The 72,089-nt window shown below is 39.4% G+C and overlaps 2 protein-coding genes across 2 annotated transcripts; both read right to left on the bottom strand.

Annotated features, from left to right (window-relative positions):
• Positions 1-13,017: 13,017 nt before the first annotated feature.
• LURAP1L (leucine rich adaptor protein 1 like) lies at positions 13,018-34,811 on the bottom strand. Its single transcript, XM_062599885.1, has 2 exons — positions 34,580-34,811; positions 13,018-13,763 (listed from the first exon to the last, which is right to left on the bottom strand). Exons 1-2 carry the CDS (start codon positions 34,778-34,780, stop codon positions 13,389-13,391), a joined length of 576 nt encoding a protein of 191 aa, XP_062455869.1. The 5' UTR covers positions 34,781-34,811; the 3' UTR covers positions 13,018-13,388.
• Positions 34,812-60,164: 25,353 nt separating this feature from the next.
• Positions 60,165-70,532, bottom strand: TYRP1 (tyrosinase related protein 1). Its single transcript, XM_062599761.1, has 7 exons — positions 70,154-70,532; positions 66,794-67,116; positions 65,262-65,466; positions 64,179-64,346; positions 62,411-62,590; positions 60,914-61,060; positions 60,165-60,370 (listed from the first exon to the last, which is right to left on the bottom strand). The coding sequence occupies exons 1-7, from the start codon at positions 70,530-70,532 to the stop codon at positions 60,165-60,167; spliced, it is 1,608 nt and encodes a 535-aa protein (XP_062455745.1).
• Positions 70,533-72,089: the final 1,557 nt, after the last annotated feature.

Below are 72,089 nucleotides of genomic sequence, written 5' to 3'. Positions count from 1 at the left end.
ATGCATCTCCTTTTGTTAACCTTATATCAAGCACCAGGCACATCGTGAGTATGAAAAGCTCTGATCACAAGACAGACATAGTCATTTGCAGTGATATTGCTTCTGTTGTGTATGCCATACTGCAAGAATATCTTCTGCTGCATTTCTCTTCTTTTGTCTGTGATAATCTCACCATTTCATCATGTCTTTAGATCTCTCCTCTGTGGACCCTTGGAGAAATGAAAAGGGAAGAGGCTTTTATTATTTGTTCTGTGTAGTTGGACAATGGTGGAAGTAGTAAGAAGTATTAGCCATAGGGATATGATAGGGAATTAGCAACACTATCCATATGGTAGAGTTAGAGAAACCTAGCTAGATTTATCCTTATTTCTGCTCTTCTTACTTTTCTCAGTTTTAATAATTAATGTAATCTCTTCAGGCAGGACATTACAGTATGTTAGCACACCATACACAGGAGTACGTAGCAGCAAAACATAGAACTGCTCTTTAGTGAAAGAACTGAGAAGTGCAATTGCTCAGCATGAGCAAAGATTTCCTTAACCAAAAAGAAAGAAGGAAAACACTGAGAGTTCATTTTTTATGAGGCTAATTTGAAGATGTTTGGCAAGATTACAAAGCCACTGGAAATTTTTCTAAAAATAAACATGTGCCATTGCATGAAGTAGTAGATACTGGCACTATGGTTGACTGGTCAGCCTTTTCTCCTATTTATAACCTGATATATATTTTCAGTTTTTTAGAAAAGACTGATTGAACAGTTGACCTAAATTATCACACTCCTTAAAGCAAATACTATCTCTTATAAAAGAAAATTAATTCATACTCTTAGGTTAATAAAACCACTACTTTTTGACTGAATCCAGCCTGGTAACAATCTCAACAACAGCATTACTAGAGAACGTTGCTACATGATGATCTCTGCAAAGATTAAGAAGAAAATGACTGAATGACTGAAAGCTGAACGAGCTTCCAGTTATGTGATGATTACAAAAGCATTTTAACAGTGAAAATAATGAACTATGAGTACCAGCTGACACTTCAGAAGACCATTTGGCAAAGTTTCATCTGGAAAGAGTGTGTTTATGCACAGAGTAGGTCATGTGCAGGCTGAAAAGATAGCCAGCAAGATGCAGTTCCTGATTCAGCTAGGCATTTGAGGACAGCAATAGTCCCACTGAAGTCAAGGAGATTACTCACGTACTTGAAGTTAACTATGTATTTAAGCATCTTTCCGAAATGGATGCCTGCTCTTGCACAATGGTAGTAGGAAACTGGTTTTTCAGAGATTGGCTGCAAATCAGCTTCTTAATGTTTGTTTGGATGATCTGTCAGAGCTTTCCCATGAAAAGGTAGATTTCTCCACCCAAATGAGCTGCCAGGATAGCTAGGGGCAAGTAGTTAAAACAGATAAAATATTCCTTTGCTTTGTTCTTTAAGAATGTGCTGGGGCATGGAGTAACCTTTTTTCACTTTGCCTTGCATATCAGGAGAGCCAATTTTTTTTTTTTCTGGACTTGATTTTCTCCTATTTGAATTCTGATGAGTGTGCTTATTACTGTAGCAAATCCTCCACCTGGGAAGTGCTTCTGAAGATGAAATTAAAGAAGTGCTGATTGATTTGGAAAATACCATTCATATTTGCTGGTCTTAAAATGTGGCAAAAATATCCCAACAATGTTATTTAAAAAGTTTGAAATGCAGTCCCTATTCCTGTTAATTATCAGCATTTTCAGTTGAAATGAAATTGAAATCAAAAGGGAAGATGGTATTTTTGTTCTCAATTAACTTCAAGCAGAGCAAAAAAGACAGAATATCTATGTTTTAGTATTCATTATGAAAACAATATGCTCCAAAATACCGATTCTTTTAAAACTATTTTAAACAGCAAAAAGAGATACAATAAACCTTGTATATAAAATAAAAACTTGTTCAATTTCCAAAATGACATAACCGTCATAGCTGACTATGACTAGAAATGACTGACTTGTTCATCTGAAAGACTGCATTTGCTACACAAAAAAAGACACAATATATAGAACTCATGAGGATTTATTTAGTGTATCAGCTCAATTTTTCCTTACAAGATGAAAGTCATAAGCTGTAAAAGAAAGTGAGCTGTCTACAGCAGAGAACAATACCTTGTTAAGAAGAAAAGGTAGTCCTTGATAAAGATACGTGACTTCAGGTACTTTGGCTTTATTCCATTTCCTACTTTGAACTTCCCACATTATCAGGTACAAGTCACAAACCTTTGTACTTTGTTGCTCCATATCAAAAATGTAGATAATTCTTCTGTTTTGTTTCTTGTTGTTCTTTTTGGCAAATCCTAGATTCTATTAGTGATGCTTTGACACAACAAAACCCTATTTTGTCTTTGGTGCCTACAAACTGCTGAAATATAAACAGATTGTCACCAAATAAAGGAATTACCTAAGCAATGGACTTTGTCTTGTTTCTGCTGCGTTTGGATAATATTAAAACTGTGTTTGCTATACAGATTAATGCAAACCAACAGCTGGCAAAAGATTTAGTATGCTTCTGAAAAGGGAGGTGGATTCAGTAGTAGTTGGTTTCCATTTCTACCAGGATCCCACCTCTGACTGTTAAAAGGGGCATGATGGGACTCTTCCCTACTCAGAAAAAGGAAAAGCGTTAGGGCAAGAGTCGGGAAGAGCAAGCACGCTATATCATTTTAAGGGGCGCACAAAATTATATCCTCTGTGTTCAGAAATAGCCTGTGAAGAGGAACCATGGCTTGTCACTGAATGCCTCGGTGAACAATGAGATCTGTAATGATGGAAATGAGACAGGTTGAATAAACGAGATGCAGTTCTCCTCCTCTTTGCTCTCTTTGATCACTGCTCCTGCTTTGTGCTGTTGGTTCTCAACCACTGTCTGGAACCAAGACTGAACCAGTGTCTATTGCAATTGGCTGCATTATAATACTTTTCCCCCTCTCTTTAACACCTTATCTTTCTCACTAAACAGTTCTCCTCAATATCATATGCACACCAATAGCCTCCAAAATTTTGCATCAAATAATCTAGCATTGATGGAAATGTATGTTCTTTCTCCAGGCCTAGTTGTGAGAAAACTCAGCACAAAAAGCCATGAGTTTTTTTCTAAGAACATGGCTTCTGTCCAATAACATGTCAAAAATGTCTGACTGAAGTCTTTTATTATCACACACTGGTGAAATGATTTGCCTGAAGGGGAAACAGAGTGTTAATAAAAGGAATGAATTGCACATTGTTCGTTGCAATTTGAGGAAACCTTGATGCAAGAATGACTTCCTCAGTAAGCTGCTCAAAGTCTGAAATTAAATTATTTGCAAATTCTTATTTTATGAGTATAGAAATGCTAGTATTTTAACAGACAGATCAATGGCAGTCATGGTGTGATGGATCAGCATTGTTCAGTGAACTTCTTTCAAATCAGGAACTTTCTAAAAAGCCAAACTTGCCGGTTTTGATAGCCAAGTACTTGAAAATACATAGAGAAAACCAGGAGGTATTTTATTGCCTAAACCATAGGTTAGTAGGTTAGTAGGTTAGTAGCCAAACCATTCAGAAAGAAGAAGAAGGAGAAGGAGGAGAAGGAGGAGAAGAAGAAATAAAACAAATCATCAAAACTTTACCTAGAATTAAGTTTCCACAAGTTCCATCCCAAAGTCCCTATTTGGTGTAAGGCCCAAATCCAGAATCCATGAAGGCTCCAGATGACCTCCAGGACCTATGCTAGCATATTCGTCACTTAGGACACAGGCATGCTCTGATTATTCAAATTGTTATTTTTGTATTGACTTCAGTCATGTAACTGCCCCAGTTCACCAAACAACTACATTTTCTGAGAAGCTTATGTTCTCTCAAACAAAATATTATGGCAGTACCCTTTATGACATCTAAGGGTATTTTCTGAATTTGAATTCGTTCGCGAGGAAAAAAAAATATAATCTTTCTCTAACTATTTTGGCAGTATCTTCTTTTACATATGCTTCTGCATAAAGAATCAGCAATATATGTGTTTCCCCACTACAGCCTGAAACTCACCCTCCAACCATCTTTAGTTGCCAAAGTAATTCAAGCTACAGTAGGGCAAATAGAAATGATGAGAATGAAGTGTAAAGGCTTACATTAAAAGATTCTTAAAAAAATAATTATTATCAAAAAGCCTTTCTTAAATATGTCTTTCTTGATAATGAGGTTCTGAAGAGAAAACGTGTTCTATGCGAAGTTGAAAAGAAGTTGATAGTTTCCTGTATAGCATGATGACTCATTTTTGAAATCTCTGTGCTGCTATCAGCATGTTGAATGCCAGAAAAAAAGTGACCCAGCAATGACTCTGAGTAGCTTCATAGACTGAAGCAAATATTTGCACGACTTCAGGCAGTGGGGAGGAGGGGTGGCACAATGAAAACCGTATTTGTCATAAGGATTATGTTACTGTTCCAAACACTCTATCAGTGCATAAAGCAAGGAGCATTTTAATTACCATTATCCTCCTCTATCATTAAAATATTCTTAGGATTACTCTACTGTGCAAACAGTGATTGCAAGTTGTCAGGAACCAAGGAGCACTTGCTTCCTACGAGAAAGGGATGCTCTTCTAAACAATCCAAATGCTCAAATCAAAGATCACTGAATCACACAGAATCACAGAATCAGTAAGGTTGGAAAGGACCTCTGGAGATCATCTAGTCCAACCTCCCTGCTCAGCAGGGTCACATGCTCTAGCATGTTAGACAGGGTTGCATACAGGTGGGCCTTGAAGATCTCCAGAGAAGGAGACTCCACAGCCTCTCTGGACAACCTGGTCCAGTGCTCCGTCACTCTCACTGGGAAGAAATTCCCCCCCACGGTCAGGCAGAACTTCCTGTTTTTCATGTTCTGCCCATTGCCTCTTGTCCTGTCACACAGGACAAATGAAAAGAGCTTATCCCCATCCCCTTGACACCCTCCCTTCAGGTACTCGTACACATTGATAAGATCCCCCCTCAGGCTTCTCTTCCCCAGGCTGAAGAGACCCAGCTCTCGCAGCCGTTCCTCATAGGGCAGGTGCTCCAGCCCTCTGATCATCCTCGTAGCCCTGTGCTGGACTCTCTCCAGTAGCTCCATGTCCTTCTTGTAGTGGGGAGCCCAGAACTGGATGCAGTACTCGAGATGAGGCCTCACCTGGGCTGAGAGGAGGGCATATTTCTTTAACATTTACTCATAAAGACCTTAAGCCCTACTACAAGTTACACGTGCTATAATATTTGGAGATATAGATAAGTAAATGTTCCAGTGTAGCAAGAAATTTTTTACTTCAACTGGAATTAGACCCTAACTTTATTTTCATTGCTACCCTATTCATATGGCACATACACCTGAAAGCATTCCTTGTGCTTTTAAATGGTATCTTCTGAGATGATGGTGCTTTTTCCCTCTCATCACAATAGTGAAATATTTAGAATCAAGTTAATATAAAATTATTTTAATGCAGATAATTTATGATTGACATTGTTTTATCCAGTCTGTTCCAAAATTGCTTTAACTATAATTACTTAAAGCAGTGTGAAAAAGAGGAATGACTCACATGAAACAAGTTTGTCAGAATATAGACAATCATTGATAAAGATATTCAAAACAATTTGTATCCTTTCAAGAAAAGAAATGCTAATACTGTAGCATGACATGCTCTTTAAAAAAGTGCCTATGAATACCAACAAAGCAAAACATTACACAGCTTCTCAATTTAATAAATATTAACACAGCAGGATAATCAAGAAAGTTACGCTCAGAAGACTGAGACAGACCTTACCCTTTCAGGTAACCATTTTAACACACCTCAGTCATTAATATCATAGTTTTACAGCTACAAAAACAGCTACCTCCCAAACCAAACCAAACCAAACCAAACCCAGAGATAGTAGCAGTGTCTCCATTTAAAGCAGTGCTCAGTGCCAACAGAGCCCACTGCCTTGCCCTCCAGCTTACTGCCTCTGACGTCAGCCTCACAAGATGAGTCTAGATTCAAGGTGTTCTTCTAATTTCTATAAGGCTCCTAACCTGCCACTGAAATCAAGAGTCTGAAGTCTAAAGGCTTATTTGAACTTGAAGCAAGCAGAGCTGATATGAAGGCAGATCGCGTTTGCCAGCTAAGCGATACGGAGCGGTTAGTGAAGCATCCTCTGCTACGGCATTTACAGTGAACGGAGACCAGGCGCGAAGAGAAGCAGTTCCATTGACACTGACGATGTATCAGACACAATTCCACAAACTTGACCTATTGTTAAAATTGAGCCAGCGGAACAATGGAAAGTCCGCTACCTCCTCCCTACCCCCAAAGATGCACAAAATGAGAATGGAACTCTCTGGGATATCTGCCAGCGGGGAATCTGATAAAGGATTGCCTGAAGGATTTTATTGACTAACATATAAATAGTGGGAGAAGGCTCATAGTTGCACAGGGTTTTCCTTTTAGAGAAAAAAAAAAAATAATATTACTATCATTTAGAGGACCAGCCACGAGCAAGATAAAGCTCTGAGAAATGGGTAAGGGAGAAATAAATACTAGAATTTCTGTTACATAGTTTTTTATATTTCTGTACTACTTTGAAAAAAACGGTAGCACTTTTTCTTTGAACATTTGACGAGTACCTTGGAAATTAGTATGACCTAGGGCTGGGGCCAGCAAGCAGGGGAGCCAGACACTCTACGAAATGTTAGGCTTATCATTTTTATTTCATTTGTTTATTAAACAGTTGTAAGGAGAGTTCAGAAATGGTTTACAATGGAGAACGTTCAATGGGGATTCAGAATTATTTTATATGGGTAAAACATTTAGGTTGTCTCCTGCAAACTTAGTCAGAGTCAGATCTGTCCTTACAAACGGATCCTCTATCAACAGAAGGCCCACAGGACTGATTTTTTCACCTTTACTCTGTTACTGTCTCCTTTGCTAGACTTCCTACATTTTCTATCTTTACTCTGTTATTGTCTCCTTTCCTTCTACACAGACAGGACAATCATGCTATTATTATTATCACTTCACTATTTTAACCTCTATCGTTAATTCTTATTTGTCAGCCATATGCTCTTGTTTACACTCTTATCAGTAAGATGCTGGCAGCAAAGATACTTACCTGGTAAGACCTCTGTCAGTAAAATTTGAATTTACTAAGTCACAGTTCACAGTTATACACAGCAAATACATCTAGTTTACAATTAAATTTCTAAAACTTAAAATCTAATTTTTAGTACTGTTTTTCAGTGCATTCTTCTAAATAAAGGACTACACCTGTTTGTTCTTGTAACAACTTTGAATTATTGTGAAAAGACCTCACACAGTGCAATCTGTAGCTGAATAGCTGAACCTGCTTTATATTTTATATTGTATAATAGACATTAAAAGCAAGTAAATATTCTCTTAAAACATATCCCTAATTAAAAATTTTATTGTGTACTTTCATAATTCATAGGCCAAATTTTACACTGTTCTAACAGCATCATTTTCCTGCACAAAATGATAGGAACATCCCTTTTGATTTAAAAAGATTTCAGTGGTCTCACAGGTTTCCTAAATATGATCAATACAGTGATCATATGCAAGGGTTTTGATATGGTATCAGTGGTTAGCTATAACCAGGCAATAGATCCAGCAACACTCAGAAGTGTGCAAGGAGGATATTGTAATTATTGTCCCCAGGTTAATGTAGAACTTCAAATTTCTGAGCTCAGCCTGCTGTTTTGTATCCACAGAAATGCCACACAAAAATTAAGTAAAAGAATTGCTCAAGAATATAACACAGTTTCTGAACCAATTCTGGATAACTAGGACTTAAAGACAAGCTGTGTGAGACCAGTGTTTCTTTTCAGTCATTCGTACCATATGCTATTATAACTGTTATTAAAAGAAATTTCTTTTGGAAATGGTGCTTTTAAAGTAGAGCCAACAAAATCAAGCAAAACTATAGGGAAATACTAGTACCTAAGACTAGGTAAGTTTGCTGGGAAAGAATTCTTTTAAAAAGACTTTACAGAGATTGTTTATCTTCTAAAAGGTAGTGCTTAGCATACAAAAAACTCTCATGAAAAGATCATTCTTGATTCTAAACATAATTATAAAGCAAAATTAATCTATGCCTGCATGCCTAATGGAAAGATCAAGTACAGATGGCATTAATCTCTTTTGCATTTATGTAAGAGAAAAGCTGGTTTTTGTTTTAGGACAGGATGCTCTTATATTCTGTTTCTATAGTAAATTCATAGCTATTCTGAGAAAGACAAACTTGCTGAAACTGGGCAAGTGGAAGTAAAACAAAGTGTCTTTCTACTGGAAGGTGATGGATGTTTTCTACTGTTCTCATGTTCACTGGGTATATATTAGTTTTTTGTATCAAAGATGCATCTTTTAGGCCGGGTTCAGAAAAAGTGTTGGCAACATTAAAAATACACAAGCTTTTTAGACAGTTTATAACCGTCTAAAATTACTTAATAAACCCTCCCTCCTCTATTACCTTAGTGGCTTGTACAAAGACTTGAGATGCAACTACATGCTATAACCAGACATTATTTCTGATTGCACTTACCTACCTCTACTAAACAGCTCTCTTCTTCTCAAAAGTGAAATGCCGAGAAAGATTTTGAAACTTAAGACTTTCATAAACTGTGTCAGTACTCCACTTTTAAAGGGATAAATTTTACCACTCCCCAAAAAGTCAGATGGCTCATTTTAAACAGATACAGTAGATTCATTTTTTTGTTATTCTGTTCTGTTTCAGTTTGTAGGACAATGTTAGTGTGCCTTCTACAAGCAGAAGTGCTGTTCCGCAACCTCTCATGGCATTTGTGGAGATGCAAACAGCCTTAGATCAAAAGTAGACTTGGCAACTCATTTATTCCAAAGAATTCTAATTGTTATAAGCTCAATAAAACTTCACAGCTAGACTGTTTTCACAGAATCTTTGAAACACCACGATTTCACATGTGAAAATTATGAGAATTTTTGCCTCTTCTCAGATATGCATCCATTTGCTGGATGGTCTCTATAATTATCAGAATACAGTTATTTTAAATAGAAAGCATATTGAATCTGTCTTTTTGGATTGTCCCTTACTATCTCTGAATTATACACCTCACATAGTGAGCTTTCTTTCTTTGGAAGAGTTTCAGCAGCATGGAAATAAGAATGGACTGGGTGTTGTCCGTTTCTGTGATTTCACAAACTGTCTCAAAACTTTCCACCATTTCAGGAAGGCATCAAAATCATAGAAGAATCAAAATGATAGAAAGGTAAGAAATAGTAAAAAAAGTGAACTTTGTGATTTTTCAAACCTGCTTTTGTTCCCCTTTGTTGCTTTTCTCTGTGTGCTACAGGCATAGTGCCTTGAAGCACTTCATACTATACTAACAGAAATTGTTTTGAACTCCTGTAAATAAGAAAAAAAATGCAATGAAATTAAAGAAGAAAAAAATTTGCTTTATAAAGTGGTAGATGGCATTCAGAACCTTTTTTTAATCAAAGATTTAGCAGTCTAAGTAGCCAGAAGTCAACCAAAACAAGAATAAGCTGTATGTGAACTGTTTAACAGCAAAATTAATTAATTTTGCTTCAACCTTTTAAGCAAAATGTTTTCCATTCTCTAGATAGTAAAGTTACAGTTCAGCTGTAAGTTTCTGAATTCAGGTCAGGAGATACCAACATTTCATGATCTAAGTGCGATTTCAGAGTAGATGATAATCTTCTGCCTATGAACTCTGTTAATGTGAGAAACCTGTATCAAACCTAAATGTTTGGTCTTCTTGCTTCAGAAAAGAGAAATAGGCTTGTAGCATCTGTCTTCTGCTGTTTTTACTTTTCTTCACTTGCAATCAAGAGGGTTAATAGGAATGAAATCTTGCAATGACATAAAACTTTTATCTCACCCCTTCCAGCTGTAGGCCTTTTTTCTGCCAGCTTTGACTCCCATTTAAATGAACTTTTTAATCATAATATGATAAATCTATCATTGGTATAATTACTCTCTATCCAGTATTACAGCTATGAGTGGGTGGGTGACAGTTACATTTCTGCATTTTCCTTGAAGTCACTTCAGCATAACTTTAGAAGATATTTGAGAAGGTATGTTAATAGTATTTTTGAATTTCCTTCATAGCAGAAAAAAAATTATGTGCACCTTGGCCTGCTGCCCAAAAACTGAACCAGAGAAGGAAAGGCTATATACTGTACATCCATTACCTTTTGGAGAGAGTATACATCCCGATGCTTAACTTCCACTCCAGACAATAATGGTAAAAAACCTTTTTTTAAAATGCACAAGTTGTATTGAAAAGTCTCACTCTTTGTAAGCATGTATTTCTTCTCGGCTAGAAATAGTGAAGCTTTGCATTCCTTTGAATGTAATGAGAGCGATTTGTCAAAATGCATGTCATTCTATGTGTATTCACATCAACTTTCTTAACAATAAAACATTTGTATTTAATAATCTAAATTTATTATAAAATAGATCAAAAAATCCAACTATAATCCCATTTTTAGGCTGGATCAAGATCATTATAAATGCAACTACTTCAGAGTTAGCTGGCCGTTACTCTCTCTATAGTTAGTTGGTCAATGAAAAAAAAAAGTTGTTGTTTTTGGCAAAGTTTGTCAGGAAAACAGGGTACATTTATAAAGCCATAGAATACAGCAACTGTGCTGAAACAGGCTTGCTGCCGTCATGAGAGCAGATCAAGGAACCCTATAAATAGAAGATGCTTGATCTCTCCTTAATCCCTCATTGGTGCAGGAGTATCTCTACAGTACTTCCACCTACTTCAGCTCCTAGGTATTGATGTTACTTTCTACAGGAAATTATTCAATAGATTGGACATTTCCTCATTGGAAAATATTTTCTTGCATTTCAACCTACAAATTCCAGCACCATTTTGTTACCCAGATATGGTAGTATGTTTTCATACAGCATTTTTAGACATACGAGCAAGCATCAAGGAGGCCCAGTTGGCAGTCTTTCTGATCCTCGTAACTATGTAATTATTTTCATAACTGAATGCATTGGTTTAAAACTGTGGAGTTTTTTGCGTCCCACCTCGCCAAGGACGTTCCTACAGCTTTGATGGACTAGAAGGGATTTTACAAGAGGCCTCATCCTGTAAGCAAAACACTGGTTTCAGTTTAACTAGCTTTAGCCAGGAGCAGGGGAGAGAGAGGCGACAACCCCCCCTCCCCCCCACACACGATTAACAATATAGCCCAAATACAGCCATCAGATAGACATATAGACAGGAACAGGAAGAGTACCAACAAGAAATCCAGCTTCCTATTTTTAGAACCCAGCTGTATGGAGCAGACATCATCAGCATAATTTTAGCAAGAAATAAAGCAGGGATTTTTGGAATGATAGTGTTAGATAACATTCTATTCTCTTTCTTCATGGGAATGTTCTTTTATATTTGTGTAACAAGATAAAACAGTCCATAAATGAGCATGTGTATCAGAACACAAGAAGGTAAGTTTAAGTACTGCTGGCAGGCCTAGACGTGAGATAAAGAGGAAAAAAGCACAAACAACTGTATGATTAGGAAAGCATTTCCCTTACTATTTCTATTTAACTAAAGTGGTAATAGCCTAAGTAAGATATATCTGCCTTATTTTTCGATTTGTCTTGCTGAATTTTAACTTACAAATAAGGATGTATTAAGAATAATGGCACAATTTCCAAGGCATAAATTGCTATTTTCAATTTCTCTTTATCCTTTTTCCACTTCTTCTTGATTGAGACTGTGTAAGACAGCCTCATGGAAACACTGCATGGAAAAGTAGAGCCTGGCTTGAACATTACTGTATCTCAAAATCAGTCATACTTTGACTGCTACATGTAATGACTTTATTTCTTTAGAGCGTATAAAAGCTACTTCAAATGGGGAAACTATTTAAATAATAAAACATTCATTTTTTCTGTGATTTCTTTTATGGCTTTTTTGGGAATAAGAGTACATACACGATCTGAAACTAAGATCAACATCTCTATACCATCTGTAAGCTAGAAATTCACATTCATTAATTTGTTCATGAAAGGCCAAATCAGTAATGCTTCTTTCATTCTTTTTCTAAGCTGTGTAAGGACAAAATCTTGTTTCACTGTGACTCTGAAGGAATTTAAACAAATATCTGCCTCTTAATATTCTGCATAAAAGTATCAGCCAGAGCAGTTTCAAGAGCCAGAGATTTTGCAGAAAGTATTTGTTTCTATTTTCCTTCTAGGTTGTTCTTATGATTCTTCACATGCTTTATCTAGCAGTAGTTTAGAACTGCACCATTAGAAGGTTAAAATAAGCTCCTATTTGTAAAATAGCAAGCAGACAGCAAGGGAACATTTTCTCTTTGTTTTTTTTCTATCAAACATACAATTATTAAATAAGCTTGTGAAGGAAAATATTTATGTCCATGTAACAAAAATAAAACAGAGCATGTTCTCTATCAAGACACTTACTGCAAAATGTTTCACTATGTCCAGTTAATGTCCCCAAAGTTTCAAGACAAAAAAAATGTCAAGAGTTTAAATTATTTTTTTAAAAAATAAGTCTGCCAGGGATTTTTGGCCTAGAATCCAAACTATTAGAATTTGATATTCTGAATATGGAATGCTGTCCTCTTTTTTTTCCAGATACGCACTGTGCCAATAAGGCAGCAAGTTCAATGAAGATGCAAGGTAGTAAGCAGACATGAAGCACACTCCTGCAGAGCTTCTTGGAGTACTTGGTACTCACCACTTCAGGACATCAGTAAAACTAAACTTAAAAAATTTAAGTTTAAGGTCATAAAAGGACAAGTATGTAAGACCATCCATGAAGAAAAACTCTACACAGAAAAGTTTGGAAAAGTTTTTACTCCAAGTGAAAACAGCTTAAATGGATCAAATATCATTGTTTACAAAAGGCAGTATGATTTTGCAGGTCAAGATTCAGACCTAAGGCTGAGTAACAACAGTGTCTTTGGAAAGGCAAAATGTGGTAGTCAAGAAAATTTACCACAACATATGGTTATCAGAAGACATTTTATTGCCAACCAGTACAAAATTAACACGCTCATTCCACAATGTTTCATTTTAAAACTAAAGCTTTTCCTTCACCACTTTTAAAAACTTGTAAATACAGCATTATAAAAAATTAAAACAAAATAAGAAAAATTGCAACAATAAATTAAGAAAAAAGTGGAGGAGGAGAAGAGAACTCATCTAGGAGAAAATGTGTTAGGAGGAACAGGAAAGTTCTAAAATGGAATTGAAGTATGTTTTTCTTGCAAGAGAAGTTTGGGCTTTTTGCACATGAAATAAAATAGCAGCAAAGAAAAAAAAGATAAATACAAGTGCACATGTGTCCCACTGGAACTTTTTTTTTTTTTTTTTTTTAACCAAAACAGTAGTACTCATCAGACTCAATTTTAGGATGCTTATGCAGGGGTTGTGAGTCCTCTAGAATAGAAGAATCACTGAATTGGTCAATATCTGAGGGGGTTTTGTGACCAGGTACATCATCCACTAACGTGTCCAAGTAACTCCCCACTGATATTCCATCTAGTCCATCACTACAGTCTTGTAAACTGTTGCAGCTGCCCTGGAGAGATGTGTCCTGACTTTCCAGCAAGCTGCACAGGCTACCACTCAGACTGCTACCTCTGCTGGCAATAGCCTTCTCTTCAATCATCCACTTGATTGACTCAATACTTTCATTGATGACGAGTAGCTGGCGCATAAGCTTGACATCTGTGGCTCGGAGATTAACCTACAAGGCAGAAGTGATTAAAAATGTTACTCATTCTTTTAAAATCAAACTTTAAATAGTATGCTGAACGCAACTGAGGAGTTTAAAAAGGGTACTTTCCACATCTAGAGCAAATCTATTCAAATAGTTAGAAAAATATTTTCTTATATTATACTTTCAGTAAAGTTCAAGTGGGGATCTGATCAGACTACATGCATCATTAATATTGTACTTATTTTATACCAGTCAACTATAAGACTTGTGCACATATTAGTACAATGCTATTGGATGGAAAAATGTGCTATTACCACTCTTTGGAGTAGCCTTTTACTATGCAGAGAAACAAGATACAAGCTTGCTTTGCTTATAATTACTGTCAGTTATTTAGCAGATTCAGGCAGCATTCACTCCAAATTCTCCTTATTACAGCTACTTGAGTAATGCAAAGTTTTCAGAATGCATGATTTAGGAAAAGGCTCGCAGCACTTTAACACTTGTTCACACTACACCCAAGTTTGTGTTGCAAGTTGCAGTATATATGAGAGTTAAAATATAAATATCAATTGATTGGAATTATAAATTTCAAATATAAACTCCAGTCAGATGGAGGTTATGATTTCATGGTCAAAAACTTGTTATAGATAACAAAGACTGGCTATTAGAAAGACATAACTGAGTAAAAATGCACAGTAAGTATAATGTTGCAACTTAACTGTGCTGGTTGATGCACATAGAAAGAAGTTTTTATGGTAAGGCACGGAAGACTGTTACAGAGCTGCATTTTATAAAAATAGCTAAGTGAACAGTTTTAGTTAGACTAACTTAACAGGGTACTGTTTTATTCAGTGAGATTATACACAAAGGTAAAGACTAAGCATTTTATTTGTTGATTTTCACCCAGAAACCCAGGGTGATTGCTGGCAAAGAAATTTTGAGGACTTCCTGTTTACCACATGAAACAAGTGAAAATACTGAAAAGGTAATCAGAGAAACTGAAGATGATTCAAGGTTTATCCACATGGTCAGCTGCAGCCAGCAAGAAGCTACTTCCAACAATAATGCAAACTTGTGAAACAGTTAGCAGTTCTTTGAAAGCTGTCTAGTCGTACATACAAGTGTATCTGAACTGAATCCTGACGAAATAATGCTAGTTTGACTTAATCAAGTCTGCAGCCCTTTTTGATAGCACCTCAGAACTAAGAGTTTGACATGACAACAGACACTCTTCTAGACCTAGATGAATAATTTTGGCGTAGCAACAATATTGTACATGCATGTTTAAAACCACTGGGAAAAGGTCCCATTTATTTCAAATGAACAGCTCATGGAGAAATTATGTATAGCATGTTACTTGTGACATTGTCACATATTCTGACGTCCCTTAATTGCAGTAATCAAGAATATGGAGTTGTCACGCTAATTGAACTGACTTACTATCCGTATTTAGAAAATACTTTCACTTACACAATTTAAATGCATTTCTCTACAAAAATCTGTGCGCCACAATGTCTGATACATAGACTTATCAAATGCTTTTTTCCATAGGAGACTAATGTCTTTCAGACTATTAATTCCAAAGAAAAAGACAAGACAGTATCAAAAATTTAGTTTTTTCAGTCAACTGAGAAATAAAGGAGAAAGTAAATAAGATCTGTTATGCCACACAATGGACATTTTATGTTATTTTTCCTGTCCATAAGTACTAATCGGAAATACAGCATCTGTGCTGTTCGTTCACAATGGACTGGAATGAAATCTGCATTCTGAGCAAGCAAGTGCTCTATCCGGTTTTGCCAAGAGTACTATTTGAACATGGATCTTTCCATACTTTAATGCCAAATTCTTCTCAATACCCTGAATTATGCACACCTGACACAGATATTAAATAATTATTTTGTTTGTTAGATAGTTTAGAAGATATTTCAAGCTTTGCTAGTACCAGACTGTTTCTCTTACACATTTCTAATCTCCTCCTCTAGTCCCCGAAATCATCCTCATTTCAGTATCACAGGATTTAACTTAGCTGGTTCAGTACTGTGCGAAACAGCATTACCATTCATAGTTTTAATAAACCTGACAAACTACTATTGTTTCAGATCTGAAATTTTGAAAAATGCATTGACCATTTCCCAACACTCCTGCTCAAGCCTCACCTTCCACTCCTACCCATTAATCACTCTATACCATTTGCTGAGCAACTAGACTGCTACTGTGACAGCAGCAAATTACCCCACTTCTCAATTGTAACTATAGACTTCAGCAACTTCAGTATGTGCAAGTTTGGGAAATGCAATTTCCCAAAAGGCTGATCAAGAATATGCTTAACAGAGATAGCACCAACAAGCCACTAATGAAGCAATCACTTTTAGACAAAGTGGACAACTCATGTATTTCAGAGTCAGTTCACAGGAAACCATTTCTTACTCTAAATACTCCCACAGCTTCAGAAGTTGTGAAGAACAGCCTTATTACGAATAATTCTTTGCATTCCTGATGACTTGAGTTCTCCTCCTTCCAGCTACCATTTAGTCACAAGTCTGTCTTACAGAGAGTGTGATTTTCCTAAAGCAAACATTAAAAAGTGGCCCACCGAGTGTCATCTTTCTTTAAGAAGGCTGACTTCATCTGCTTGATAACATAAAAATGTTACTATGGCATTTCTTGCCTCTTATCTACTTCATTCCAGAGACAATGACATTAATGTCTGCTCACTTGTGTAGCTGCAGCCAGTAACAGTTGGGGAAGATGATCCAGTTAAACTGACTAAACACAATATAAGCTCATCATTTTTGACAGCTCCATTTGTTGTGCACAGTAACAGGTGCATTTCGGAAATAAATGATTCATGTCTAATATAGAAATTTCAAAACAGTTTTTGCAGCTGCTTTGAGTTAAAAATAGAGAACAGCATCACTATAGGGAAGGTATGTATGAGTATGTATCAGTTCTCAGCACAAACTTGTCTCATACAGTGGAAAGTAGTTTTGATGGAACAGAAAAAAATTCTGATTAAAGGCTAACCTTATAGGCTGCAGCTTTTAGTTTGTGCAGTCACAGCAGTGCAGACCCCCACTAAGCATCTTAAAGTAAGCAGATAGTCACAGCAAGAGGAATAATAAAAAACTGTAGTGGGAGCAAGAATCTTTCTTTGGAGCAATGCAGTTTGGTAGCGTAGCAGTACAAAACAGGTTAGTTTTCAAGCACCATGAAATCTTCAATCCGGAGGGGATGGCTGGCCTAAAAGTTTCTTAATGCCTCTCTCCCTTCCCCCTCTTATATTAGCTGTTCTAACAACATGTTTCTACCCATACCTCCATAAGCCTTGCTTATAGTCTTCCATAATCACCGCTGCAATACCATCACTCTATACTCAAGTCATCACGTGACACTATAACACAATTTACACACACACACACACGTGTACTAACATACACAGAGGTATTTCACATTATTGCTACATGCAAAACCTTTTCAAAAAGGTCTTGATTAGGTTAAAAGTTTTATTCAAGATGGATAATGACTAGAGCAGTTAAAGGCAATTATCACTTCCTGATAGTCACCCCAAACAGCTGATAGAGTTGTCCTACTCTGGTCACTTTCCTTTCGGATCAAAGTTGTACTTTATCTGTTCAGACTACGGGCAAAACAGGCTTGTGTCTTCTTACTCTATATTCTGAAGACATAATTTCCAAATATCTTAAAAGACAGTGGGTCCTCTTCCCCTCCAAAAGTGACAGAGCTAAAAAATTCCACTCATTATAACCTTTTAATCTGTCAAAAATGTCTGCAACACTAGTTTCCTTTTCCAGCTTGCCTTCTTTTAGATTCCTAGGATCACATGATTTCTTTTTCTTAACTACAGGAAATCTACAAGGATATTAATGGTAACTATAAAATGTGGCCTGTGGAAAAGATATTCCTATGTTTATATAAAAGATACTAGTTTCATTTTTTTCCTCAGCACCTGTATGTGTGTGATGTAACATGCTCAATAGTAAAAGGAAAGGAAATGAACAAACCTGTGTAAGAAAATATTTCCTTCACGACAAATCATTTAGCCAGAGCAAGTGAAGTAAGTTACTGGGACAGGAAACATATTTACAGTCTAATGGATTCAAGGAGTGACTTATTTAGCTCAGACAGGATACACTGCATAGTATCCATAGGGGACATCCACACTGGGATATCAGGAAAGAATCCCAACACCTATGTAGGGCTGGTTAGTGCGGGACCCGCATTTCTGAAGCGCTTTAATTTTAGACAGGTATTCCACAACAACCAGAAGTTGGAAAGATGCAGTAGCAAAATGTGTCTCACAGAGAGCAACTCAGAGGTGCAGAGCATGAGCAGAAGGGAAAGAGCACTTACAGGTTAGATGAATTGGGTATTGCAGCCAGTTATATCTGTATCTAAACGCTACTGTACCCACCTGTACTGATTATTTTCCAATTTCACACAAACTCAGTCTTTCCATGCCAAACAAGCCTGTGTGACTAACACAGTTTAGAAGCTTTAGTGTTACTGACATTTTCCGTTCTCTAGGGTGTGTCAGACAATTTTCCACTTTCTCATGCTATTTCTTCTATTTCCCATATTACTCAGTGTTATTCAGCTTTACAGTCACTCACCTATTTCTGTCTCCCCATTCTATTGTTTTAAAGGCAGATTAGCAGTTTTCCACAGAATAATGAATTCCATGAATTCATCACAGATGTAACAAAACATTTTTAACAAACAATATGCAATATAATTTGTTTTGAATTGTGAGAAGTACATTTCTGAAGAATCTAAGTTTACTCCACTTTTTTCCTGTATCACTTTTCCTACTACAAACACTGAATATCAATTTAAAAATAACTAAAATTTCTTTACAAGGAGAGAGATGCAAATGTGAAAAATAAAATAGTCACAGAATCACAGAATGCATAAGGTTGGAAGGGACCTCTGGAGATCATCTAGTTCAACCTCCCTGCTCAAGCAGTGGTCACCTGGAGCATGTTAGACAGGGTTGCATACAGGCAGGCCTTGAAGAACTACAGAGAAGGAGACTCCACAACCTCTCTGGGCAACCTGTGCCAGGGCTCCGTCACTCTCACAGGGAAGAAATTCCCCCCCCCCACGGTCAGGCAGAACTTCCTGTGCTTCAATTTCTGCCTGTTGCCTCTTGTCCTGTCACTTGGGACAACTGAAAAGAGTTTGTCCCCATCCCCTTGACACCCTCCCTTCAGGTACTTGTACACATTGATAAGATCCCCCCTCAGGCTTCTCTTCCCCAGGCTGAACAGGCCCAGCTCTCGCAGCCGTTCCTCACAGGGCAGGTGCTCCAGCCCTCTGATCATCTTCGTAGCCCTACGCTGGACTCTCCCCAGTAGCTCCATGTCTCTCTTTTGTACTGGGGAGCCCAGAACTGGATGCAGTACTCGAGATGAGGCCTCCCCAGGGCTGAGGAGAGGAGCAGGATCACCTCCCTCCACCTGCTGGCAACACTCTTCCTAATGCATCCCAGGAGACCATCAGCCTTCTTGGCCACAAGGGCACATTGCTGCCTCATGGTCAACGTGTCATCCACCAGCACTCCCAGGTCCTTCTCTGAAGAGCTGCTCTCCAGCAGGTCAGCCCCCAGCCTGTACTGCTGCATGGGGTTATTTCTCCCTAAAGTGCAGAATCCTGCACTTGCCCTTGTTGAACCTCATGAGGTTCCTCTCTGCCCAACTCTCCAGCCTGTCCAGGTCTCTCTGAATGGCAGCACAGCCCTCAGGTGTATCAGCCACTCCTCTCTGTTTGGTATCATCAGCAAACCTTCTGAGGAGGCACTCTGTCCCCTCATCCAGGTCATTGATGAAGTTGAACAGAATGGGAGCCAGCACTGAGCCCTGGGGAACTCCACTAGCCATTGGCCTCCATCTAGACTCTGCGCGACTGATGACAACCCTCTGAGCTCTGCCTTTCTCAATCCACCTCACTGTCCACTCATCTAACCCACACTTCTTGAGCTTGCCTAGGAGGATGTTATGGGAGACAGTGTCAAAAGCCTTGCTGAAGTCAAGGTACACAACATCCACTCTCTCCCCTCATCTGCACAGCCAGTCATTCCATCATAGAAGGCTATAAGATTGGTTAAGCTTGACTTCCCCTTAGTGAATCCATGCTGACTAGTCCTGATCACCTTCTCCTCCACGTGCTTGGAGATGACATCCAGAATGAGCTGTGCCATCACCTTTCCAGGGACTGAGGTGAGGCTGAGGGGCCTATAGTAGCCTGGGTCCTCCTTCTTGCCCTTTTTGAAGACTGGTGCGACACTGGCTTTCTTCCAGTCCTCAGGCACCTCTCCAGGTCTCCATGACCTTTCAAAGATGGAGAGCAGCCTGGCAACAAAATTCGCCAGCTCCCTCAGTACCCATGGGTGTATCCCATCTGGGCCCATCGATCTGTGAACATCAAGCTTGCCTGGAAGATCTCTAATCCTATCCTCCTCAACCAAAGTATAGTCTTCCTTTCTCCAGATTTTCTCTCCCATCTCCAGGCTCTGGGATTCTTGAGGGCTGCCCTTAGCAGTGAAGACTGAAAAGGAGGCATTCAGTAACTCTGCCTTCTCTGTATTTTTGTCACCAGAGTCCCTGCCCCATCCAACAGTGGGATCATATTTTCCCCAATCCTCCTCTTGCTACTGATGCATTTGAAGAAGCCCTTCTTGTTGTCCTTGACATCCCTTGTCAGACTTAATTCCAAATGGGCCTTAACCTTCTTTGTTGCACTATAATAAACTGATTAAAAAATAAATTAATAAAATAAAAAATAAACTTCCTAGTCATTGAAAATGTGGAATTATTTGAGGAAATTTCATCTTATCAAAACTTAGTGAGCAGCTACAAACAGCATACAAAACTCACCATCAAACAGATCTCAGACAGAATACACACAGGCTAAACAGATCTTAAGCAACTGATTTCAAGTACCAAATCTGGAGCATGTGAATGCAAGCGTAACTTTACTGAAGTCACTGAGCTAACTATTTATAACAGGGATCAGTATGGTCACACAAATATTCTTTGTTGATTAAGCAACTACCACAAAGCACGAAAAGCATCCCTTGAACATTAATGGACTAGCAGTAACTCAACACCATGGAGTTAAAAAAACAAAAAAAAACAAAAACAAACAAAAAAACCATTCTGCTCCCATTTTGCACTTGTGTAAACAAACCTGTAAATGACAGAAGAGTCAAAATTCTTCTCCTTCGAACTACGGGATGCAGAATGTAAAGGGAATAGGTTGTGCATAAGCTCATCTTAGTTTAATTAGTACATAAGCATGTGCATGAGTAAACATACTGCCTATTCCAAAATTGTCCCATTCCATCAGAACATTTGCATTGTTTTCTATAAATAATCAAGCCACTTCAAGCAATATTTCAGGATCAAGATAAAAAAGCAGAGTGCCTACTCTGAATTCTGAACATGAACACAATCTTCAGCATCACCTGTCAAAAAGCCAGAGTGTTTGTATGACAGAGGGCAAGAACTCAGCTGAATTAACTGTCCTTAGCTAGAAGGGATCATCTACATACCAGTGACACCACAACTGACAGTGGGAATGCCCCGCATCCACTCCACTGCAGAGTCGACTGACTTGAGATTAGATCATGCTTTGCAATAATTCACCCTAATCAAATCAACTTGACACTGTGAGCACTCTCGTTTCATCAGTTTCTTAATATGCATATACAATGGGAGTAGTAACCTGGGATACTAATGGGGGTAGTATGCCCTGGCTTTCTGTCCTGGGTGATTTACCTCACACTGACTTATGTAAAACAGACACTTTCTGTAAATTAAGTCAATAGGGGAAAATACCTAGATCAATAGCTTTTTTGCACTTCATTTTCTTTTCAGCATAGGTTTGTATTACAATGCATTGTTGGGATACATTTCCCATTTCTTGTGTTTAAGTTATGATAATTTTCCAAGAAATAGGGAGCACATACAAAAGCTACATTTATGGGATCTATAGTTGATTTGCAGTTGCAATTTGCTGATCTCTTGAGCAAATTACGTTGGCCTTTCTCAGCTGCATATCTATAATGACTCATGATAAAAACATTTTGGCAAGTCACAGAAGCAGTCTTGAGTTACTTTTTGCCTTCTTTTGCACAAGAGATTATTTGTAGTAGAAAAAAAGATTTAAGAATACACTGCGAGGGAAACTGGATTTATTGTAGGTAGCTTTCATTTTTACCTTTTAACATCTCATTCCTCTCTAAGACTCCAAATCAGTTAAAAACCTCATAGCAGATTTTTGGGCACCATTCACTACAATCACCTAAATCCCTGCTGAAAATGAGCAGTCATTAAGTTTTCAGTTTGTCTGCCTGCTTGACCCTGTTAGTTTGAAGAAAGGCTCTAGCCTGACCATGATGTCTTTTCAATCTGCTGCACTTCCAAAGCAACCATCTGCTGAATGCTTGTGACAAGTATTTCTACAGGTCCTTTTGTGAAGCTTGGTAACAGTATAACAGCTTTGTGAACAGAGTTTAACTAGGAAGGAGAGACAGCAAAGGGGAAAAACCATAAAATACTAAAAGTTTCCTTCTGTAAACAGAACTCTACCTGATGCCAGAGAAAGAAAAAGCACCTAGAAAAATCACAAAACCAAACACTTAACTAGCATGAGGGAATGGGTAGATGAAATCTGAGCCACTTCCAAAATACTCACGGGGCAGAGCAACGTGAAGAGATAGCAAGTTAACTCAGTGAGCAGGGAGTCTTTTAATGAAGAGGTTTTACAAACATTTTTTGCAAATATATGAACAAAAAATTGTATCAGTATAGTTATGTTCTGGTATAGTAAATTATGATATTAGTGATTCACTTTTCTGTTTCATCACTCTGTTTTAATGTATTAATTAACATACATTTATCAATAAACATGTTAATTGATCCCCTTCAGACTGGACAAGACAATACACACCAACACCATCAAATATATGCAACTGTATTATTTCTGTAATTAAAAGGTGGACCTCAAGACTTTTTTGCCCTGGCATTTACATGACCTTTTCTGGCATGCCTACGTGGGCGGTCTGCCATTTCCACTAATACCTAGCAGTACCTGGATGACCAAGATAAATAATTCACTCAGTAGGGTACCAAAAGCTTATTTTGGTTTTAAGGGTTATACTGTTTGAGGTATCCTGTATGCTGAAGTGTAATACAAAATTCTCAGGGGGAAAAATCATTTTATTTTCACTGTAAGAAAAATACCTAGATTTAAATACCGCGGATAGCTACCATCAGCAGAAACATTGCTAAACACCAAACACCAAGTACTGGGAAAGAATAAAGGCTAGTTAATTAAGTCCCTATTCCTTCATTCCCCCCCCCCCCAAAAAAAAAAAAAAAAAAAAAAGCTAAATTAGCTCTTAAAATACTGAAAGACCACAGAATTCAAGTGATGAACATGCAAGCTCAAAAGGATGAGTAAATATAAAGGGAAGCTACCCGTTATTTTAAAACCCAGTTGAATGAACATTCAAGGGCAAGGTGAGGAACTGTAGTGGTTTGAGAAGAGCAGAAAACTTCTAATGCAGTATTTTTACAAACATTCCTAAATATCACACAGCACTGCTCTAGAAGGAACATCTGAGCTTATAAGCATCTCCTATGACAGAAGTGAAAATGTCCAGAAAAATCCATAATATGGACCCACAAGCACTGACAGACATAATACCACTAGAAGCACTTATGTCAATATGCAGTGGCAAGAAATGGCTACTGATGTCAAAAACCATTATGGTAGCTGGTCCGTCAAAAGATCGTTAGAATGTATTTGGGTAGAGTCAGAACACAGGACATTGCTTCCCAACCAACACTGTGCATCACTGTGGCTTAACAGCATATCTAGATTTATTTCAGTGGATTTATATATACATATATATGTATCTACAGACATATATGTATATATATGGCTTAACTTGCTGCATTACATAAGTCTGTCATGACCTAAACATGCTCTTAAAAAGGCATGCTGAAATACTGGAGAAAATACCTGTTCTTTTGTGAATTAGGTTAGGTGAATGAGGACTCCAGCCTTGCTCATCCCTCTAAACCTAATTGGTTTAAATATTAACACTGCATAAGTATGCTCAAAAGCATGAAACTGAAGTGAAAGACCACAGGATTGGCTTACAGATACAACCAAAATGTGAAAATGTTTTTACCTAGAAAAGAGTGAATCTTAACTTCTTAATTTAAGGAAAAGAGACACTTGTTTTATTCATGTCAGAACAGAGATATGATAATGTTAATACTGGGGACAAATCTGAACACTCTTAAAATTCAAGTCTGGTTTCACAATACCACTAGAGACACATGAGATTCAAAAAGCTCAAATGATTGTCTGAATCTCCCCAGAGTTCAAAGTGGAATTCTGTTTGTAATAATTCTGTGGCCCTGGAGATGAGCCTGCTAGATTAAAAAAAAAAAACAAAAAAACACACACTTCTAACAATCTAATCTTTACTAACAGCAAATTCATCCTATTTATTGAAGGTTTAACTGAGTAAGAATTAAAAGGACGTTCAAGTCAACTTTGTAATTATTATTTTCATATTTCCTGTTAGCAACACTTTAACGGAGAGTTACAAAGCGATACGCTGATCATTATTTTCTCTGTGAAAAAAAGGTAGGAAAATGTTTCTGTGCTAAAAAATGTTTTCAAATTCAGCGAATGAAAACATTCAACATCTTATCAAACAGGATTTTTTTAAAAAACAAAAATAACTGTGGGGACTATTAAAAGCTGAGTATTTTCAGATTCATGGGGAAGGAGGGTTTTTATTTTTTAATGAAAGCTTTATCTAGATCTCCCTACTGGTATAATCACCGGATGGTTAAGCTACTATCCATACACAGGCTTTGTGTCAATCAGAATGTACTAGCAGATTTGAGATCTTTCAGATAAAAAGAACCTTACCTATTTCAAGTCTTTCAGCCAAAAATACTCTTCTAAACTTCCAGATACATACAAACAGTTTAGCCCTACTCACCCACTAAGAAAGAATCAACTAGCAGCCAAACTGCATTTGGATCGCAAGGTTAAAAATGTAGACGCAGACAGGAAGCTAGTGCCATTTCAAACAAGCTGAAACACTGAATTTGGCCAGTAAGACTAACTGAACTGGCTACTGCATTCTATACTAGTTGCAGTTTGGAGAATTTTTCTTATACAGACCCTTACAGAACACACTGAAGTAATCCACTCTGGAAGTAACAAAGACATGATTACCCAGGCAAAGTAAAAGTATTTACTAAAAATTAAATAAACAGAAATCCTACACAGAAGGCAGCAGCAGTAATCAATCACAAACTACAAGCTTCCACAGCAAAACCAGGTACTCTATAACAGACCTTTCACATTTGATCCCTCCTCTGATTAATAAGCATAATCTATCCTACTTGGTGCAGATCTCAGCTTCTCCTACACCACTTTTGCTCCTGTCATATTGTTCTTTTAATATAAAAACCTCTTAGCAAAGATTTCTCTATAGCAGACTATTGGGACACTGTGGCTTTATTGTGTTCACCACAGAATATCAATCACTACTATTAAGCAGTTTCCAGTGGTATGAGTAGAAGCGGAAGCAATCAAGGTAAATGGTCACTAATTCTTTCTATCAAGGAAATATTGGCTAGCAAACCAGCTGTGGAGCAGAAATAAGGTGCACGACTTGCACAAAGATGACTAGGAAATGACAAATACGACCTCTGTCAGAATTCAGAGTGACCTGCGACAAGCCAGAACTAGGAAAGGAAATCTGGGCCATAGCAGAGTTGCACTGATCAAGAGAAGCGGGGTTGTAACCTAGAAGTGCTAATTAGTATTCTTTTGAAGTAATACTGTCATTAAACTTCAGAATACAAAAAACAAAGCAGAGGAGAAAAACAACCAAGCAAAAAGAAAGGCCCAAACATCATATTGTTGTCTGGGTCACAATTATTTTTCCCCCGTTCTGCACTGGTGAATGCACAACCAGTTCTTAGTACCTAATGGTCTGCCTGGGGGGCAAACACCAGCTGCAACTCTATTCCATTGTTCCAGTGCCAGAAAACTAACACCAGGCACTAGGGAAGCAAGGGTGCGTACAGCCCACTGGCATTTGATGTTGAACCAAATTAGCGTTATTTCAGCATTTCAGTAGTGCTGGTCTTCTCTTCTGGAGAGGCTTTCCCCTCTGCTCTTGCAGGACTTAAGAGCTTTTTCCCACAAACCACATTAACACTGAACGTGCCACAGTGTACCACTTGTGATGAAAATATTCCAGTGCAAGGGAAAATCCTCCTAAGGTATATGGTTAACCTAATTAATTAATGATTGCAGTGGCTGAAGTAGCTCTGTGAAGGCACTGTGTACTCCTCTCTACCTGTATAGTTTTGTGAAGCCTAGCACAGTCCAAATCTAAACTTACAAGGACTCCCAAAGTTGTCCTGTTTTTTCAGATGCACTCAAATTCTGTTATTTAGAATATTTTCCTAATCAACAAAAGCATTCTTCAGTACTAAACTGCACAAAAAGCACTGCATTATCATTTTTATCTAAACATTTTTGGCTTTGTCTAACACAGAAAACAGTCCTTATTAGTAGCCAAACTTAGAAAATAAAATCAAAGTTTGCGATGTGTTTAGAACATATACTCTCTAGGCACTTCTCCAAACCTATTTGTCAGTCTTCTCCCTGAATGGACTATAACTATTCCTTTTGTTAATTTTCTATACAGGTAGAAAACCGACGCAGGTTCTACTTTTGCTTACATAAAAGTCTTCTAGCAAGCACTCACTTTAAAGACAGTAAGATAATAATAACAATATCTTATTTGTGTCAAGCGTATGCCCTGACTTGTAAAAAATATATCTTAGTTACAAAAAGCAACTCAATCATTTCAAACAGAACATTTGTTTAAATCACTGGGAGATAGAAGGAAGATGGAAAAAAGATACATAATGCAGATAGGAAAGAAGGAAGAACAGTTCTGCTTCTATTTTTCTATCATGTGGTCAAAACATGGGCGCTTGGAAATACTTAACCCATTTGTTACATTATAATTCTTGGATGCAGATCTCCTTCATAAAGAGAGGGCACAGAGTAGTGATGTAGTGACATGACTCTCCTTCTGGAAACATTTTAGTTATGAACGCATCTGGTATTTAATAACAGTGAACAAAATTATAAATTAAACCAGCAGGGTGTTTATAGAATTTGAAACTGCCAAGCAGCAATTTAGCACTGCTTTATTGGCACTAATTACTTCCACTTCACCTGGCACAGCACCCAGCAGGGCCATATAGTATTGCAAGGAGTTTATTTTACAGCACAGCAAACGTGACATTCAGATAACTTTCCATAGCTGCTTAGCTAGTTTGTGTTTCTTTTTAATTAACAAATGTGTCATATTGTTCCCTTGACAAGCCATAAGCATTAAGAACTGCCAGGTTGGCAAGGAGTGACAAGATGGATTAGACTGCTAAATACTGGGTTGCATAGCTGTGCCTGCCATTCTCCTCACTGTACTTATGGAGGCTCTAGGAGAAGCTGCGTTGACTAACAAAACATAGAAGTTAACTTTAGCATCTGGCATAAGTGTGTGTGTGTACACTCACTCACTCTATATTTTATGGCGTCCTCTTCTTACTTCTTTTTAAAAAAGGAAGAAAAACCCCTCTGGCACAACTCTGAGGGGGGCATCTTTAACCATACTTTCTTCCACATGCTCATCCTCATATAGAAAGCCACAGAGACTCTCTGCCTGAACATTACACATACTTGAAAAATAACTGACCGTTAAAGTCTGCTTCTGGATTTGTTAAAACTTTTACCTGTTTATTCAAAACTTACATGTGAAGTAGTTTACAGACAAAATGAAATCCCTTTCAGTTGATTATAATGAACACTTTTCCACTACAGTCAAGTATCTTATGAAGTTAACTGCACAGGTATGCTGCAGACTAGCTTTTCAGATCACAGAATGATTGAGGTTGGAAGGGACCTCTGGAGATCAAGGCCCTGCACAAGCAGGGTCACCTACAGCATGTTAGATAGGATCGCATCCAGGCGGGCTTTGAATATCTTCAGGGAAGGAGACTCCACAACCTCTCTGGGCAACCTGGTCCCCTGCTCTGTGACCTTCACAGTAAAGAAGTTCTTCCTCATATTCGGACAGAACTTCATGTGGTTCAGTCTGTGCCCATTGCCTCTTGTCCTGTCACTGGACACCACTGAGAAGACCCCCCCCCTCAGGCTTCTCTTCCCCAGGCTGAACAGGCCCAGCTCTCGCAGCCATTCCTCATAGGGCAGGTGCTCCAGCCCTCTGATCATCTTTGTAGCCCTACCCTGGGCTCTCCCCAGTAGCTCCATGTCTCTCTTTTGTACTGGGGAGCCCAGAACTGGATGCAGTACTCGAGATACGGTCTCCCCAGGGCTGAGGAGAGGGGCAGGATCACCTCCCTCGACCTGCTGGCAACACTCTTCCTAATGCACCCCCAGAGACCATCAGCCTTCTTGGCTACAAGGGCACATTGCTGGCTCACAGTCAATCTGTCATCTAACAGCACTCCCAGGTCCTTCTTTGCAGAGCTGCTTTCCAGCAGGTCAGCCCCCACCTTGTACTGGTGCCTAGGGTTATTTCACCCTAGGTGCAGGACTCTGCACTTGCCCTGTTGAACCTCATGAGGTTTCTCTCCACCCAGCTCTCCAGCCTGTCCAGGTCCCTAAAAGGCAGCACAGCCCTCAAGTCTATTAGCCACTCCTCTCTGTTTGGTACTGTCAACTAACCCACATTTCCTGAGCTTTCCTAGGAGGATGTTATGGGAGACAGTATCAAAAGCCTTGTAGAAGTCAAGGCAGGAAACATTCACTGCTCCCTTCTCATCTACCCAGCCAGTCACTCCATCACAGAAGGCTATCGGATTGGTTAAGCTTGATTTCCCCTTGGTGAATACATGCTGACTACTCCTGACCATTTTCTTTTCCTCAATATGCTTGGAGATGACATCCAGAATGAGATCTTCCATTGCCTTTCCACAGATGGAGTGAGGCTGATTGGTCTTTAGTTTCCTGGGTCCTTTTACTCCTTTTACTACCATTTACTGTTAGGAAAAAAAAAATATGAAAAGATAGCAGTGCAGTTGTTGGCCAGTCACCTCTGGTCAACATATGCATTTTGTATTGTGTATTTCAAGTTTTACAGTTCATACACAAAGGTTCTTTAACTATAGTTCACTACAAGTATCAACATAAAACTACGGCCTTCTGCAAATTTCCTCAGGAAGTTTTTAATCAGTTTCAGAAAAGTCAGTTTAAGTCAGTTAAACCAGATCTCTGCGCAGATAGGATATAGCTTTCAATAAGACAGTGCTTCTTTTCAACACAAAATTGACTACAATCAGATTTTAAAACAAAAATTCCGTATCTCAAATCCTTCACCTACCCTTGAAAAAAAAAAAAAAACAGAAAGGAAAGTGTTGTTTCAAATAGGGAGATATTCAAGCATTTAGATCTTTTACCAAGGCACTGCGTGATATTTGCCAAAGGATATGTTTAAATATATATGAAGCTTGTTCACCCCATCCTTCTGAAGATAGTCTTAAAAAGAGGAAAAGCTTGGCAAAGTTCTGTTACTGTAATTAAGTTTCTATTTTTTTTCTTGCTAGATATGATCATTTTCTCTAGGGATTAATCTACACGATTTTTAACCAGAATGTCCGGATAGCACTGCATGATCTGCATTACATCACAAGATTACAAACTCTTCCACTACACCATGCAAATAGTGTGCTCTTCCACTACACCATGCAAATAGCATGTGGGAAAAAAAAAAAAAAAAAAAAAAAACCTTTTAAGTGAGAACAAAGGTTACAAGCTTTTTTCAGTGAACTTCAGGAGGACCTGGGAAAAGGTCGCTTTATTCCTCGCTGTATTCCTTTTTCCTAGCACCAAGAGGAGCCTCTTTTTCAGGATTCATTGGGTGACTAGGCCTGCCTGGATGCAACCCTGTTTAACATGCTCTAGGTGACCCTGCTGAGCAGGCAGGTTGGACTAGATGATCTCCAGAGGTCCCTTCCAACCTTACTGATTCCATGATTCCTCACCAAGGAATCAAGCTTAATCAAACCCTTCTTCACAAGCCTGAGGCTTAGCCACTAGTACTTTTATATTTAAGATTTTATCTACAATCAAGTGTAAGTAAAAATTCCAATTCGGGTAGTAAAAAACCATAATCTGATGCACTCTTTTGCACTGTTGACTAGACACACTGAATCAGATCTTGGCTTCAATTAACTCAGCTGATGTTATCCTACAGAACAGTGAATGTAGCAACCTGGGCTTACAGCCAGTGTTAAAGAGATGTTTCAAGTCAGCTGTTTACTTTCTATAAAGCTTCTTTTCAGGCAGAACCTTAACTGTGTATCTAAGTGAATTTAAACAGAATTACTCCAACCTGTTCCTTCATTTACATGCTAAGAAATATCCAACAGGAATGGGGAAAAGAAGAACTAGCATTTGTACTGATTAGAATTAAGGGCAAATATGTTCATTAACAAGCTCTATTTTTTTCTGCTTTATTTTGTCAGAACTCCATATTAATTAGCCTTTCAAAAATATCTATACCTTATACCAAAACAGAACAGAACTCCTACGGGAAAAGGGGCAATTACTACACCTTTGTCTATATAGCTCTAGCTATACACTCAACTTCTCAGCAATAGAATTGTTTCCATGTTATCACCTTGCTCTAAGAACTGCTGTATTCAGAATGCTCAGTTGGCCAGTTCGAACTTGTTAACACTACTTGATCCTCAAGAGCGTTCTCATTCAAAAACTCATTTGAAAGCTTCAACATGGTTAAGACAAATGCTCCAACACTGTTATCTTTCCTTCTCTTCCAAAATGCAATATGTCTTTTTGTCTGAAACACTTAGACAAAGCACATAACTCATTATGCATAAAGACTATACTGTGTTTATTTCTTTTAGCTTTTGAGATGCAATAAAAAGTTGACTGGGGAAAAATATGGATTAAAAGAAAAAAAACATTTTCTAACAATTTTTTCCTCCTTCCTTCAAGTGTTAAGGAGAATCTTGCTTTGATTAGTTATAGATCTTGAGAAGAAATGATACTTCCTAAGATGTAGTAGCAGTCCAGACTTCAGAATGAACATCATTGCTATTTACTGCAGTGTGCAACTGTTGTAGTGCATGTATTGAATACTGAACTCAAGTAATATACACCAGAAGCATGCTGCAGCTATCAGAAGCTATTGATCAAAAAATGGATGAATACATCTAAAATACCACAGGACAGAACAGTTTAACATTACTGATAAGATAAATTTTGTATCTGGTAGTAAAACATATTCATCACACTCAAAGTTGACTAAAACACCGTGATATGATCCACTGGCAATCACAGCTTGCTTCTCCTGTTACTTGATAACCTTATACTACAAACATTTTCAGGCTCCAGCACAGTTTCCCACCATAGGTTGAGTGGAAAAATAGAAGGTAGAGAAGGTGAAAGAGGCCTGGCCAGGTAGATACACCTCTGAAGAAAGACAATCCATGGGCCTTTGTATATGATGCACGTGACTATGAGCAAAGTCAGGCTTGGGGAAAACGGAACAGTACTCTTAGACAGCAAGATGTAAGCCTGAGGCTTTGAGTAAGCAGATACAGGGTTTCCCCACATCCACCACCCATCTGCCAGGTAGTTTAACTCACAGTCAAAAGCATCATTTGAGTCAAAGATCGGCATGATAGTATGCTTATCTCTCACTATTCTCCTGCAGCAGATGACACACGGGAGGTAATCACTTCTGTAATCCCGTTCATGCTCTTCCAAGTACAAGCACATGGCATCTTGGTTCTTTGTTCATGGCTTTGTTCTTAAGCATTACACATTGGTTTGTCATATATTACATGGCTAGAACAGAACAACTTCATTACATTCAAAAGGACAAACTGCATTGTCACAGAATTCAGTAGTCCTCCATTTCAAAGTGAGCAAAAATTCTACCTACTTCCATTCCTGTGAAATTGAACTTACTCTGTTCACTGGAAAGATGACCTATTTCCTGTGATAAGGCTTGGTATCTGCTCTCAGCTATGGAAAATACATGGATTCATATTGGTTTCCTCATTCTTTACTGTGAGGAGCTGAACAAATGGTATCAATTGAGCACAGAGGTATCTTGTAACAGATAAGAAGTTAGGATGAGATAAGGGAACATAGTTAACAGTAAAATATGTCCTTAGCAGAGTCTAGAGCTTTGGAATCACTATGGTTAAATGCAATAACAGGTCAAAAATACTAATGAATTATCTATAAAATCTCTATCAGATTCAGTTGAAATTGTCAATGACGGTACAGTCACAGTGACAAACATTAGTTGTAGGAAGAAAAGTTGAGCTGCATAATTGCACAATTTGTATGAAGCCAAGTTAAAAAAAAAAAAAAAAAAAGAAGATACCCATTTCTGCCCAAAGTATCTTCATTAATAAAAATGAAAATACAAGGAGACAGTACTGATTAGAGTCGCAGATCAAGGTGTTAGCATACTAACTACTGTCAGTTTTGCATAGACAACTAGAAAAGAGCTTCAGTAATGTTGCTTTGCAGTTGCTTACAGAAAGCTTGCTTCAGGCTTGGAACAATCAGATAAAAAAAAAAAAAAAAAAAAAAAAAAGGACAGACATTTTCACCTGAAGTTCAGTGAACAGGCTGCAAATGCTGGCCTCACAGGGCAACTACAGAAGCCTGTGGTTTTCTGAACTTCTCATTTTGTCCTTTTTTGCATCTGTTTACTATTTAATCAGATATAAACTATTTTTCTTCATATTCAAGCCCTCTCAAAGCTTACATGTATCAGAATCATAAAAAAATATGCTACAAATAGAAGTGAAATAAAAAGAAGCTGGATAAAAAGTTTTGACTATGTTTTAAGACCGATGCATAGAAAATGAGATCAGTATGACTAAAAAACAGATCCTCACATTCAGGATTTTCACATTCATAACAATACAATTCAAACCTGAAGATTAATTTATCTGTTTTGGCCAGAGAAGGGAAAGGAAGCTTACATAGAACACCTTTAAATCAAGCCACATAGCTAGACTTCCAGTTGGAGAGAAACAGCACTATTTTAACCTCAGAGAGAGGTATTGCTCTTATATTGAATCAAGCTGTAGAAAAAAAATGCAGAAGGGAAAGAAACAGATTAAGAACATAACGATTCATTAAGAACACCACGACTCTTGGGAGTGAGGAGAATCCTTTAATGATGCTAGAAATTGCGCAGGAGAACCACAAGATAATTCACTTTTGAACTTTGGATTAGTGAAGACAGCTGACAGCACAAAAAAGATGTTGACAGAGTACCTGTATCTTTTACAGAGAACAGTTACTAGAGAAGTAGTTTAATCGGCATGCACAGAACAGAAGCCAAATGGGAGAACATTTAAACAGACCTCCCATTGCATAGCATGAGTGATGAGTCTAGATGTGAAAGAGAACGAGTCTGATTAAAGCAACAAAGCAGAGAAGCAGTCAAGAATGTTAAGACTGAAAGATGTTCATCCTGAGGACAGTGAGAGGGAAAGTGAAGATCATTACACTGACTTTTCAAGCGTAAAGTAGGTGAAGACTAGACCAGCTTGAAAGTAATCAGTGCAAGGCTCTTCATAACTTCTTTCTCTAAGTAGGCCTGTGTCTAGACATTCGTTACCTCACTTGTTTCCTTTGCATTCCACTGTGTCTAACACCTTTATGTTATGTACTACATACAGGTCACTTTCCAACGATTGAGCAAGACTAAAGCTTAGAAAATAAACATGAAGGAACCTGAAAACGTGGAATTTAGTTAACAAATGAAGTTAAAGTGAGTTAACTGAAATTTCATAGTGATCATTACACTAAAACACACTGAAAGCTGGGATTTGTGAGCACTGCTTAAAGCATACCTAACATTTGCTATTGCACAAGTTCATGTGAATGACCTCTTCAGATCAAGGTCACATTAGGGTCACTTAATTCTCAGGACATCCATTTGTGATTTCCCTTTGCCACTAGCCAGCTTATTACTTACCCTTTGAACCCAGCCACTTTCTGCTTGCATATCTACTGGGATGCAGAGGGATTGATGGTACAGTATTGTACTTGTTCACACAGGATGGGGCTGCTTTCCTAGCTGTAAGTGGCACAGGTCCAAGATAGTTGCATAAGTCATCTCAACAAGATGCCAGCAAAATCCTGATGTGAACAAGATCAGATTCCATACTGTTTTCAAGCAAGCTATGTGGCAAGAACTATGGAAAGAACGGCTCCAAAAGAGCATCTTTTGAGGCCCTGCACAGTGGTTACACTTGCTAATAAAAATGGAAGCCAGCTGTGCTTGCACACCTGAGGTACGCCGCATTAGCCATGCCACATCTAACCACTGCTCACTATCGGCTTGCTGCAAAGTGTCTTCCTGTTGGTGGTTGTATTCTTTTTTTTTTTTTTTTTTTTTTTTTAAGAATGAGGCTAGCCTATGGCATCATCAAAAATTAGTTTCTTGGGACGGTGGCACACCAGGAAGGACAAGCATTTGCTTCGTGACAGCAGGCAAATCGGGCGCTGTGAGGCGAGCACAGCCCAGCCCTGCAGCAGACCGCAGACCCCGCAAAGCCAAAGCCCTCTCAGCCGAGTTACGATCAGTTGTTACTCGCTTACGGGAGCCCGCGCGGGTACTCGCCGCCCGGAGGCCGCCCCAGCTCGGCGGGCCCCGCCCGCCCGGCGCCCCCGCGACTCACCATGTCCTGCCGCAGGAGGTGCAGCTTGGCCTCCAGGCGCGCCAGGGCGGCGGCGCGGCGGCGGTCGGCGGCGGGGCCGGCGGCGGCGGCGGGGCGGCCGGGGGGCTCCTCGCCGCGCAGCGGCCGCGCCAGGCTCTCGGGCACTTTGCGCCCCAGCTTCAGCTCGACGTCGCGGAGGTCGGGCGGCGCGCCGGGCTCCATGGCGCGGCTCGGCGGCGCGGCGCTACCGGCGGCCGCCCGGGCGCTCCGCGGCGGCGCCCGAGCCGCGCAGGGCACCCGCCGCCGCCGGCATGAGGGCGGCCCTCGCCGGCGGCCTCCGCGTCGGGCCCCGCCGGCGGGGCAGGGCGGGGCAGGGCGGTGCTGTCCGGCGCGGGCCGGTTCGGGCGGGCCGGGACCGGCGCTGGCGCAGCCGCCGCCGCCGCGGGCACCTCGAGGCGAGTCATCGCGCGCCGCCGCCGCCGCCACTTTAAGGGCCGCTGGCAGGTGGAAGGGGCGCGGCGCCGCCCGCCTACCGTAATGCCCCGAGAAGAGGCGCGGCACTGCCGCACCCCGCGCCGCCGCGCCCCGCCGGCGGATTGCCCGCCCCACGCGGCGGGGCAGCGGGAAGGAAAAATAAATAAATAGATAGATAAATAGGTAGACAGGTAGATAAATGAACGTTTTCCCAGGCTCTGTGACCCCGCGTCCCTCGCGGAGGAGCGGTTTGAGTGTATAACCAGCGTAACTGCAGCTCCCGACGGCGGGCGCGTTTGCCCGCCGCCCCGGGTACTGCTGCTTCACACCCCCTTTTCCCTCCTTTTCCCTCGCTAAAAGGCAAAGCTCGCTACCTGAGCAGGCAGCTGCGACCCCCCAGCCGGCGGGTCCGGGCTGCGCCCTCAGCAGCGCCACGACCCACCCGGCTGCGCCTCAGCCCCGGGGTGCAGCAGCACCGCACCCCCCACCCCGTCGACGAGGGAGAAAACCTGGGGCGTGACGAGCCCTTGGATGCACACAGACGAAATCAGAATCCTTCCCCTTGCACCCCAGACCCAAGCGTGTCCTAAAAGTCCTAAATATTTTAATGTATGCCTATCTGGGCAACAGTTTGCAGTATGCCCTCAAATTAATATTGATTAGTGCCATTTTGTAAATTAGCAAATATGACATTGATATACTTCCTATGTGAACTATGAGCATCTTGTTAAATAAATAGATGCTTTATTTCACCATTGCTACAATATATAACCATATTGTTATACAAAAAGCACCTTATAAAAGAGGTCAAACACTGTTTGAATTTTCTTTTGGAAGAAAAATTCTTTTTTCTTTCTTCTTTTTTCCCTCCTCTTTTTTAATAGCAGAGCAAATGATCCAAAATTTCAAAACTTAGTTTTATAAAATGTTCATGTAAAGTTTCCCCAAATCCCACTGTAAACAGTCTGAATGTAATGAAAGTAAGTTCTTCGCTGAAATGGAGCAGCATTCAGGAAGCAACCTGCATAATGTGTTTTGTACATTCATGAAGTTATGGTTTGCTAATCTGATGGCCTGATTCTCCCACAGGCTTTGCATCAGTATGGTGGCATGCAAATCAATGTCATTACTCTTGAATTTCAAAGGTAAAAATGATATGTCTATGTTAAATCTACCCTCAAATCTTCAGGGTTACCAGATTTGGTAGACTAATCTGTTTCAGGGAAATACGTCTCTCTTTAAATAAACAAAAAGGCATGTACATCAAAGAGTATCTGAATAGTAGTTTCATCTTGTGGGATAGATCCTCTATCTTCATTTTAATGCAATTGTTCTCTTCTGCCCTGTGCTGTGCACAGTTTGGGTCAGATTCAAAGCCTATTTTGAACCCCTTACTGTATGAGTCAGGTCTTTGCCAGTCTTGTCCTTCCTTCCTTCCTTTCATCATTCCTTCTTCAACCTTCCTTTTTTTTAAAAAAAAACCCCTTTTTTCTTTTTCCTTTTTCTTTTTTTGTATTTATTTTCTTTTCCACTTTCTTTCAATTTTCTTTGTCTCTCTCTGTGTCTTTTCCTCCACCACTAGATATTTTCAATGATTTTAACTCTCTGTTAAATTCGTCTACTAATCAGTGCCAATGTTCTCCATCAAGAAATCTTGATAGTTCAGTCCAGTAAGGTAAGGATAGCAGTGAGGACAAAATATGAGGGCATATAGCCTTTTGCTGGACAGGCATTCAAGTACCGCTCTATTTCTTCTGTGACTCTGAAGTGACTGAGAAGCAGGGGATTTTTTCATGTGGCTGTATAAAGCATTACCTTAGATAAGTGGAATCACAATTATGTATTTGGAGAATGGAGCTCATGTTAAAACATTTGAAAGAAAACTAGTGATGCTAAAATTATCTATAGGTTTTCTTGACACTTTAGAAACTTTATGAGATCTGCTACATGATATTGTCTTTGTCTGGAAGAGTGAAAACATTATAAGCAAAGCCTTAGTGCCATCATGCAACACAGAATCACTTAATGGTTGAAGCTGGAAGGGACCTCTGGAGATCATCTAGTCCAACCCCCCCGCTCAAGCAGTGATCACCTAGAGTATGTTAGATAGGGTTGCAGCCAGCCTCTCTGGGCAAACTGGTCCCCTGCTCTGTGATCTTCACAGTAAAGTTTTTTCCCATATTCAGGCGGAACTTCCTGTGGTTCAGTTTTTGCCTATTGCCTCTTGTCTTGTCGCTTGACATCACTGAAAAGAGTCTGGCCCCATCCCCTTGACATCCCCCCCCTTATGTAATTTGTAGACATTGATAAGATCCCCCTTCAGTCTTCTCTTCTCCAGGCTAAACAGGCCCATCCTCCCAGGGCAGGTGCTCCAGCCCTCGGATCATCCTTGTAGCCGTACGCTGGACTCTCTCCAGTAGCTCCATGTCTCTCTTTTGTACTGGGGAGCCCAGAACTGGGTGCAGTACTCGAGATGTGGCCTCATCAGAGTTCAGTAGAGGTGCAGGATCACCTTGCTCGACCTGCTGGCAACACTCTTCCTAATGCACCCCAGGAGACCATTGGCCTTCTTGGCCACAGGGGCACATTGCTGGCTCATGGTCAATGAGCTGCTTTCCAGGAGATCAGCCCCCAGCCTGTACTGTTGTATGGGATTATTCTTCCCTAGGTGCAGGACCTTGCACCTGCCCTTGTTGAACTTCATTAGGTTTCTCTCCACCCAACTTTCCAGCCTGTCCAGGTCTCTCCAAATGGCAGCACAGCCCTCAGGTGCATCAGCCACTCCTCCCAGCTTGGTATCATCAGCAAACTTGCTGAGGAGGCACTCTTGTTCCTTCATCGCATTATTGATGAAGCAGTGGAGCAAGATTAGACCCAGTACTAAGCCCTGGGGAATTCCACTAGTCACAGGCCCCCCACTAGACTATGAGCCTCGGATGACAACCCTTTAAGCTCTGCCATTCAGCCAGTTCTCAGTCCACCTCACTGTCCCTCATCTAACCCACACTTCCTGAGCTTGCCTAGGAGGATGTTATGGGAGACAGTGTCAAAAACCTTGCAGAAGTCAAGGTACACAACGTCCACTGCTCTCCCCTCATCTACACAGCCAGTCATTCCATCACAGAAGGTTCTCAGATTTGTTAAGCAGGATTTCCCTGTGGTGAATCCATGCTGAGTAGTCTTGATCACCTTCTTTTGCTCTATGTGCTTGGAGATGACACCCAGAATGAGCTGTCCCATTACCTTTGCAGGGATGGAGGTGAGGCTGAGTGGACTGTAGTTTCCTGGGTTGTCCTGCTTGCCCTTTTTGAAGACTGGTGTTACACTGGCTTTCTTCCAGCCCAGTTCTCCATGACCTTTCAAAAATGATGGAGAGCGGCCTGGCAACAACACCTGCCAACTCCCTAAGTACTTGTGGGTGCATTGCGTCGGGCCCATCAATTTGTAGATGTCAGTTTTGCCTAAAAGATCTCTAACTCAATACTCCTTGACCAATGGAAAGTCTTCCTTTTTTCATACTTTCTCTCTCATCTCCAGGCTCTGGGACTCCTGAGGGCTGGCCATAGCAGTGAAGACTGAAGAAAAGAAGGCATTCAGTGATCCTGCTTTCTCTCTCAGTATCCTTCATCACCAGGGCACCCACCCCATCCAGCAGTGGGCCCACATTTTCCCCAGACCTCCTCTTCCTACTGATGTATTTCAGGAACCCATTCTTGTTGTCCTTGACATCCCTTGCCAGAATTAAGTCTGGCTAATGAACCTTAGCTTTCTTCGTTGCATCTCAGCATACTCTGACAACATTTTTGTATCTTCCAAGCAGTCTGTACCCTCTTCCACATTCTGTGTACTTTCTTCTTCTGCCTGAAACACATCTGCGTCTTCCAAGGATGGCACCATCAGCTGTATTTTAAGAGCTTCAGGCAAATAGGTTAGCCAAATTACAGCTTTTCAGACTGTAATATCTTAATTTTAATGGTAGTTCTTCGCAGTTTTACCTGTTGAATGTTTGCTGAGGCTTATCATAGAGGAGATACAAGGACATAGGTCATTAAGTAGGGCAACAGAGAGAGGCTTAAGGAGGAAGAGGCTTGTTCTTAGTTTATATACCTTTCTTTTGTCTTTGATGAAAGGTGATGCGTCTCACCATGGGTTGCTGAAGTCAATATGAAAAGGAACAGCAAAGCAAAAAACATTTTTTTTTCAGGGGTGCCCTTTTTGTTTCAGGGATGAAACATATGAGCTCAGATTATCCATACCATCAATTTTAATAGTAAAATATCTCTTTATAAAGTCTCCAGAGGTCAAAAGTAGTTAGAATATGATCCTGCGAAGTAGGAAGCTCACTGAAGCTGTTTCCAAATGGGAGCATGTATAGTCAGGCCCTTCTTTGGTTGCAGTGCTGGCCAAGATGAATGACTCACTGTTGTCATAGCTATTGGCCCAACCTAGACATTTTTCAGAGCTCTTAGTTCACTGAGAGGCTTTCAGTTAGACAGATCTGGACCCTGGATCATATAAAATGCTTGGTCAGGTGCTCAAATGATATCATCACTGGTTTTCCTAGGCACAAATTATGCTAGAAGAATATCTTGGGAAGTAGCCAGAAGTACCAAGGTACACGCAGGTTTTCTGTTTCCTTAATCTGTTGACAGTGGCAGACAGATTCGTGCAGTACAGTAAAAGTTGGGTTGATATTTAACCAGGACTTACATCATACTAGACTCTAGATGAGAAAGGATCGAAAAAATAAAAGTTTAATGGAGGACAGCCAGTTCTGTTGAGTTTGTATTTCATGATGTAATGAAACAGCCTTTTTCATGAGGAAACTATTTCTGATAATAAAGTACATTTTTCCTAAATATTAGAAAATTCCAGTAGCATATCTAATGAGGAGAAGAACGTCTTTGCATTGTTTATGCTAAGCAGCTTTAGACTGTGGACTCTGATGAGTATGCTCTAACAGATGAGATTTTAATAATCTAGGCTCCGAATGAATCCCCCAGTCTCACCAAAGTAAATAGGCCTTGCATAAATAATTTCTGTAAATGGACTTTCCCTTGGAAGCACGGACTACAGAAGTGGGATCTTAGTCCTCTCTTCAAAGGCTGCAGAAGTATTAGAAGAGTTCCAGATACATGAGAAGACAGGGTGTGGTAGGCAGGAGTCCGGCCTTACCTGCTTCCAAGTAGTTACTTCACAAACGCTGATACCCTTTGTCATAAGCTTTGAGGAAGCAATCATATTTGTTTATTCAAACCAACACCCAGAGCAGGGTGAAGCGCTTGGAGCTGGATGTTCATTGGCCATGTTTTGGTGTCACGTTGCGTGACTCCTGCTCAGGCAGGCTCATGCTAAGCTTCTGAGACAGGTCCATCAGAAGGAATGAAGATACTCTAGAACAGAGGAAATACTACACATGAGCAAGGTCAGGTAGATGAAAAGAGGCCATTAATAGTCATCACCAAGGCGACTGTTATTCATATCCCACAACAAAATAAAGCCTGATGCTTGGTTATGGGGTGGGAGAAGGAGTGTTATTCAAATTTTGAGTCACATCAATGTCACAACTTTTATTGGGGCAGGAAGAGGTGTGTAAGTTCAGCCCGAAACAAGCTTTCCCTCAGCTTAATATATATGCAGATTGATATATATATCACCTATACACACACACACACACACACATACACACACACACTCACATACATACATAAAAGAACCGTGAAAGTTTTAAGCGGCTGTCAGGAGGCACCTTGCAGTCACAATTGTCAGCTCAGCAGCAGCAGCAATGCATTTCTCTGCACTGGCACATTTTTCTGAAACACACCCGTGCAATGCATTTGTCTGTGCCTAAAGGCTGAGAGCTGGGAAACACAAGCATGAAGGTGGAGTTTCAGTGAGAAACAGTGTTTCCTTATGAAAGTGGTTGTTCTGCTTTCCTGAGCTGTTTACCATGGGTTAGAAGAAGAGAGAGAAGAGGGGAAAAAAAAAAAGACATTGGGCAACATATATTAGTATTTTGTTGGCTTTGTGGACTGGGAGAATGTGAGATTACTGCCCTGACTGTTTGGCAGTTTTTCCCAAGAATCAGGTGAATCTGGTGTGAAGGCACACTGGAAGGCCCAGTCCTGCAGTGTATCGTAACAACTGGTACGAATACACCACACTGGCTTTAGAAGCATTATTTGTTGCACCAAGATCACAGAATCATACATAATGCATTATTTTTTTTTCCTGACACTTTACCCGTGTACATACACGATTTCATTAGCCGTAAGCCACTGGGAAAGATTGGAGATACCAGCTGCATCGTCCAGCCTTTGCCTTAGCAATACGCTGAAAAATACTCTTCATCTATGGGTCAAGTTTAGTATTAATGACTTAAAGATAATGGCATATCTGAGCATTACAGTGGTAACTATACTGATTTATATAAGCCTCTGAGCAACACTTTAGTCTGTTTGTAGAATCTGGGACAACACCCGGAAGTATACAGCTATCTCAGCAACTTCCAAATGCAGTGGTTAAATCTTTTTATCCAATTGCAAACTACATAATATTTTTCTACAGAAGCATCAGTCACTGTACTATGGCTTTAAATCTACTGACAATACTTTTTGTGGTCTTCTTAGCAAAACAAGCCTAATGAAGAAACAGTCCAAAGATTCCCCAGGGTTCATGAACCATAGATTGAAAAACTACTGCAGTAAGCTGTGTTCCCACTGTATCAACAAAAAGACTCCTTTGGTGAGCATGCAATTTGTTATTTGAACCAGTTTTACAAATAAAATAAACAATACAGCTCTAGTCAATGCAGTAGTCTAAATTAAAGTTTTTTTTTTCCCTTGGAAAACAAAACAAAACAAAACAAAGCTCACACTGGGATTGTGCCAAAAGTCTCATACAGATACATCAGACCCAAGCATTGGGCATTACATTACGTCTAGAACAGAAAACAAACTAAATTTCTATGAGCAGTTGGGTCTGACACATAAGGAAACAGTGGAATAACAACATCCTATGATGTTCATCTTACGTTCATCTTTTGCTGTTTTAACATGTTACAGGAGGAAATGTGAGAACTGCCTAGGGGAATTTCTAGCTTCTTCCCTTTAAATATCAGAGAGGCATCATAACACAGAGCTTGAGTACTGGGATTGCTTTTGCTGTGAAATTGAATGTTACTATTTTACTGCAATGCCATTTCAAGATACCATCACTTTGGAACCATTCTCTTATTTACTTCTTATTGAGTTGGACACATACATAAGTAGTACTAGTTTTATTTTGTTAAAAGTCCCAGCATGTGGGGTGTGTTGAGAGAATGACATACAGGATCCACTGGGAAGCCATCAGGTAAAACATATCCAATGCACAAACTGGATGAAATCTGTAGGGGCAGTTTTTATTTTGGGCCATATTAAGATAAAAATGTTGCCTGCAGATCTCCCTTTCTCCTGAAAAGGCAAAAAACCAGCAGAACAACCTGGGTAAATCAACATAGTACAAAATGCTAAATTAGCATTTAGAAGAACTTTAGTTAAGTGTTCAGGCCTTCAGAAAAAGAACTTCAAATCTGTGTGCACCACATCTATATCTCTAAAGTGAATTAAGCAGGGCCTCAAAATTACAAACTTTTCAAATAAATTAGTGAAAGTTAAGGACATAAATAAAGCCCGCCTAGGAAACTTTCAAGCAAGCTTTATTCTAGTTATCACTGTTGTTGTTTATATTGTGAAATAGATGATCGATTTAGATGTGGAATAATAAAGTATCTGTCAGAGATTATCACAACTTCAAATTCTGGTACTTTACTTCCAAAACATAATGGAACTTTTCTACTTCTGTCCAAAAATAGAAGGCAGCAATTACTTCCATTTGAAAACTCAACCATCTTTGGGAAGCCCAGAATGCCAAGGTCTTTCTTCACACATCCTTATATACCCTCAAAAGCATCAAATATTTCTCATCCAAGTACTAACACTACATTTCTCTATAGCAAGAAATTTTCTTCTTTTTTCTTATTCTTTTTTTTTTTTTAATATATGTATATGACGTGAGTATGGTTTTCAAAACAAGAAGCTGCATTTCCAGTGTTTACCACTTCTAGTAATTTATACTGAAGCAATAAATTTCATCAGACTTTAACAAATTTTCTTAGTAACATTCAAAGGGCAGAAATAGCTGAGGTGGCTGGCAGTAGACTAGATACTAATAGATAATGGGTAATGGATATTAGATAATCACAGAGACCATAAACTTTTTCATTTAATACTTACTCTAAAACTCAGAACAGATAAGCAAAAAAGATATTGGGAGGACTTTTCCTGAGCACTTAGCACTTAATGCTACTTATGTTACCCTCCTACCCCTGTTAGTCCTTTTCTTGGTTCCCCTCTTGATAGAGGTGCATCAACAACCTTACACTTCCCTAGGCAGTCTTGGCCACATTTGACTCTTAGCCACATGCAGGCATGTGCTTTAAAATATTGCGAAGAATAGCTGCTTAGCCTTACTTCAGTTTCTACTTTATCTGCTTTATCATGGTCCACAAAACAGTAAAAATCACAGAAAATCACATCTGTTCCTAGCGTATGAGAAATATTTCTATATAATGAGAGTAGGCAAGGTAGGTCATGGGATAAACATATTCTTGCAAACAAATCCTTCAAGCTATGTACTGGCATTTCTGTTACTCGCCATCTTCAACATTAAAACATTTGACAAAATACTAGACCCTAAGCGCATATGACAAAAACATTCAAACTACCCATATTGTATAACTGGAGCTCAGTGACTTTACATCTTATTTCAAATCAGTAGAGAAAACATACATTTTCTGCTGTGATAACTGCAGTTAAAGGGCAGTAACTAGACAGTGTGAGTCTTCAGTTATGATATAGCCTAGCTACTTCTTATTTTGCTGCTGAAAATTGTATCTTCCTTCACGCAACATGCACCACTCCAGTAGTGATCTCAGAAATCAAGTACTCAAAAGTCTAAAAAGTGTGGTGAGAATTCATATAATTCTACTCTTGCTGTATGCTCTCAATATCATCTTTAATTATGTGATTATTTTCACCTACATCTAACCTGTTCCCATTCAATTACTTCTTGTCTCAGCCTCACTCATATCTTTAAGTTCCTGCCCACTCCTCAGTTTTCACATTCCAGTCTACTTTTCCTGTCCTGTTAGTCCTAAACTCATTGCTGAATATGTAATCCTCCTGCATACCAGGTCGAAGGCCAAGTCCAACAATATCTCATTTTCACTTCTTTTTCCTCTTGCAGTTGCAACCCAGCTGGCTGTTGTCTTCCCCAGTATACCTCCCAACCATTAAGCACCATTATAGAAGATCAATCTCTTCTGCCTGGTAAAAAGTGTTGGATTGTTTTTTATATCTTCAGATTGAGTTCCCCACGTCCCTTCTCCCTCTCCTCCACCAGACAGGGAGAAAAAAGTGCCTTCCCTTATTTCTTTTCAGTAGCAGCCATGAAAATTTACCCTTTTACTGGATGACAAACTACATAAACTTGTCTGAGGCTACTGGGATGGAATGTGCTAAGCAGGCCAAAAGGGCTTGTCAGTGCCATGACCAACTCTCTCTGGCCAGCCTAGAAGATCCATCATATTACCTTCTTGCAGCATGACTCCTCTTTTAATGATCCCAATACTATTATGGGTCACTACCTTGCTCTTGGAAATTGTCAGACCATCTGGAGAGCTCGTTATTTTAGTGGTATGAAACAGTTTGGAAGATTGTAATAGCTTTGTAGAAACAAAACCCTACTGTGGCTTTAGAATTCATAGTTTGCCCCTGGAAAGTATTAAGAAAAAAGACTTAAACCGTGCCTCTGAGATCTAGATGGTTATTGACAGGTTTCCAGCTGACCCAATCACTCTTCTTAAGAATCAACTATTCTGACAAAATTTAAGTGTTTGCAGATTAATGAGTATATTGCAGATAATGTGCAGGTATTTGTCTGAGATGGATGGGGGTGAAAAGGAAGGGCTCTGTTTTAAGAAAGAGGCATCACTATTATTAGGCACAGGACTGGATCATAGACAATGTGAATCTACTCAAGGCTTCTCAAATTGCTAAAAGGGGCTCGTGTGCTCACTGAATTGCTCCTAGGACAGCCATTCTTACACCTGTGTGAGATGCCAAAAGAATAGTCAGGTTCAAGTAGAGGCCAGTCAGAAAAAACTTAATAGGCACATTATAGATACCACACCCTATTTTCCACCTGAAATGAAATCATCTGTTCGTATTATATTGAAATGAAGCATCTTTACTTGGAAAATGGTAACAAAATAGTTAAATTCTGACTGGAGCAAGAGATGAAAAGAGAAAGCATGGGAAAGGAGATCATTAATGCAAAGAATGACCACAATAACAGCACATACAGTTGTGTTGGTCCAACCAATAAACAAAGAGAGTAATGTATGATTCCCTTTATTAGACTGACTCATAAAGACATAAAGAAAACATGACTTACTTGCAAAGACATTCAAATTTTGGTTCAGCTTCACTGGACAGAGAAAACTATGTGGCTTTGAAAGCCAATTGTGATGTTTTACTACTCTCTGGCACCATAAAGATATCCAGCATTCTTGAAACTTTTGTATCACATGGAACTGAGTAATGTGCATATTTTCAGTTCCAGCTAAAGCACAGGGAACAAACTGCTCATTACTATTTTTGCTGTTCCAGCAATATAGGGGTATGGTATTCTTCAGATTTGTCATGTTAAAAAGCAGAAAACAGGATTGTTCTTGCTCCATGTTATCACCAACATTGTGCTCATTTCTAGCTTTCAAACTAAGAAAGTATCACAGCTCTAACAGACAAAACTCTATCACCGGACCTGACATGGTCTCAACCATTAAAGCATATTAATCCCAGTCTATATTAGTGCATTTTCTAGAGAAGATTGGTTTCTGAAGAAATCAATTTATCTCTAGTTATTTTTATATGCAGGTACTGTTGAGGTCCACACAGTAAGATTCAGAGAAACAAAGTGGATGCAACATTCTGCCTAGATTCTTATTATGACTGTCCAAATACTTACAGCATTGTTTTCCATCATGCAAATCTAGGCTAAATCTATTGAGATTAGGCTAAATCTATTGAGATTAAGACCCAAACAGACCAGTTTATCATTGTCTCCTTGTTTCCTTTGCCTTTCCCCTTTTCCCCAGGAAACTGCCGATCACTTGCAGTACTACTTTCTTTTCCAGGCTAAGACCTCCGTCCCTGATGCCTAGCTGTGGTTCAGAAAGTCTCCATATTTTTGGTTGTTTTTCTGCCTGCAGAACCTCTCATTGCTCTTTCAGGGCCACTTCTATATAATACCAGAAGAGCTTAAGAGTTTGTTTCATTTCGTGTTTCTTTTCATTTAGAAAGAGTATTAGGGTATTTTTGGCCATCAGTAAGAAACAGTTTTGCAGATGAAATATACAAGAAAAATGTTCTTGTATCCATCCATTACTGGGGCAACATGGTGGTGGGGGGAAACAGGGGAAGATTCAGAAGGGGCAAAATGCTTTTCATGATATCGAAATTGTACAGTTTTTAAAGGTATGTTTACTTTCTTGTCTGTCTCTATAAATTAAAATCCTAGTACAAAAGATTCCCCCCACATTAGAAATGCAAGTGAGTGAAAGCTGTTTCATTTTGGAAACAAGAGATTGGATTCTTTTTTGATTAAATCCTCTGGATTCTGATATTATTTAAATCAATTTCAGTGAATATTAGTATTGGCCAATAAGCTAAAATAGTCTCTTGGATATACAGGATTTCATAATTTGTATTAACCTGTGTGGTTGGCTGCTCTATAAATCTACATTCTCTAGGAGTTTCAAGATGGTAGCAAAAGACTTCTGTCTTCTGAGCTAGGAAACCAGTAATCTTATTGAGACCACATTGCTAGCTCTCTGCCAGCTCTGAGTTTTGCAGAGAAATAAGTCCATCAGGGTGCTCCAGCCAGATGACAACAATCCAAACCCAGCGTGATTCCCAGACAAGGCACAAATCTTCTGGGCTGTTCTAGTAAAATGGTCATTTCGTAGCAGGGTCATTACTCAAAGTATAATGTTTTTCACCCTCCCCAAGCAGACAGTTGGAGGTCAGGAAGTGCATGCAAAGGAGGTAAGGATGCTGGTCTTTTTATCTTGCTGTTGAAAGATCCGCTTTTGATATTGTATTAAAGAGGATCCTCGTGCAACCTCTCCCCTTCTTCTTTTGCTCACTGCTTGATGTCAGCTAATCTTTGTTTAGTAGATAAAGTGGGCAAAAATGAGATGTTTGTTCACTACAGCAGCAGCTACGCAGACAGGCTAAAGACCCGTCACAAACACGGTAACCTCTATGTTTAGCCTTGCACTCACAGAAAACATAGCATTACAAGACAAATGTCAGTGAAAGTGGTGCTGAAGGCTGATCCTATTTATTATAGGAGGTGGATAGTGTTATCAAAGCTGCCAGGTGGAGAAGACTTACTTATTATAGACGGCTTCAGTATGTTTGAAAGGAATAAAATAAAGCAAACCTATTCAATTATTGCCAGGAATGCCTCCTCACCCTCCCCAAAGACAATTTATTTTAAATAGTGGAAGGAGAGGAAATGCCTCATTATTTTAGATGGCTTGAATTGCTTTCCATCCCTCCTAGTTCTATTGGGAAAATATTAAACATGGAAAAAACATAGTGGAATCAATATTTTTCCTATTGTGAGCTTTTAAGAGTATCTTCACTAACATTTATGGACAGAGATCAAGGGGAACCACATCCCCATGCTGACTTATTTCCTGCCTTCCTTGGTAAAGAACACCAAGGCATATTCATAGGTGCATTCCTAACTTGTTTATACACAATTTTCATTTGAATATTTTCACTTTATGCTTTTGTTAAGTGTACACAAACAAATAAAACACATCAGTGCCCACTGAAGTCAACCAAAATACTCTTCTTTGTCACTGGAGCTCTTCAGTTTGGTGTGACTTGCAGACGTTTTGCAATTGTATTAAATATACATTGTACCTCCAGCTTCATTTCAAGCCTTAGGTCAGTGGCTGTGTGCCACCATCCAACTGCAAAGTTCAGCCAGCCTCACTGTAGGTCTGTCCTAATAATCCCATCACCCTAGTGTTTCCTGTTAGTCTGAATTTCAGGATTTGATTGATTTCTAGACCCAAGAGTCAATCCTAATCCTGCCTTAGCTATTTGTTTTATACCCAGGACTGACAGCCTTATTTGCCCCAAACCCACACCCACCCAAGATGGAAATTTGTCCTGTGGAGCTCTACAGATGCCAGCCCAAATTCTACTAATCTAAATTCTGGTGGTCAAGTCAGCAGATCAGCCCTTACTGGTTTGAACCCTAATCTCATGATAAACCAGTTACTCCTGGCAATCCCTATGGTGTTTCTTCTTTTAATGCTTTCTTTAATATTGGTTTGATTTAATGTTCTTCTCTAAGATCACCAAGCCTAACCTAGTCTAGCAAGCCCTTGCCAGACATTGTACATGACCAAGTGTACAGTTTCCTATCCAAATTTCTTTACCTCAGCTGGTGACACTTGCATGACCTAGACCTAGAATTGTCCAATTAACATAAACCACTGTCAGCAACAAACTGGGCAGCACCTACAAAACCTAAATGTAACTCCAGTTGGTCCCCTCCTGCTGGCTCAGATCCTAGTCCAAGGCCCGTCCTAGGTATGTATGAAGCCCAATAGCTCCTAATAGCAGCAGTTCCCTAACACAAACTGTAGCATAAGTCATATGTGATGTTTCCTGGTTGTAATTAAACTTGCTTGCCTCAGGAAAAGAATAAGATCATAGCCTGATTGGTTGACTAAGCCTAAGGATCAGATTTAGGTTTAGTTTCAGGCTAAGGCTAATTTCAGCCCACTGAATATCATCATTGCAGATCTAAATTTTGCAGGGTGGCCTTGGGTGGGTAGTCCTAAATATAGTCAGACATCTGCTGGAGTAATCCTTAAGCCCACCTTTATTTTTTTTTTCGTTAGCCCTATACCTTGCTCTTGGGAGTCTAGTTTTTTCTCACACTAACCTTTTCCTTAGCTGATTAGTGTGCTCTCTCTTAAGACTGGTCTTCTGGCACCATCAGTCTAGCAAGGTGATGTCTAAAAACACCATTTTTAAACAGCTACAGTTGAAGGATGTGCCAGCTCAAATTCTAGCCCTTGAGTTAAGAGTTGGTTTAAATTCTTTTTCAACTTCATGAAAAGGGGTCCAGAATGAGTTAATAAATTAGTTAATTAGTCTGGAGCACAGTGATGTGAAAGGTGTACAGGATGTCTCTATGAGCTGTTGGTACTTACAGAAAATCTTTTCACCCAGGCACTCCTCATTTCATGATAAATTCATTCAAAATTCTGAAACATTACTGAAGAATCCTTTCACTCAAAAATATATAGTGTTTTCAAGTCAATAGTCATCTAAGCATTTGGTTTGCTGGACTATAAAGTATTATGCTGAAGCTCTATTTTATATTTAAAACACACTCCCATGCCTACAAATTCTTTTCTTTGAAGTAAGTATGAATCCAGAAGGAAATACAGTACCACACTGACTAGTTTTACGAGGTCAAAGATATCCTTTCAGACCCTTGTACCTATGAAGGAAGTAAGGCTGCAGTCAAAACGCTGTCCTAATCTCTTTCTTTCACTCATCTGGCATCTTGGTTTCGCTCCTCAAGCATCAAAGGAGTCAGCGATATATACATGGTGTATAATGTACCCATCTCTCAGGGACTATCAGCAGAGTATGCCCAACATAGGTTTAAGTGAAAATTCAAACATCATCTGGTTGTAGACAATAAAAATTTCCCATTTTCTCTTCCAGACTGCGCATACCCAGGACAGCAACATGAATTTCCTTATTTAAGAGCTATTGGACTCTACTTGCTTCTCTGGGGTGGAAACACAAGGTTAAGTTAATTGAGGAAACAGAACTTGTGCCTAGAAGTGCCTGAGCACAGCAGCTGAAGTCAAACTGCTAGTTAAAAGCAGCATGTAAAATACCCTAGAGAAAGGACTGGAGAGCTGGAGTGGAGAAAGGACAGGCTCACGTATTGGCATTTACAAAATGGAATATGTAACATAAATATAACAAAGCCCTTCCCCAGGATATTACAGAGTGCCAATTCGGAGCACGTTCACATCCCGCAGTAACGCTCTGAGATATTGCCATCTTGTGGCAAGCTGAGGACAAGGCATCAGCGCTGGCCCTCGTCTTGGTCCGCTTCAGCACCAGATGGAGGCCAGGAGGCACCACTGCTTGGGTGCTGGTCAAAAACCCCAACCCAAAATGTAGCCTGGGAAGCAAGAGCTACTCTAACTGCTAAATCCAGCTTCTAACGAAGATCGTAAACAGTCAGGGTCAGGCTGTTTTTCTTCTGAGATTTTAGAAGAGGCTTTTTTCTGGAAAAAGGACTACTAGGAAAGGCTATTACAATTTGGGTTTGGAGCTTTGGGGAAACTTGATCATGCAAAAAAACCAGAGCATTCAAAAATAAACAAGGCTTTGCTCTCCTATAAAGAAGTCTATAAAGTTATAGAGAAATAGCTACTCGAACAGAAACACAGATAGAGGAAGGAAACTACGGTGGTATAAATATAAGCAAATGTTTCCATGATGGAGTAGTCATTATTCCTTTTTTTTTAAAAAACTTTTCCCCAAAACTCGATTAAAGCAAACAGAACTAATTTAACATTTAACCCTCATTTTTGCTCATTCCCTCCTTCCCCTCCATCTTTTTTTTTAATTTTATTATTTATTTTTTTTTCTTAGCCAGGCAATCAATTATCCTACTTAAATGGATTTTTTCAAGTGAAAATATACTTTTAGACAAAAATGTTTTTCCAAAAGATAAAGTTTTCCATCAAAAAGTGAAGTTCACCTACATCAAGAGGTGGGCTACATTTGATAAAAGGGTTTAGGAAGGAAGTAGTTCAAGAGAGGTCTTGTCACACCAAGGAAGGCAAATCACTAGGACACCGAACAATCTTGATGCACTCACATGGCTTAAGCAAATGTCAGAGGAAAGCTGTGTTGTGAGCCTGGGCTTTCCTTGTCATTAGGGAACCAGGTAGCCTTAGCAAGGGCTGCCTGCTCGTTTTACTGGGGTCTGCTACTCCAGGGAACTCCGGGATGGAAAATGCAACCAATGAAAATGACATAGGACATAAGCTCGAGAAGTCAAGCTTCCTAGCATTCATGCTAGATATCCACCAGGATTACCAAGAACAGTGTTTGAACTTTGCTTTTCACGCCATTATCATTCACTGACCTGCATTTTACCTCATCCCAGCTTTCATAACTGAGAGAACAGACTTTACAGTTCTTACCATTTCACTAACATCTAAAGGGTAAGAGCCATAATTAAAACTTATGGCTATTTGCCTCTGGATTAGAAACAGTTATTGAGGTCAGCCGGTGCAGAAACACTGCTTAATGTCTATGATAAAAATAAAATGTGAAATACTCTAGTCTCTGCTGCTATATCTTCCCTTCCTTAAAAGACATTTTTAAGAACTCATTAAAGACTGTTCTAAAAGGCCTTAAACTGATGGCAGAACATGTGGAAAAGTTTTTTGGAGAAGGAAAGACCATCAGTGAAATAATGTTCCTGGCTCTTTTCTGTAGTTCAGAGCCTGATTTAACTTGTTTCTAAAACTTTGTTGATTAGCAGTTACCATACAGTTGCCACGCTCTCAGTTGCAATGTAACCAAGAATGGGGTAACAGGTCTCCCAAACTGGCAATCCCTTTTGCTCACCCTTGCAGAGAGCATTGCAGTGGGAAAGACACAGCGCCAGCAAAGCTGCAATGTAGCCTTCCTTCTGAAAGCTTCAGGGAGCACTGGGGGTGCTCTGGGTTACTACCAGCACCATCCGTAACCCAGCTGGGGAGAAAACACAGACTGGGGCTGCCTCTAAGTGGTGGTCTCCAGCTGAGAAAATTATAACTGGCCACCCTGATGTCAGTCTGATTAACATCAACATCACTTATCTGGATTTCTACTGGAATAAAGGGATGCTTTTTGTGAAGGCCTTGCTGCTGCAACTGCTGATTTATCTTCCAAGACTGACAGAAGAAAAGTATCAGAAATAAATAGATGAATTAAAATAATACGTTCCTAATAACTGTGTTTTGCAGACCTGAATTTTCGTCTTACTTGTAGATGAGGTATAAAAAAGAACATATTGCAATTCTTTTCTCAGCCTCTGTTAAAAAAGTTTAAAAAATCAGATTTACTTTCCCCAGTAGATTATGTTTACTGGAACAGTAAATGCAGAAACCAGAATGACTGGCTGGGTAGATGAGGGGAGAGCAGTGGACATATTGTGTACCTTGACCTCAGCAAGGCTTTTGACACTGTCTCCCACAACATCCTTCTAGGCAAGCTCAGGAAGGGGCGGGGGGGGGGGGGGAGTTAGATGAGTGGACAGTGAGGTGGATTGAGAAAGGCAGAGCTCAGAGGATTGTCCTCAGCAGCGTGGAGTCCAGTTGGAGGCCTGTGGCTAGTGGTGTCCCCCAGGGCTCAGTAGTGGGTCCCATCCTGTTCAACTTCTTCATCAATGACCTGGATGAGGGCACAGAGTGCCTCCCCAGGAAGTCTGCGGATGCTACCATGCTGGGAGGAGTGGCTGACACACCAGAGGGCTGTGCTGCCATTCAGAGAGACTTGGACAGGCTGGAGAGTTGAGCGGAGAGGAACCTCATGAAGTTCAACAAGGTCAAGTGCAGAGTCCTGCACCTAGGGAGAAATAACCCTAGGCACCGGTACAAGGTGGGGGCTGACCTGCTGGGGAGCAGCTCTGCAGAGAAGAACCTGGGAGTGCTGGTGGACGACAAGTTGACCATGAGCCAGCAATGTGCCCTTGTAGCCAGGAAGGCCAATGGTTTCCTGGGGTGCATTAGGAAGAGTGTTGCCAGCAGGTGGAGGGAGGTGATCCTGCCCCTCTACTCAGCCCTGGCGAGGCCTCATCTCAAATCCTGTGTCCAGTTGTGGGCTCCCCAGTACAACAGAGACATGGAGCTACTGGGGAGAGTCCAGCATAGGGCTACAAAGATGATCAGAGGGCTGGAGCACCTGCCCTGTGAGGAACGTCTGCGAGAGCTGGGCCTGTTCAGCCTGGGGAAGAGAAGACTGAGGGGGGATCTGATCAATGTGTACAAGTACCTGAAGGGAGGGTGTCAAGGGGACGGGGACAAACTCTTTTCAGTTGTCCCGTGTGACAGGACAAGAGGCAATGGGCAGAAACTGAAGCACAGGAAGTTCTGCCTGACCGTGAGGAGGAATTTCTTCCCTGTGAGAGTGACGGAGCACTGGACCAGGTTGCCCAGAGAGGTTGTGGAGTCTCCTTCTCTGTAGTTCTTCAAGGCCTGCCTGTATGCAACCCTGTCTAACATGTTGTAGGTGACCCTTGTTGAGCAGGGATGTTGGACTAGATGATCTCCAGAGGTCCCTTCCAACCTCATGCATTCTGTGATTATATGATTCTGTGAATGAGAGAAAATTGGGCATGTATTATTTCTGTTAAGAATTGTTTTCAAAATAGTGAGCCAGGAAAAATTTAAGTAGAAAGGGAAGATTATAAAATCCTCTTGGATTAGGAAATTGAGGGACATAGGTTAAAGTAATTTATTTGAAATCTTTGTTTAGAATTTGAAATGAGTTTTAGTTGGCAAGTAGAGCAGATTTCTGTTCTGTGCTAGCAAGTAACTGGAGCTGTTCTCGGAGGTGCCACGCTGTGACAAGCCATAAACCTAAGTGCAGCAAAAACGTGTTTACCCTGCTCTTACTTCCAGTAAGGGAGCGCAAGGGAATTTAATTGCAAGTGATCCTGAAGACTTAGCATAAATAAAAATTTAATTGTTAGGGAGAGGTAAAATGAAAGTTTCACCTTATTTCAAAGATGACAGTTTTGCTTCATGCTTGCGTTAAACCTGTTGATCAGTAGGTGTTAGCAAGAGTGACATTTTTTGTCATATAAATAAATAAGAAGTATTGATGATCCCTTATCACCCAAAGCCCAGTTGAAATCAGCATCTTTACTTTTGATTAATGCATTATGTAATCGTTCAGTCACTTGGTACTGTTTCACTTGATCTTATTTGTCTTTATCTCTGCTTGTACTGAGAATCATTCCTATTTATTGATTTGTGGAAAGTGTTACAGAGAGACTAAATTCTGCCTGGAGGCCTTAGGTACTGTGATATTGTTTAGAGTTTTTTTCAGATACATGCTCTAGTGGTCTAGAGAGAAATATTGTTTTTCCTGCAAACTTCAAGCCTTATAGCTTGAGACCATTTGAGCTACAACACAACCTTCATCTTCTAAACAAGCATTTTCTCTGCCTCCCCTTTTCTCCCTCTAGGTTTTTCTGTTACAAGAATTTGCTTCAGCACCAAAGACTTTTATCTGTATCAGTACTTTTCTCTCAATGTTTCTGAATTAATGCAAAATAAAATTTAACACCAATAGAAAACAGAGAGGTGGTTTGGACAGCTTAAAAACCTCTTAAGCAGAATTTCTATAACAAGTCCAACCTTATATTAAGCCTCATTTAATTTCATGATATTTCAGAGAGCTGTTATGTAGTTTCCTGGTTTGTGCAAAGTACCAGGAGTCTCCCCTCTATTGAACAGGAGCACTGACAGGAGGAGGACATTTGTCCTATTTCTGGAGGAGATTTTACTAAAAAAAAATAAAAAAATAAAAATAAATAAATCCAAAATCCATGCTTGGATATTTGACAAGGGTCTTACACTCAGTAAGTTTGTGCACACAAACCTAGCTTACTGCAGTAATCTACTATTTAGATTTCCTCCCTCACCCCAGCATTTGAGGGGCAAAAGGGGAAAACAGATGCACGTGATTGGAACAGGAAGCAGATTACTTAAAATCCTGTAGACATCAAGAACGGTTTTTTTCATGATGAGACAAAACAACCCACAAAATGCTGTATATTTGAAAATGTACATAGAAATCAGTGCAAGATTTATTTTAGTTGGAATTCTCCTATTTTAATTCTCTCTAATGAGCACTGGAAAGAACATATCGTGAATACTATTTCCACTTATGGTTCTTCATAGAGCAGTACCCAAATAAAGCATCTATTGAGGCCAGAAATTTCATTCTAAATTGGAATTGAAATGAGATTTCAAGTTAAAATTCATTTTTGAGAGAGAAGATCCACACATTTTACTCATTTTTTTTTTTTGAAATTAAACTTTCAGTTTTAACCAAGCTTCCTTGCCAAATTATTCTTTTGATAATCACATTTTTAGCTAGGAAACATTTTTTAAAAGACAACAAAAAGTGTTAAGTTGACAAAATGAATACATTTCGACAACAAATCTCATTTTGTGAGTCATTCCAGTTATATGTTGACATAAAGCCATTATTATTCAGTATTGCTTACACCTTCCAAACATAAGAAAGGCAACACTTCAGAGGTTAGAAATGTTTCTCTAGATTACCAGAAGTGGTTTATCTCTGTGTTCAAAGCAGGTGTTTGTGCAAATTATGATTTTATTGCAACTAAAAGGAAGTTAACTTGACTGCTTAATCTCCCACCAATATCCAAGTTCCTCAGCCTCTCTTTGAAAGTCTTTTCTTTATTTCATGAAGGAATACAAATTCATAAGGGAACTTCTATTTCACTAACTCATGCTCCTTTATTGTAGGTAAACAGTTTTAACTTCAAGAATATATATTTATTGAACAAACGATTCCTCATTGTATAACTGACTGCCTTTTTGGCAGGATAAGTTTTTCTGCAATAAACTAAACTGCAGAGATTTTTAATCCTTACCAGAAGATTTTCATGTAGGAGTAGAAATTCCTGTTACTGGAGATGTAGGGAAAGAGGAGAAACAGTACTATGTGTAACTCTGCCATTCGTCTCTTTCTTAAAGTCTTAAAGTTCATAAGTTATTTCTGCATTTTCCTCACCCTTGTCTGTGTTCTCTTACAGTATGGGTAATGACTCTCCATGCATTGCTGTTTTGTGTATCGACATCTCTTGTAAAAGAACTGACTAAGCCTGAATCAGCCATTGTAAATCTGCCAGTAAAACTCCCTCCAGTCCTGGTACTTCTTTCAGTTCTGTATCATCATTTTTTCTCTAGTTAGCTCCCCACCCAATTTATAGTCCCTGTTCTGATTCCTGTCTTTTCAGACTTATACATTTGGCACTTTATCAAGAGCTTCAGGATCAAAACAAATTTTAAATAAAATCTTTAAATTATAAAATAAAGCTATCAAGCTAGCTGGCATGGTCTACCTCTGATAAATCCATGCCATGTTTGATTGCAATTGTTCTTTTGCAGTTTATTCTGGAGACTGTTACACTGTGCTGTTGAGTCTAAATTAATTAACTTGTATAGATCATTTTTTACTTTCCTTTCTCTTCTCCATAAAATACTACTGCTCTCAATTATATGTTACTTTGACTAGATAAAATTATTCAACCCTCTTACAATTTCCTGTGTAATTTTTAAAGTTCTAGGGCAGAAATCACTTGCTTTCTTGATACAGATAAATTTTTTAGTTAGGCAAACTCTATACTCTCATTCCAATAACCTGTTATCTCTTTCCAGAGAAGATCAACACAGGTCATTCTACTGAAAATGGAGGATGACTATCTCTGACTTAGAAAAACTTATATGGATCATGCTAATTTTGACTCTACATTTACTGCATTTTCATTTACATGGTCAAAGAATCATTTTCAGTATTTCCTTTTCAAGTTCAAATACACAATGTTTTTGCCAATTCTCACTTTATTTCTATATTTCCTGACCACATATATATATTTTTTTTATTTTGAAGACTTAAAACCTTTATTTGTTTAATACTGTTTAGAGAGGATCTTGAATTACTGCCTCCTTATTTGAAGTTTGCGGTCTACTTATCTGTTTTTTTTAATGGAAAATATATCAATGGAGTTGATTTCAAAAGCCAAGGCTTAGATATGGTTAGAGAATAAGAAGGTAAGTAAACTGAAAAGCTCAGTAGCATCCTCAGCTGTAGAAGAGACATAGAAGACCTAGAAAATCACTATTTATGACAGTCATGCCAACTCAGTCCAGACAATAACAATATGACATTTTATTAGGCCAATAAGTATTGGAGGAAATAAAAAAAAGTCTATTATCCATGGGTTTCCAAGCTTTTAGCATCATTATCTATGTTTATTCAATCATTTACAAATTTTACATAAATTATGCAGTTCTATTTATGCCAGAGTTTCCATCTGACAGTGTCACAGAGATCACCGCTTGCGTGTAAATCTGAGCTTCCTTTCAGTTTTTCCTTAATGATACACTTTGCTTTCTGTGTCACAGCTGTTTTCTGCATGTATCTGAAAGTCTTCAGCACATGAAGTTAGCTCTATTCTTTCTTTCATTATTTCCAGCTCTTCTTTAGAGATGCCTGTATTACAGCCCTTATAGGAATAAACCTCCTCACAGCTTCAGTATGTGGGAGTTTTCAGTTACTATATTCTCTATTTCTTTCTTTCTTTCTTTTTTTTTTTTTTTTTTTTTTTTTCACTTTTCCTCCTCTCTGGTGACTTCTGTTCCCTGTCCTTGCCTCCACATAACAAGAAAAGGCCTATACTCATCCTATACTCATCACATACTCTATTTTCTGGGGTAGCTTTATTCTGCTTGATTTTCTCATGTGCTAGAGTTTTGTCATTTCAGGCCTAAATGAATTTTCCTCTTTAAATTGTTTCAGGGATTTGTTCAATTATCAATTAATCAATCAGATTCAATGAAAGGCAGGAAGTTTTTCACCAAGAAAACTTTCAGACAAGACTTTGCTCAGAGTAGTGCTGTGAAAAGTGATCAAAGACAGAAGGACTTCTTAGGTGCTTATCAAGGATGGGTCACAAATACTGTTCTCTGTTTTTCTCTTCCTGTACCTGCTTTTCTTTTTAAGTCTTTATCAAAATCCACCTTGCCTCCTTCATTTATGTGTGGCAGCTGTAATTGGCAGGCAGGTCTGCTCCTTTCCTGAGTTGCAAGACGTATGGGCTGCTCAGGACAGGAGCAACCTTTTGCTTTAAGGATTAAAACACTGCTTTAATGGTTAAAATCTTCTTTGCAAGATCTGATTTTGCCATCCCATTTTCCTTCTGCTCTCAGGCAGATGTACAGAAGTACATCTTCTTATCTGCAGAGTCAAAGCACTTTACCAAGGAAGCTCTATTATCTCTATTTTATAAATGAATAAAATGAGTCACAGAGGTGAAAATATATTGACTAAAGACATTTAGCAGGTCAGCAACAGAGCTAAGAATAAAATTCAGGTCTCCTGACCCCAATCCAAAGTACACTGAATCACCCTGCTTTAATCCATTGAAATCACTAAAGTGGATGATTTGTTAGGTTACTACTCAGTACAAGCAAGAATGGCAGAAACAAGCATTTAAGTCGAAATCTAAGCTGCTGCTTATGTACCTGCTGTACTAATTAGTTGGGCTGTAAGTAAATCCAGAAGTGTAACCTGAAGGTTCTTTGTTTAATTTGCTTTTGTGCCCTACTTATCACAGGTGAAAGTTTTCTGGCTAAATAGAATTTACATGTTTTAAGTTTTACTGCTGCTTGTGCTCCATCCTAGATAAGCTGAGTTGAATGGTGAGTGCCTGTTTTCCTGTTTACATCAACCTCAGAGCATAAATTATGATTCTCCTTGCAAGTGAGCAAGTGTGTTTTGAGCATGCCTAACAGTAGCTGAAACCTCCGGGGGTAGCACAGCATGAGGAAGGCATGGCTGGGAGTACAAGGCAGGCGGCTCTTGCTTCTTCTTGGTAGTGTCTGGAAGAGCTGCCTCAGGCTGCAGGAGTGAGTACAAATTACTTACTGTTTCTGTCGAAGCTGCAGTCAGACAGAAAGAGGGCAGGAGGGAGCCTGACTTTGTAGTCTGACAAGAAGGACGCAGCGGGGGTCTGGTGGTCTGGCCCAAGGAACATCCCTGCGTGTCAGTTAACAACAGCTAATTTGCAATCAAGAAGGAAGGAGACCAGCAGATTGATTGGTATCCAGTTATGAGGAGACAGAGGAGGTGAGGCTTTCGGCCAGAGGTCCTCAGGCCCTAGCTGTATCTATAAAGGCAGGTTGCAGATTATTGCTCTCCTGTTGGCTCATAAATCTTGAGATTTGGGCAGCACAGATTTAACTGCAGTTGCATATTACTATTTTCCTGGGTCTGTGCTACAGCTTGATGCCTAGGGCGTTCTCTCAAAGTGCAAGAGATATGGGTATAAATTCCCTCAGAAGCAGAGAAGGGATTTAAGGTTTCTCCTTGCTGGGGATACTGAAAGCAAGGCAGAAAGAAGAACCTCCTCCCAAAAAAAGAAGAAAAAAGAGAAGAAAAAAAAAAGTGAACTACTGCCAGCAGTACTTTCAAAGAAATGTGCCCTTCAGGCAGCTGTGTTTGAATGCACAGCTGAAGTGTCCAGATGCAAGAGTGGGTTCTTGGTAGTGAATCAAAGTCCACAGACACCTAAAAGCAATGATGTGATGAAAAATGTGCTCTGTGAGCAAAGTTAAATTTAAAAGACATCGTTCTCCTCAGCACTCCCTTGTAACTCCCTGCCTGGCCACTTTGAAACACATCTCCAGTCAGCACACTCAGATGTCTGACTTGTATTTTGGATGCTGCTTCTGAATTGAAGTGGCTAACTTTTAAACTTTTAAGAACTTTGTTGCTCAATGGCACAACAGCTTTATCCCATTTTAGATTTGACCTTATTTTTTCAGAAGCGTATTTTCAAAGAGAATGCTAGACAATAAAGTCAAAAGTCTTTGGCTGTCAGCAAGTTGCTAATTTTTACTAGATTTTACAGGAATATGAATGAACAATGCTTGGAGGTGAGCCCTGAAGAATTAATGAAATTCTATTAAAATTAACACAGAATTAGCATTTCAGAAGGTGATTTATTGGTACCTAGGTATGGTGAAATGTGAAGTAAACATGTCAAGACAGCTGACAGTTTATGCTCTTTATTTTAAAGCAGATGGATGACCACCATTTATAAAATACAGCAAAATAAACAATTCCAGTCAGATGCAAAATGAACCATCTCTTCAAACAACAGACTGGTTTGGTGTTGGTATGCCATCATAATCATCCGAATAGTGTTGATATTGGTCAGTGAGAAGAGGCTGATGCAGCTCATCTTTATTTTTCTTAACACGTACAATACATGCAGCAGCAGCAAAAATAATTGCAATGAGAACCAGTGCAGTCACTATTGCAATAGTTATCATCTCTGTAACACGGAGAGCCCGCCCTATAAGAGAGAAAACACGAAGAAAACTTATTAAAAGTAAGTATCAAGTCTACAGTGAAACACTGGAGGGACAAATCAAAGCTCAGTGCACATCATTATTCAATGAGTCACGAAGTACAGCTAGCTGAAATTTTTGGTTGATAGTATTTGTTCCAAAATAGGAGAAAACGTCAGTCTCTGTTGTTATCACATAGAAATGTGCCCAAAGCTTTCTTACACTCTCTCATTTGTGAGGGATTTGCATTGTCCCTAAAGACGTAAGAAATATGATACAGGATTAAGGATCTGTGCAAAGTTTAGATTCAAATGAGAACTTCTCCAAATTTTGAAGTGGATATTGGAAACTCTGTGGAGAAACAGAATGAATCTGTACTAAATCCCAAAAACAAGTAATTTGGAAAGTCAGACAAGAAAAGAGAAAGACCTTAACAAAGGTACCAAATTTTGTTAGTGTAATTTGAACTAACTTGCTAGATGAAATATAAGCCTAAAGGGAGAAAAGCATGATGAGAAAACAAGAAATATCTAGGTTTAACGGTTTACCTGGCCATTCAACTTCATAGCTGTATCCCAGGTTTTCTGGTGCAGTTACAAACATTTCATTATTGGTAACTGGAGGCCAAAAAGGCACCATATTATACTGCCGGTTATGTCCGATAGGGGCATTCTCCAGTGGGTATGTTGAGATATCTAATTTGGAAAGTCAAAGCACACTTCTGTAAACAAATAAAATCAAAATCCTTTTTTCATGTTTCTATGCCAACAGTACGTCAGGCTTTTGAGTACCTCTACTGTTATATTCCTAACCTACTCAGAAAGGATCTTTCAAAAATCCTTCAAAGAGAAGAATTGTTTCTCTAGGGTTCTCTAGTATGGAAAAATCCAGAATGGAGGGCTCAGCTCTTTCTGAAAGCTAAACTCACTAATGATACCTCTACCTATTTTTTTTTTTTTTTTTTTAAGAAAGAAAAAAAATCACAAGTATTTAAAAAATTTTGACCTGTGTTAGACTTTTTTATTTTAATGCAGAAAGGGAAAAATACCTATATGGAGAGCTCTAAACTTTTTTGCAATCATCTGGCTTTGTTCATTCAGCAGTGATGAAGACTTCTCTCATGCTGTTCAGGAGGGCAGCTGATATGAACTCCAGTGGAAGCTTTTTGCAATTTTATGGTGAATCAGAAGAAAGTCAGCTGAAGCAAAAAAAGAACCCCTCCCCAAATCCTCCAAAACTCCATTTTGGTAAGATGACGCAAAAGCTTGTGACAGATCACGTAAATACCACAGGGGGATACAATTGCTTCTCTGATGGTTTGTGTGGGAAAGTCCATGCTGCAGGTTGCGGAAACTATGTAAAGAAATTGTTGTGCAACAACAGCTGCAATATGTAGGAGGAGGAGGGGTGGGCTGGATTGTCCTAAAGGAACACAATCTCTGCTTTGTGCAGACCAGTGCAAAGCCTTCTCTCCTCATGCCGTTCTGCCTGCCTGCCTCCCCCTTTCCTTTCTTCTTTCCTTCCTCCTTTTTTTTTTTTTTTTTTTCAAAGTCAAAAAGACAAGGACAGAAACAGAGACTATCCTTTGCATGGATGTGGAAATGAAGAATGGCAGTAGTAAAACACAAAGGTGGTCAGAATGACTCGCAAGGATATGCATTTAATCTCATTAGACAAGAAGCACTGATATTTTGTCTGCACAGTGACTGAACGACCATGAAGAATTTGGGGCTCCCATGGTTACTCTGTGTGTGCTCTACAAAAGACAGTGACTTTGAAGATCTTATTTTTTTCAATTATACTTGGCATCCCCAGCTGAGTCCCTTCACAGAGAGCTACTTGGAAATGGATGTCAACTGATGTTAGATGAGGAAGAGAGATTGCTTGTTATTACTCAGTCTGTAGTAACTTTACTAACTTTAAAAATTCCAATCTTCCCTCCTAACCTTAGGAATATCTTGCTGTCCTACAAGGAGCAACTAAGTACTTGTGGCTGCAAACATCAAGGGCTGCCAATCCCTCCTGTGTTCATGCAGACGTCTTACCAGCAGAGTGCCTTCTCAGCCACTCATCAAAAAGAGCATCTGTAAATGTGTGCAGGAGGACAAAAATGGGATCATTCGGCGATAAATGGGTTTGCCCTCCTGTCCCATTCAGAAATAGATGAGCCAAGTTGTGAAGACTGCGAACTGCTGGGTCATATTTCCCCGAAGGATCACTGTACCCTATATATGCAAAGAGGAACACAGAAAATCACAGTGAAGATTTTATTTAGGAACTGCAATCCTAGTTGGATACTTCGTTCCCTGAAAGTCTGTCATGTTGTTCTGTTGCCTTGCTTTACATAACTGAGTAGCTAATTCTCTGCCTATTGGCATTTGAGAGATGTGTTTGCTATTTCCCTAGCACACATAAATTTCAGATTAAAAAAGCTTTTACAGGAGAATGCTAAGAATATGCAGTGCAAGGCTGCTAGGATGATGCTAACCAAAATATACTGCCTCATAACATGAGAGTAAAGGTGTATATTTAGGATATATATCTCTCTGAGCATAACTGAAAATAGCTGCCTGCATTTTCTAACTACTGGCATAAATGTGAAAATGTTGCCATCTATTCTTATAGGCCAACTGTTATCTTTCCACACATCTTCTCCATTTTTACTGCCAACACACTTCAGAAAGCTTCATGTGCCCTGCTTTCTCATTGCACATTACCTCCATAACTTTGCTAGCACCCACCAGCTGGAAATCCTGAAGTCAGGAGGTCATGATCTGAAGTATCATGAAATGTTCCCGTGTTTTCAAGCTCTGGCCAAACTCTTCAGGGAGAAGTTCACACAGTAAGGTTGCTAAAGCTAAAGGTAAACTCATAACACCGACATACTGATAGCCCATTTTTCAAAAGTACTAAGCATCCAAAGTTTTCATATATACTTAAAGGCTGATCCAAATTATTGATTTTGTTCTCCTAGAGAGACAAAATGAATCAGATCATCCCCTGTTATGACTGATGCTGCTTCAGAAGAGCTAGTGGATCTACTGGAGGTCTGATGGGGAGCTGAACTGCCATTTGGTAATCTTTTTTGGGGGGTACTAGTCTTGCCTGGAAATAAGCCTGAAGTATTTAAATGCAGAAAATGTCAGCAGAGTACTGGCTGAACACTGTGGATCCAATATGCAGGTTGATTTCTGTATTTGGATATGCATGTGGAATGCCAGTGACTGAAAATTTCATTTTAAATGTATAGAGCTTAGAGAGGAAGAATAGAGTTATATGGTCCAATAGAAAAGAGCTGATGTACTCCCTGGTTAATCTTTTCACCGAGTTCAACTACTACTTCAATACAATTTCAGTGAGCATTGCCTATATTTACTTTTTCTTTTCTTTTTTTTTTTTTTTTTTTAACTTTAATCCAGATACAAGATTAAATAAACAATAAACACCTGTTTACCTGGCTTAAGAATGATAACATATCTGCATCATTCCACAGGCAAGGGCAGTTTGTTCTCAGCAGCAGCAACCTATTACTGTATTCAGGGGCTGATCTTAGCTGCACCAAGTTTCTACTTAGCATTCCAATGACAGAATTTTGAGACTTGTATGTCTTTTAGAAGCAAACATAAGCTATAGAGAGTAATTCACACAAATTAAGAAAGCTTATTTCCACCTAATATTAAGCTAGCAAGAACAATGCATTCTCTGTGTCCAGCAGATTGTCTCCAAGCTCTTATTTCTCAACAGAAGATAAGCTAGCCTGCTTCCCTGGCTTATTTGGAGTTTTATCCAGGTACTTTTGTTTGTCATACCTACCTTCTACTGTGTTACGGAAACTGTCTGTTGAGTTGGAATAGAAAGGAGGAGTGTCAAATACGCCAACTTCCAAACACAGAGCAATGTCCTCAGGCTCTGGAAGACGCTGTACCATAGGCCGGGCAACATTTCCAGCAGGATTTCTTCGGATGGGACCACCCTCAGTGCCTGGGGGTAGGGAGAAGAGAGAAAACAACAGTGAATGAAAAATAATAAGCCACAGAAGGCATCCTTCTAATGGTTTAATGATGAAGAAAAACCCTCACAGGTGACACTTAAACTGAAAGAACAGATCAGGTTCTCGTGTCAGGGAAAGAATCTGAATCTTGGTACTGTCTCGTGTGCTGGATCTGCTGAAGCAATGATTTTTAAAAAGCATCTAGATGCTTCTCACTGGAACTTGAGATTCTGCTGCATGTAAGTGATCTGGGAAATTTTGCTGTAGTTCTTCAGTGTGACTGCTTGACAAGACCTAGGACAAAAATTTTGGTGTAGCTCAGGAAGGGAATACACAAATATAGTTGATTATGTAGGCAACTAACTCAGCACTGTGCTTTTCCCTCTATCTCTATGGAGATGCTGAATTAAAGCTTGAGAGTGATGAATATGTGAGAGTCGTCTCAGGAATTGCAGTTCTTACAGCTGAGGTACCTTTTCTAGAATTCAGTTCTCTTCATATTCAAAAGCTATTCCTCATAGTTAACACAGCTGGTGTTATATCTTGTCCCTTTTGAAGCAGATATCATGAAGGTAATAAATGGAGAAGTTAGAAGAAAACTTAAGCTTCAGTTAAGAACTGACATTACTAGGTCTAAATACTTATGGCACAAGTGATGTATAGATACTGCAAAAGGAGGAAAGTCAAAGTGTTTAACTCCTCCTGTGTCATAAGTTCTGATCAGATATTTAGCTGCATGGTGCCTCAGTGCAAGAGAGATGAAAGTTTGTCCCACCTAAGAGACTGATATATGAAATTTGGGTCAGGAATATTCAGAAACACTTTAAGACTTTTTGGCTGGAATCATTGTGTTCTAATGTAATCTACTTATTTACTATTAGAAGAAATTTCTCCATCATACTTACTGTTACAGATAGTTCCCAATGTGTCATAGTCTTCTATGTTTTCACAGAGCACTCGCCACTGAGAAAAGATGGAGTTCTGACTGATAAGAGAGATGTCAAAATTGCTTCTAGCTCCCATCAAGTCATCTGAGCAGATATCACAGGTATTTTGCCCCGTCGCAAAGTTCCAGTAGGGAAGTCCAAAAGTGGGGTCTTGCAGCATATTCTAAACCACATAAATGTGATGTTAGTGTAGGTTTTCCCTAGACAAGTTTAATATTTACTGCTGAAGTGATTTTCAAAAATGGTTAAAAACATTATAAGCCTTAGACAGAGTTCTGCTTCACAGAGGGAGGAAAGCTATGGAAAATCTATGCAATCCAAGAAAAAGCTTTCTGTAGTTTTTCACTTTGTTGCCTTCAACCATTCAACAGCACTGAGAGTCAGACTGTTGAACTGAGCCTTGGGCTCCCCGCATGAATAAGACCACCTACAGTACATCTTCCATGAAGCCATGATTAGTAAGAAACATTACTTAATACTGATTTCCATTTTTTCCTACTGTCAATCCACATCAGCAGCCTTTGTAGCACATAGAATAATTAAGTAAGCCAGTTGCTGAATGACTGAACAGATGTGATGACAAAGAAAATTGGCCCTTCAAATTGTCATTAGTGGTTGTAATTGAACAATTCTGGAGTATCCTTTGATTTCTAATGTTCATAAACCAGGATTTGCTGGCCAACCAAATTAGTTTATCTGTGATCTAGTTTGCTAACATAAACAAGAATATTTATTAAACTACGAAGAGCTAGAACTCCTCAGGGCTTCCACATAAAGAAATGTTACTAATGTCCATGGAAATTTTGTTTTTGAAGATAATTTGATTTAATGCCATTGGAGGTAATGGAAATATTTCAAGTGATTTCAAGGAATATTTAATTGCAATCTTCAAAACTTTCTCTGCTTTAAGAACAACAATTGATAAAGTAATCTATTCCTTTTAGGAACAGATTCACATAAGGAAAGAGGGGTGAGGGCAAGAACTTCTGGTTTATAGAATAAAATTTCACAAATCACTCATTTTTCTGATGAGTTACACAAACCATACAAATGAAATGTGGTTTTGAATCCACATGCCACATGTGTATTATTTTTCTTTAGAATATGTACTACTTTGATTAGTCTAACTTAAACAAGAGTTGGGGCTTCAATATTAAAAATAATACTAGCAATAATTTGTATTGATTTAATTAAATGTCTTCTGTTAAAAAGTTTAGAATTTGTACTAAGTTTTAAAGATGACTTAGATAAGGCTTATTTTCAATGACTGTTTCAAATGTTATTTTTATCATCTCTATATTAATGATGAAGACTTAAACCCACTATTAAGTTTATTACATCTTTTGAGATACTGAAAATAAACAAGAATTATTTCAACAGGTAGAAAGACCAGAAATATTTTTCTCTACTGCAATAGGGGCAAAAGATGTTTTAACTGTACAAAGCACATGAACACAATGTTAAATGCTCAATGTTAAAGTAAGTTTTACCTGCATATCCCTTTCCAGCTGCAACAAATGGTACCTATGCCAAGTAACAAAAGCTGGTCCCTCATGAGAGAAATCAACTCCTCCAAAACTCTGCTGCCCTGTACCAAGGAAAGTCTTCCTCACAGAATAATAATGAGACCACACAAAGTAGTTATAAATGGAGACATTCTCAAACTGTGGTGTGTTGCCGTCAGGTCCAAATATTTCCTCACGTCTCCTCGTGGCTATAACAATGTCAGGGTGGATTGTCACCTTGGCTTGGTGTAAAGCATTCACAAAACGCCTCCTTTCTTCTGCGCTCAGGTCCAGAAGATTTCTCCTAACTGTGAGGATACAGAAGATGTTAACAAAGCAGTAGATGGTCCAGTCTGATCTTGTAAGACTGGTGTATTTATTCCTTTTAATTCTAAGTGAGTCTCTTTCTTCAGGCAGGTCTCCAATTTTTATTGGGACGATTCACGGACTGCTAAGTATGAATTAAAAATGTCACTTACTATCAGAAAGGCTAGGCAGGGTAAAAATAAAACCCAGCACCCTGAACATTTTAAGTGCTCAGGATTGTTACAAATTATTCTTTGTTCCTTTCAAAGAAATAAATAAAAAGGACAGTTCTTAGTTACAGAAACCTGGCAGAAGTTTGTGCAGAATACTTAGCATTTCTTGTGATAACACTTTAAGAAGAAAAGATCTTGACAGTTTATTGAAAACATTTTCTAAAATACATTGCTGGTGCTTGAATCTTTGTATGGAAATGGTGAACTCACCAGTACATTGTGAATTTTGTGCTGTACAACAGCTCTCCTAAAAGTCATTACCTGCTATTATTAACAGTAGCCCCGTCCTAGTCCTTTTCATAGAATCATAGAATCAGCAGGGACCTCTGGAGATCATCCAGTCCAACCTCCCTGCTCAGCAGAGTCACCTCGAGCATGTTAGACAGGGTTGCATCCAGGCGGGCCTTGAAGATCTCCAGAGAAGGAGACTCCACAAACTCTCCGGGCAGCCTGTGCCAGTGCTCCGTCACTCTCACAGGGAAGAAATTCCCCCTCATGGTGAGGCAGAACTTCCTGTGCTTCAGTTTCTGCCCACTACCTCTTGTCCTGTCACATGGGACAACTGAAAAGAATTTGTCCCCGTCCCCTTGACACCCTCCCTTCTGGTACTTGTACACGTAAGTTTTTAGCAGTAAAGTGCCAAAGAGCTTTAAAATATCATTATTTACGGTTTACAGATGGAGAAAGGGATGAACAAGGAAGGAAAATGACTTGTTGAGGTACCAGTATATCTGGAAGAAGAATGGAGTCCATGGCACCTCAGTCCCAGTCAAGTACTCTGTCATCTGGACTGAGAAGATTTCAAACTAAATTTAGGCTAAGCCACAGATAAAAGCCCTCATAGCTATTCTTCAACAGACACCCATTTTCATTACAAGGAATACTGTCAAATCCATAATCTCCCAAATGAGCGACAGATTCTATTGATATGAGAAGCAACAGATCTCTAGCATGAATTAGCATGAAGTGTAGAAGCAAATTATATTTCACTATATAAAGGAAAGTGGATAGAGTCGGTGATATGTTGGCTTCACTGAAGTTTATAGAAATATTTCACCAAAGGCTGAATTTCACCTAGGAATTCTGTATTTTGATTTGTGTAATTTTCTGTTGTTGCAATGCTTAACTGATATGCCAGCAGTGGTGACTGAGCATTTGTTGTTGTTGTCGTTAAGTTGTACACTGAAAATAGCCATCTAATTTTGACTTGCATAGACATCTTAAACTTTTCATTTTTTAAAAATATTTGTTCAACAACAAGAACAACAAAATTGGAACTATTATTCAGGTTAGATATGAATTTAAAAGGGTTGAAGATGCCAAACTACATTTTACAGCTATTTTATTTGTATATACCAACAGTAATCTTGTAATTATTTCTACAGTCTAAAGAGCTGAGACTAGCTTTATAAATGGGCAGTGTAGGTGACTTACTTATTGGAAATATAAGGTGAAATAAGAAGCTATTTTCCTATATTTAAACTCATATTGTGCATAATGAATCTAATTTCCTTAGCATTTTAGTGAGCAGATAGGAATTTAGTGAGAAGAGTAAAAAACACTCTTGCATGACCCAGAAAATTGGCTAAAGCTGTTTTTTGCCTATGCTCAGATTTACTTTACTAAACTTATGTATGTTAAAATTTCTTTCTTGGTTATTTTTCAGAGTTCTCATCACTGTTAATGAGAATAGGCCAGATCAGCAGAAGGTGGAACCTGACATAACTGATCCAATTCATGAGCAATACTTTCTGCTTTCTAGCCTGCTTCTGAGAGCTCAGAGGACAAATAAAGTGCCAAGGTCTTTCCCCACACCCTAGGTTCAGTAGGTTTTTAGGAATTGAATGTAAAATTGTTGAATTATTAAGCTTTATTTTGCTAACCCTTGTTGGAACATGTCACTAGCATTACTCATCTGATGAAAATAATGAATGTTGATTTTTATTTCTGCAAGAAGCACTGCATGTTCATGCTAGATACTTGTTGTTTCTCATGCCAAAAGAATGCATTATTCATTTAGGGATTATAGATTTTATAGGCTTTCAATAACACATTTAAACGTCCCCTAATAAACACTGAAATCTTATTAATTCAAATGACTTTGACTTAAGAACAAAGATATATTTTCAAGTCTGTTGGTCTTTTTCAATTTACTGGCAATATTCTGTATTTTTCCTAGTCCTGCAGATACTTCATGAGCATTTCAAATATATCTAGATATTTGTATACTGATATTCTGGATTAAAGTGAAACAGGAGAGCTCTGAGAAAGGCCTAGGGAGTCCCTGTACTGATTCATTCATATAGTTCATGAGTTAAGGTTTTTGAAGGCTTTGATAATAACTATGCAAGTAAAAATTTACAAAACCAGGTGCATAGGCTAGAGCTATATTAAGGGATTTTGAATCAAAATAACTACTTTTGTGCTTAAAGTGTTTATAAGCTGTTTATCATGGTGTCTAGGTATACATTCTCATACATACAACCGTGCGTTTATGTCTATATAAATCATTTTACTCATAAGTAATTCCAAAGAATATAGATATTTAAACTGCATATGTTCTATTCTTCAACAGTCTTGGTACCAAACCTGCACTGCTCTTCTCCTCCCTTTTAACTAGTGGTAAATATAGGTTGTTGGTACACAAGCTAAACGGTTCAGCTTAATGACTTCTATTGCAACATGCATTTCCCCCCAGAAAACATAAGGGGCATCTTATCTCTCAAGGAAATCAAACATTCCAAGTATACTTACAACAAGACACGGCCAAGAGTCAATTTTCAGGTCGTCTTTCCGATGTTCTTACCTATATTGGTTGGTTGGCTGCAGGTAGGTCCGCTCCAGCCCGGACGACACGAGCCGCAGTTGTAGCCGGAGAAGTTACCGTTGCACCGGCAGGTCTGGTTGAAGAAGCGCAGGGGCCACCGCTCACGGTCGTCCCGCCCGTCATGTACGTACTGGGGGCCGTGGGGCCGCGAGTCGGCCATCACCGGCATGCACCTGCCTCTCCCCGTGGACACGCCGCACTGGTCCGTGCCCGGCCCCAGCACGGGGAAATAGTCTGGGCAGCAGGCGCCGCTCCTCAGGGCCTCGACTGTGGCACACTGGCGGGGGAACTGGGCTCCCGCAGGGCTCGGGAGCAGTGGCGAGAGGAGGAGCAGCAGCACGGACAACCGCAAAGTCATCGCTCCCAGGAGCCAGGGTCGCCGGAGAGCCGAGGGTCAGCGCGCCGCGTCTCCAGCCTCGGGGCAGGCAGCAGCTCTGGCTAGCCCTAGGGATACAGAGAGCAGGAGAGGAGTAGCAGCGGGTGATACAAACTGCCACACCACCCCTTCCACCCCACTTCTCTCCTTTCATGATCGGTCTTGAAAAGCGAGCAGCTCTGATGACCGAGTCCCATGTCCTTCCCTGCCTCGTAGTCAGGGCAGTAACCACCTGCAGCTGTACCTATTCGTTGACCTCTGAGTACTTCCCACATGTTCATTCCTATGGTATCACTGCCGGGCAGGTTTACTTCGCTACCACAAAACAGCAAAACCTGTCTACGGCACCTGTACTTCAGCCTAAGTTTTTCTTCAGTTCATGCCTTTCTTTTCTGCGTTTATCTACCATGTCTTGCTCTGTACTTAGCATTCCCCTCTCTGTGCCCCCTTACTATTCTTGATGCCAGATCCACTGAAAAGTTAAACTGCAAATCCTCATGAATGGCACCTCTTCGCTGTTTCTGGTACCTCTGCTCTGCTAAGATCCTTTTCTATCTTTGCATGTTCTGTAGCTCTGCCTACCCCTAAATAAGCAGTGCTAATTTCTTTCCTGTTTCAGTCTGCTTACTAATCCTCATTCTACCAACACAGTACGTCTTGGCCTCACCCTCTGTCTCCTACTAATCCCCTTTCTACTTCAGTGCATTTCCCTGGACTTTAAGTACTCCAACAGCACATGATTTCTTTCATGCTTATCTCCTTGTGATTTTACAAGTTTTAGCAAAGGTCAGAGACAAGTACTTGAATTCAAAACAGAACAACTGTGAAGGTGCTGTTTTATAATTTGCAAAGAAAGCTTCGTTTGAAAACAAAGAACACTTGGGAAGTTCACATTTGACAGACTTTTTTAATAGTTCAAATGTTGTTCTCAAGAGCAGACCGAATTAGGAAACAAAGAAATGTTATTCATAAAATAAAACTCTCCAATCTTAAACTTACAGCTTTCTGCTTAACTATTTGTTTTAATAAACAAATAAATAAACAATATGAATAAAAGAGAATAATCGTATTGGACTGTCCTCAAATGCTAAATTCTGAGCTGGTGCTGTGAAGGGTAATGAAATGAGAAAAAATAGCAAAAAAAAAAAGTATCCAAAATGCTTCCCTGAGTAAAACTGACATTGTTCAAGGACTTGTTCTCCTTTAGATCCCCATACTTGCCGGCAAGAATGGTTTACAGCAAGAACATTTTGCCAAGAAAGACTGAAACATCTTAACTGGCACCAAGACAACATATTAACATAACTTCTGGGAAATTTTACACATGTCAGTTGGGACACATGCAACATAAATTTGCCGTTATCATATCAGAAGGTAAACCAGAGCTATTAAAGAATCTCTTGAGATTTCATTTGAAACCAACTTTCACTTCAAAGAATGGCACAAGTTTGATCTATGAATATTCAACACTGCACAGCAAAATCATAATAAGCTTAGGAGGGATAAATCCTGCTCCTTAGACGAGGCACCTTTTTTTTT

Source organism: Rhea pennata, chromosome Z, assembly GCF_028389875.1.
Source record: "Rhea pennata isolate bPtePen1 chromosome Z, bPtePen1.pri, whole genome shotgun sequence".
In the NCBI taxonomy this organism is placed as follows: Eukaryota; Metazoa; Chordata; class Aves; order Rheiformes; family Rheidae; genus Rhea; species Rhea pennata.
The sequence above is the reverse complement of the archived record's forward strand: the minus strand, read 5'-3'. Positions and strand labels throughout refer to the sequence as shown.

Excerpts from the sequence above, each read along its gene's own strand:
- LURAP1L (XM_062599885.1), bottom strand. The coding sequence starts at position 34,780 with ATGGAGCCCGGCGCGCCGCCCGACCTCCGCGACGTCGAGCTGAAGCTG. Across the intron at positions 13,764-34,579 it reads ACCTCCTGCGGCAGGACATG|GTTAATCTCCGAGCCACAGA; the intron begins GTGAGTCGCGGG and ends TCTGCCTTGTAG.
- TYRP1 (XM_062599761.1), bottom strand. The coding sequence starts at position 70,532 with ATGACTTTGCGGTTGTCCGTGCTGCTGCTCCTCCTCTCGCCACTGCTC. Across the intron at positions 64,347-65,261 it reads ATTGGGAACTATCTGTAACA|GCACTGAGGGTGGTCCCATC; the intron begins GTAAGTATGATG and ends CCCTACCCCCAG. Across the intron at positions 61,061-62,410 it reads GCTGAGAAGGCACTCTGCTG|ATATCTCAACATACCCACTG; the intron begins GTAAGACGTCTG and ends TTTCCAAATTAG.